The 69089-nt window shown below is 49.4% G+C and overlaps 3 protein-coding genes across 6 annotated transcripts in view; all 3 read left to right on the plus strand.

Annotated features, from left to right (window-relative positions):
* MLEC (malectin) overlaps positions 1-9927 on the plus strand; it is an 11758-nt gene extending 1831 nt beyond the window's left edge. Inside the window, exons 2-5 of one of the 3 annotated variants that reach the window (XM_025403650.1) lie at positions 5382-5560; positions 6115-6291; positions 6386-6447; positions 8275-9927. In XM_025403650.1, the coding sequence (XP_025259435.1) occupies positions 5382-5560; positions 6115-6291; positions 6386-6447; positions 8275-8344 (488 nt within the window). In that variant the 3' untranslated portion in view covers positions 8345-9927. The remainder of the gene's footprint in view (positions 1-5381; positions 5561-6114; positions 6292-6385; positions 6448-8274) is intronic. The other 2 variants (XM_025403649.1, XM_025403651.1) reach the window with 2 other exon arrangements.
* Positions 9928-24179: 14252 nt separating this feature from the next.
* Positions 24180-37969, plus strand: UNC119B (unc-119 lipid binding chaperone B). Its single transcript, XM_025403652.1, has 6 exons — positions 24180-24457; positions 27024-27137; positions 30711-30822; positions 30953-31125; positions 33924-34534; positions 34851-37969. Exons 1-5 carry the CDS (start codon positions 24214-24216, stop codon positions 34034-34036), a joined length of 756 nt encoding a protein of 251 aa, XP_025259437.1. The 5' UTR covers positions 24180-24213; the 3' UTR covers positions 34037-34534; positions 34851-37969.
* Positions 37970-40036: 2067 nt separating this feature from the next.
* On the plus strand, positions 40037-53131 carry ACADS (acyl-CoA dehydrogenase short chain). 2 transcript variants are annotated; one of them, XM_025403654.1, is made up of 10 exons: positions 40037-40199; positions 41313-41476; positions 50096-50245; positions 50468-50579; positions 50950-51101; positions 51391-51561; positions 51644-51781; positions 51927-52022; positions 52247-52303; positions 52403-53131. In XM_025403654.1, the coding sequence occupies exons 1-10, from the start codon at positions 40154-40156 to the stop codon at positions 52553-52555; spliced, it is 1239 nt and encodes a 412-aa protein (XP_025259439.1). In that variant the 5' UTR covers positions 40037-40153; the 3' UTR covers positions 52556-53131. The 2 variants fall into 2 exon arrangements, with proteins under 2 accessions (XP_025259439.1, XP_025259440.1); XM_025403655.1 differs by lacking the exon at positions 50950-51101 and adding an exon at positions 51161-51300.
* The last annotated feature ends 15958 nt before the right edge of the window (positions 53132-69089 follow it).

Genomic DNA, 69089 nt, shown 5'->3' on the forward strand with positions numbered 1-69089 from the left:
TGTTCTGAAATTTGTTATATTAAGGAGTTTATTGCCTTTCACACATGTGAGGGTCTTGGGACACAGGGCTGTTTTCTGAAGTTCTATGTTTGTCTTGGAATTTGTTGAGCCCTGGCATGTAGATCACAGTAGCCTGGGTTCAGCTGACTCAGGGCTCCAGTCTTTAGCAGCGGTAACAGCAGCCAAAGCCAGACTTTATAGCAGGAGGTTATTACTATCTCTATCCTAGACCCTTCCTCTTTCTTCACCAGCGTGGGCAGGGAGGAAGGAGCCCTTGAGGAAACTAGACTGTTTGTGGACTTTGTCTCTTGAGATAGCTGTGGTGAGGGCACTGAGCGGATGGTTTCTTTTCACTTAGCAGATACCAGGCCTTACATTGGTTACATCGTCCTATTTGGTCTGTTGTGCAGAGGATAAAGCTGAGTAAGACCACACAGGTTTAGTTCCCAGATACTGCCCTTACTCAGAAATTCTGGTTTTAATTTGCTAATGCAGGTGGTGTGTGTGTGTGTGTGTGTTTCTTTGGCCTGGTCAGCAGTCAGCCAAGATCTCTGTCCTTGGGTTATTGGCTCATGGTTGCAGTTCCTTGGGAGGAGTTTATTGTAGCAGGTAAAATTACATGAGACCTACCAAAGCTCGTGTGTACTGGAGTCCTATTTTGGACACTGGCCCTTGGGGAATTGTATAAATGAAGGTTCCCTGCTAAGGTTCCCCTCTCCATTCTACCAATCTGGGTAAGAATTGGAGCAGTATTAAGGCATAGATGGGGAATGGGAGGTGGCGCTTGTCAGCTGCAGTTTGGACCAGCTTGTTGCAACATTGCACTTACCAGGTTCCTGAGAAAGGCATTTTGCTGGCTTTAGATCAGGGCTGAGATGTGCATAAGCTTGCACTCTCAGGAGGCAGCTCTCTCTATACTAAGGAGTCAATCGCACCAAGGAAAGTCCAGCTGTTCACGCTGCCTTTCTTCTGGGCCTGCTTGGATAAGGGTGTGCCAGGTATTTGGAGACCCTTGCCTCGTGCAGCTATTTACACTGATTGCAGTAGGAACTGTATGCCTTATTTCTTTTCCCACCTGCCTGTGATATTGTTTCCAGCATGCTGAGAAAAGTTGATTTTATGTTGAATGAATTCAGGTATTTGTTACTAAGTTAGTCCAGATAAGGGTTTGGTTTTCTTTTGAACTTGCTGTTTCTGTATAGTTTCTTTGTAGTTCAACATTCTTGTAATTGTGTGTGGCCCAGGGCACGTAGTGGCTTATGCTTTCAAAAGCAGTTCAAAATATTTATTGAATTTCATTTTTGCCTTGAGGATAACTAGTGCTTACAGCCTGGGAAAGGCTTTTTCAGCCTGTGTGCTTCCACAGATGGGAGCACCACTACAGAAAGTGGTGGTTTAGAAGCGTTCACATTGGGGTTTTGGTATCAGGCACATTCCAGGGGTTTCATTTATTTACTTAAAATTTTTTATTTTGTTTTTTATTGTAGACACAGGGGTCTCTCTATGCTGCCCAGGCTGGTCTTGAACTCCTGTCCTCAAATGATCTTTCCACCTTGGCCTCCCAAAGTGCTGGGATTACAGGCGTGAACCATCGCGCCTGACCATGTTCCAGATTTGTAACTTGGTCATTCTGAGTTCCTCTTCACTCTGACTAGGAAAAGACCTGGTTATTTGACCTGAGGGCATAGAATTTTGCTTGAATTTAGGGAAGGCTATTTCCTCTTCATAGAAAGATGCCTGCTAAAGTTGCTCGGCCTTAAGAAACTTGCTTTGCGTCTCTGAGCCTTGTTTTCCTTCTCAAAAAAAAAAAAAAAAACTCATGCTTTAGACATCTCTGATAAGGCTGTAAACTCTCCTGTCCAGAGTAGGTTAAAGTGTCTCTGTCACTTTTTTTTTTCCTTGATGACCTTTTACATGGAATTAAAAATAGGGCAGAGCATGGCTCCAGAGGGGGAAAAAGCTGGCTGGGTACCAGAGCCTATCAGGTTGCTAATGCTGTAACTGTAAGGAAGACCCTTTCCTGGGCTGCCTTCCTTTCAGCCGGGGAAGGATTTGGCTTTGGGGAGATAAGAGCTTGAAAGATGGGATGAGAGAGGAGTCACTGCTGCCTCTGATTTGCTCAAAGCCATGGGATTTGTTTAGAATTCTCTACCTCTACTGTCACCTAACAGGCAGTCTTCATCTGCAGGCCCTCCAAGTAGTGGAAGTTCACAGGGAGAAAATTTAGGTCCCTGAATCCATGGGTTCCCTGTCTCAGCCCATTCAGAACAATTCTTTAGGTACTGGCCTCACTTGAGAAAGAAGTGATCCAGAAGAACCGTCTAGTGACCAGGAGATCTGAGGGTGGGGTGGGGAGTGACGCTAGAGCACCAAGGGGAGCTCTGCAGCTGTGTTATGGAGGATGGGCTTCTGCTCATTCTGGCTTTCCCGCTCTTGTGGTTCCCAGTTGCAGTTTTCCAGTTAGTTTTATTACTTCCTTTTCTTTTGATCCATTCCCTAAACTCCCTTGAGTGGAGACATTTATTTAGTGCTTATCACGTGCATATTCTTGCCTGGCTAGCATACCCATGTTTCTGTGTCTCTCTCTGTGTGAGGCATTATATTGAGCTCTTTATATGGATTGTTTTATCCTTACCACAATGCTGTGGGATAGGTGGTGTCCCCATTTTATAGGTGAGAAAACAGACCTAGAGAAAAAACTTGTTCAGCGACCCTTTGTGTCTGTCTTTTCCTGAACCCTGTGCTGAATTCTCCAAGGAGTCTAGTTACTACATTGTCTAAAACTAAGAAAGAGCAGACAATGTAGGCCGTTTGGCCCCCTTCCTTTTTGGTTAACTGAGTTATATTATGCCAATTGCAGCAGTATGCTGACTGTCCACTTCATTGTATTTTAGAGAAATCTGTTTCGCTGTGAATGCATAAAGGCTAAGGAGGGAAGAAAAATCCTTATTTGCTGCTGCATCTCTTGGGACTCGGGCAAATTCAACTTTGCATGTGGCAGATCTCTTGGGAAAGCCACTTGGGCTTTAAAGGGAAATATTTTAAAGGTAATTCCAAGGTTGTTAAGTAATTTTTATTCACATGGTTGAGTTTTCTTCACTGTGGGACTGAGACTGCCACAGATTACATTACTGTCAGTTTCTCACTTTTTCCACTTGGCAAGAGAAAAAAAAAGATTCGGCCTGGCGTGGTGGCTTATGCCTGTAATCCTAGCACTTTGGGAGACCGACGCGGGTGGATCACCTGAGGTCAGGAGTTCAAGACCAGCTTAGCTAACATAGCGAAACCCCATTTCTATTAAAAATACAAAAAATTAGCCAGGCGTGGTGGTGTGCACCTGTAATTCTAGCTACTTGGGAGGCTGAGGCAGGAGAATCCCTTGAACCTGGGAGGTGGAGGTTACAGTGAGCCGAGATTGTGCCATTGCACTCCAGCCTGGGCAACAAGAGCGAAACTCCGTCTCAAAAAACAAACAAAAAACTCTCTGCACATGCACACAATTTTCTGTGTATCTATAAATCAAATGTAGTTAATGTTCCAGATGTGTAAGGATCACGGTCCTCATGGAAGAAGGAAATTCTTAGAGCTCAGATGGAAGAGAAATAGCAGTCTTTCAGTCTTCATAGGTTTGTATCCCAGGGCAGTGGTTTTCCAAGGCTGGAAAGGAGGGGGAGCATGTTAGCAGTACATCCTTTGTATGCATTGCTCAGTTACTTTTCTTTGATTTCTTGAGGAGAAATAGGAAGAAAAAAGTCTGAAGACAAAGTGCAATGAGTTTCCTGTTCCATTGTCTCATCGGTCCATCTGATCTCGTGGCTAATGTCACTTACAGGAACCGTTAACAGTTATGTTTATTTTTTTGAGGTCTTGACCTCAGCCACTGGGTCTTTTTGTTCATCTTTTACCTTTTGCCATGTCCTCTCCCTTGTTGGTGATTCAGAAGATAAAGCCCTGGGGATGACAGCCCCTGGCTGTCTCCCAAAGGATCGAGTTGCCAGATGTCTTCATGGTCACCATGTGAGATTGGAAGGCAGTCTTGAAATCTTAATTTTATGCGGGAGGAGAGACTACATGACTGCTACATCTGTAGTTGGGAAAGTATATTTATGGAGCACTGGAAAGCCTTGCTGTGTTTATAGGATAAAGGAGTCAGGCTACTCTCTGGAGGAAGCAGAACTATTTATCTCTGAGACTGAAATGTGATATCTTATATTTGCACAAAAAAGATTTGGCCTGGCGCGGTGGCTCATGCCTGTAATCCTAGCACTTTGGGAGGCTGATGAGGGTGGATCACCTGAGGTCAGGAGTTTAGTTTGTTGTGCAAGAGGAAGAAGAAAACATATATACAACTGTCTTATACCAAGGCTGGGAGAGGGCCGGGGGCAAGAGAGGTTTTCTACTCTTCTGATACTGACCCGAGGTAAGTAACTTTTTACTTTTACCCTCTCTCATTCCTTGTCAGTTTGTGAAATGTGAAAGGTGACTCCCCTAGGACTTGGACATCTTAGGCCGATTGTCTTTCCCTGCAGGATGCTCTGGCCTTGTGGACAGAATGGCATGGCTTCACTGCTTTGCAGGCACCTCCTTCATTGTCATTTGTTCATTTAGCAAACTGTATGAGTGGTGACTGTGTGCCAGGTCCCGTGCTAGGCACTGGAGGTGCAGTAGTAACTTTTTTCTCTACTGTTGGTTTATCTAAGTGAATGTTCAAGTGAGTAGGTGAGGAAGAGTTTTGTGAGTCTGTGGGAAGTAAGGATATTAGCATCACACCTTTCTTTTGTATGCCTGTTTTTACCAGCTTTGGAACTTTTTGAATGAAAATTATAAAAAAAAAAAAATGCAACAACTAAAGCTGGAATTTTATTAGCAAGGACAATGAAGAATGACTTTCCGAAGCAGATATCCTGTTTGTTTTAGACTCTGGGCTTTTCTGAATGAGAGAAAACATTCTTTGAACTTGATCATCTTGTATGGAGTTCCTGGCCATCCCCTTTGTTTTAGGTTTCTCTGAAGCCCCCCCTCTTGGGGAACCAGGCAGCTGCAACACAGCACTTTCTTCTGATAATGAGTTAGACTTGTTCTCCATAGAGTCAGGGGGAAAAAGTCATTTTAATGTGCTTTTAGAAAGTTCTGCTCTGAGGTTTATAGGGGCTGTTGGCCTGATTCGTGTTTAGTTTCTTTCATTTTGCTCTTCCATAGTAATGGCTGTATGATTCCTGCCTTTGTTGGAGCTCTGTTTGGAGCCAGGTGCAGAGTGGGTGGCCCTTTATATGGAGAGGGTTATTAGCATTGCCCTGGAAATGCCTCTGGCTGTTCTGAGGTCTTTGCTCTTCTTTTGTGTCTTGCCTCTGATGTGCTTTCTCTTTGTCTTTTGTCCTCAGCCTCAGACTATGGCATGAAACTGCCAATCCTGCGTTCCAACCCTGAGGACCAGATCCTGTATCAAACTGAGCGGTACAATGAGGAGACCTTTGGCTACGAAGTGCCCATCAAAGAGGAGGGGGACTACGTGCTGGTCTTGAAATTTGCCGAGGTCTACTTTGCACAGTCCCAGCAAAAGGTGAGGCCTAGTCAGGCTGCTGCTTGACCAGTGGGACATTGCTGCTCTTGGACAATCCACTATTATGGGGATAGAAAGTGTGAGAGCCTCTCCAGAAAGGAAGAACAGATGAGCTCTAGAGAAGCACGTTCCATAGTCCACAAGGCTGCACTTGCCTTCGGGGTTAGTGACAGAAAGCAAAGCCAGAATCCTTGTTTTGGTAACTAACAGATCCTGTTAAGGCCCTCCTGGCTACTTCCCTCCATGGTTTGCCGCACTTTCTTGCTTTTAGCCTTATTTTTCCTCTGTCCCTTCCTGTGAATTTCCTTCTTCCTATGCTAAGCTTTTTGTTTGTATTCTTTGTTCCTTAAAGCCAGTATAAGACCTCCTGGGCAGCGAAGGAATATGGCTTTGATTTGACCTGGGTTAAGGATGCTAGCCACCCTGGATATCCAGACCCATCATTTCTTAAATTATTTTTGAACTTGAAGCCCAAAAAGGTGCATGATGCCCAACTGCTTGAAAGGATGTAAAGCTGATGGTTTTGACATTGTTTCCTTTTCTTATCCTGGAAGGTATTTGATGTACGATTGAATGGCCATGTCGTGGTGAAGGACTTGGATATCTTTGATCGTGTTGGGCATAGCACAGCTCACGATGAAATTATACCTATGAGCATCAGAAAGGGGAAGCTGAGTGTCCAGGGCGAGGTGTCCACCTTCACAGGGAAGCTCTACATTGAGTTTGTCAAGGTAATTCCCCTATTCTGCCCATTGCTGAAGAGAGTGGGTACAGGGGAAGTTGTTTGCTGCTGTGTGGGGTTGACTACTGTTTCCCTTTTTCTAGGGGTACTATGACAATCCCAAAGTCTGTGCACTCTACATCATGGCTGGGACAGTGGATGGTAAGTTGTGTTTTGACCTGCTTTTTTGACTTGGGTGGAAGGATATGGTTGAGGAAACCCTTGGGAGGTAATTGAGCTGATCACTATTTTGGAAACACTTAAAGCTAAATTGTAGGGGATTGGCCGGGCGCGGTGGCTCAAGCCTGTAATCCCAGCACTTTGGGAGGCCGAGACGGGCGGATCACGAGGTCAGGAAATCGAGACCATCCTCGCTAACCCGGTGAAACCCCGTCTCTACTAAAAAATACAAAAAACTAGCCGGGCGAGGTAGCGGCGCCTGTAGTCCCAGCTACTCGGGAGGCTGAGGCAGGAGAATGGCGTGAACCCGGGCGGCGGAGCTTGCAGTGAGCCGAGATCGCCCCACTGCACTCCAGCCTGGGCGATGAAGCGAGACTCCGTCTCAAAAAAAAAAAAAAAAAAATTTGTAGGGGATTCAGAGTCAGTTGCATGAGGATGAAGTATAACATGGTACTAGCCGCAAGCTTTGGAGTCAGGTCTACATATATCTTTTTTTTTTTTTGAGACGGAGTCTCGCTGTGTTGCCCAGGCTGGGGTGCAGTGGCGCGATCTCGGCTCACTGCAAGCTCCGCCTCCTGGGTTCACGCCATTCTCCTGCCTCAGCCTCTGAGTAGCTGGGACTACAGGCGCCCGCCACCACGCCCGGCTAGTTTTTTGTATTTTTAGTAGAGACGGGGTTTCACCATGTTAGCCAGGGATGGTCTCGATCTCCTGACCTCATGATCCACCCGCCTCGGCCTCCCAAAGTGCTGGGATTACAGGCTTGAGCCACCACGCCCGGCCAAGTCTACATATATCTTGTTGCTGCCATTTAATCGGATGTTTGTCTTGGATGGATGTTTCTAATTTCCCGATAAATTGGGATTAATAATGGTACCTATTGGTGTACCTTGACCTTTGTAGTCATTTGGGATCATCTAAAACTTGTCCTTATTTTGTTTGTTTGACATCTCTTTCCTAGGGGAAAAAAAGGTAAAAGGAGGAGTCCTGTAGGGTTTTGGTATGCTCGGAAAGATTCCAGCATTGCTGGACTGCACTGGGACAAAACTTCCTTTATTTATGTCTCCTTATCCTTGGGATCAAGTCTTAGAGTGTATCTCTTTCTCAGGGTTTAGATTCTCCTGGCTGCCAGCATCTCAGGCTGATTTTTGCAGAGAAAGCTGCGTCTTTGTGACATTTCTCCCCCACTCCACTTCTGTACCTTTTCCCAACTTATCTTGAATGCACTTAGGATTTCATCCTATTGTCTTGATGTCCTCCAAATGCTGATATTATGACATCTAGGAGGATGGATGTCTTACCACCAAACAGACCTGTGTTCAAGTCCCTGAGGAGGAGGCAGGACAGAGGGACAGTGTGTGCTGGGAACCCAGAACTCTCTGGGTCAGCTTTTCTTCAATTGTTGTGTGAATCAAAAGGGAATGTGGGCTTGTGGGAGGAGGCGGGATTTGGAGACGTTAAAGTTTAGGCATCGGGTCATTGTCCCTGTCCAGTCTGGTCATCTTGGGGCTCTGTCAAAGTAGAGCAGAAGGTGAGAGAGTGAGCCTCCCTATGAGCAGGGCTTTTTCTACAACAGAAGGTGAGAGAGTGAGCCTCCCTATGAGCAGGGCTTTTTCTACTTCCTAGTTAAATCTCAGGCTTTTGCAGGACTCTACTGTTCTGTAGACCAGAGGCTATTTCTGCTACTTCTGGTCTTTTCTCTGGACCTGGACTCACTCACAGGAATCTCTTTATTGTGGCTTATTTGCTGCTTTTAAGGGTCTCTCTTACTTACATGCTATGGGTCTTAACAGTGTTTTCTTCCTTGTGTTAGATGTACCAAAGCTTCAGCCTCATCCAGGATTGGAGAAGAAAGAAGAGGAAGAAGAAGAAGAAGAATATGATGAAGGGTCTAATCTCAAAAAACAGACCAATAAGAACCGGGTGCAGTCAGGCCCCCGCACACCCAACCCCTATGCCTCGGACAACAGCAGCCTCATGTTTCCCATCCTGGTGGCCTTCGGAGTCTTCATTCCAACCCTCTTCTGCCTCTGCCGGTTGTGAGAACAAATGACCATCCTGAACAGGGTGGAGGGGTGTGGGAAAGAAACCAGCCATATTGGTTTTGGTTTCTATATTTTTCACAATGATTAATGAAAAAAAAACAAAGAAAAAAAAAACCAATTAAAGGAGACAAAAAGAGGCAGAGCGAGTAGAGAGCAGCCCTCATTCACCACCTGGTCCCAGACCTGCTTAGGTCCTCGTCCTCTCTTTGTGGCTGGCTCCCAGCCGTCTCTTTCCTCTTGAGGATACTTAGGATAAACTGGATCCTTCCTGCTCAAGGATCCTCGTTTGTACACCTAGTGGAAAGGACTCTGAACTCAGAGGAGTCACTGTTCCTTTTTTTAGGTTAGAAATTAACAGCAGGGAAATGCCATCTTATTACCTGAGATGACCAGCACTGGGAGTTAGGTATGTTCTGAAGTTATGTCTAGATAAGACTTCAGATGTCCTGGGATCGAAAGAATGTGTGTGAAGGGGTGGAAAAGTAGGGAGATTAAAAAAAAAAAAAGAAAAGAAAATGCTTCCTTATCTGGAAGCCTTTCTGGATTAATCCAGTGATGGTCCCACCTTTAGTGTTCAGCTTTGTCATTGCTTGTCTCCCTGGCATGTGCCAGTTACAGACTGTCCGGCATCCAAGACGATTAGGTTATGTTGGATCCTCAGATCGCCTCTGACTTGTTACCACAACAAATCATTTTGATTTTAGTGCCTGTTGGGGACTTGATTTCTTCTCAGTTTGTTTGTTTGTTTGTTTCCTTAATCTGGCTCATTTGAAATTTCTTCTCCCCCTCAACCATCCCACTAAGTTATACCCAAGAAGGGAAGGAGACACGGGGATTTGGGGTTCTCTGCTTGAATGTCTTCTCCTTTACCACCTCACCTTGTTGGTACCTCCCTCCCTGGATCTCTGAGCCAGCAGCCAGGAGGACCTGACCCAGCAGTTCTTTACTGGCCCCTTTGTAGGGTCTTGCTGCCAGGGGGCAGGGATGCTTTCCAGCCTGCAGCAACAGAACACTTGACCTTAAAAGTCTCTTCTGGTCTTTGGATTAGAAAAGGCTTATGTTAGCATAGCTTAAGAGCAACCTCAGAGACTTGAGCCCTACTAATTGACTGACCACTGTTCAGAGTGTCTGGTATCTGATGTTCATTTATTCCCATGTTCTTGTGTGTCACAGTTCAGCCAGTTTTGGTTTATGCCTAGAGCTACTTCAAGGAACTAGACTAATTAGCTATATAGACCCAGTGACGCTTCTTATTGATCTTAATAGTATGCCCCTCCCTCCCCTATCCTTTCATTTCCCTGTCCAAGTAGCAGTCAGGTTCTTGGTGTGATGGGACTGAAAGAATTCCAGTCAGCCAGAGCCTTGGCAGCTCTGAAGCTAATCTTAGCATCTAAGTGTCGGTCTTAAATTCCCTGAAAAAATTTCTGTAGGAAATGAAGCTTCCCTAGTCCCCTCCTTTCTGGTCACCGTCATCCATTTCCCAGTTAGGGCAACAATGAAGGAGGACCCAGCCAAGCTAAAAGGAATTTTGTGGATGGGAGACAGCAGGATTTGCTTCAGCTTGGGCTGGAGCAGTCAATATAGGATCTCAGGCCAGGCCCATTTTTCTAGAATGTGTTTAATTTTGAGTTTGCTTTATTAGATATGTTTTTTTTTTTTTTTTTTTTGAGATGGAGTCTTGCTGTGTCGCCCAGGCTGGAGTGCAGTGGTCGAATCTCCGCTCACTGCAAGCTCCGCCTCCCGGGTTTACGCCATTCTCCTGCCTCAGCCTCCCGAGTAGCTGGGACTACAGGCGCCCGCCACCTCGCCCGGCTAGTTTTTTGTATTTTTTTAGTAGAGACGGGGTTTCACCGTGTTAGCCAGGATGGTCTTGATCTCCTGACCTCGTGATCCGCCCGTCTCGGCCTCCCAAAGTGCTGGGATTACAGGCTTGAGCCACCGTGCCCGGCCTAGATATGTTTTTTAAGAGCTCTATATATTTGAACTGTTCCTTATGTGACAAAATAGGTAGCTCTTGGGCTCATGTCCTGGGTTTTGGCTCTTTCATGATTACTCCAGGCCAGCATTTAGTCATTTGAGAATTGTAGCCTGTTGTTTTTGCTGTGACTTGGGTCTCAGTGCTGGGGTGTTGAGTCAGGCAGCTGGAGGGTTGTGGCCTGAGGCTGCAGTCAGAGGTACACTTCCCATAGTGCTTCACATAGCTCCCCTGCTTCTAAAGGATAAGGTACTGTAGCCTTGGTCTTTGGGACCACCTGCCTGGGGCAGTGGACATCCTAACTAAATAGGCTTCTGGCAGTAGCTTTGGTTCCTGTCCCATCAAAATTCCCCAAAGCCACTGTCATTGGATTAGTCAAGATGAAGGAGGAGGACTGGCTGCCTCCATTTTGCCTTGTTTGTTAGTTTGCCTGGGTCTGTCTGAGGAAGGAGGGGGTCCTGCCTTCCAACTCAACACATCCCTTTAGTGACTCAGCGTCTCAGAAGGAAGCCCTGACTCCTGGGGCCATTTCCTAATGGTACTGTAAGCCAAGCAGCCTTGCTTCTGCCTCTGTTTCCAAGCCCACCCTTTTCCCCTGAGCTCAGGGTTAGGGATGGGCGCTTTCCTCTCTGGTTGTGTCCGAAAGGAAGGAACATCTTTCTATGGCTAACAAAAACTAAAGGGGAAGTGAGGAAACAGGAAGAAGTATGGTGGGGGCTGGGGTAGACTCCCCTGGAGCCAAGCCTATCCAGTTAACAAGAGCTTGTTAACCTGGGGCTGGCCACAGCTGGCTCATGATGCTGAACTTGAAAGTGTTTTTGTTTTTGTTTTTGTTTTGTGGCTCCTCCAAGATACAGGTACATGAAGTTTAGGTTAAAGGGGTGGGATTATTTTTATTTTTGTACTGTATGTGTCAAGAATTACTCTGTTGTTCACCTTTTGCTTTTTGCACTGTTTGTTCCCCTATCTGCATTTTGAGCTTAGTGCTAGGACTGAGAGGCTGCACCATAGGGAATGCATGGGAGGTGGTGAGGGGTGCGTGGAGGAGAGGCCCGGGCTCCTCTACTGGATCTACACTCTGTCCTAGGTTTTTAGATCTCACTGAGCCCAGCTGGCTGAAAACTAGGACAGTCAGGGTGAAACTTCTTTTGCCAGAAGTGTGGCCTGAGTTGAATTTCTGGGAGGGTGATGCAGATGTCTGCTGCAGAGATTGGCTGAGAGTTCTGCAGTCTAGCTTTGAGGCCAGTTGGTCTCTAATCGGACTTTTTTGGGTCTCATGCTTACTGAAACATCGTGCCAAGAAACTCTGTGGGATTTGTGTCCCTTAAACCAGATTCATTTTTCTGAAAAATCTCCATTGTTGAGGAGAGGCTGCTCAGTGGACACCCTGAGTTCTTATCACTGGGAAGATAGTTTTCTTCAGGTGTCAATGGCGTTAGACTTCCAGGAAGACTAGCCCTGCCTACAGGGCCACCTGTTGGTTTGAGAGTGTGTTCGTGTTCTCTTGCTGTCACTGCCTAAGAGCTACTGGGATCACGTTAGCGGACACTTAGGCTTTGATGAGAGGGCAAAGTTGGAGTTAGGTTTACCTCCCCCTTTCTGTGCCTGGGAACTGTTTGGTCCAGCTTTAAACTGTGGTTTTGACTTATCTCTTGGGAGAAGCTTCTGTTTTAAGGAATTTCTCTTCCTTCTTATCCTGCCTCTAGCCTCTCCTGGAAAGGCCTGGCTATGGTTTCTAAAATCTCAGCTGAGAACTTCAGAAAACAGCAGCAGTATTTTCCTTTTCCTAGTGCTAACATCCCTTTCCCTAGAAATTGGCTCACCTTGGGAAACCCAGGGAAAGAATCAGCAGGTTCTCTGCCCTCCCTGGGGGTTGGGGAAGGACCTGCCCCGGTCAGCACAGTGCCTTTTCCTCTCCTGCTCTGAGCCAGGGTGGGGCATTCCCTCTAGATTCAGGTCTGGGCAGGGGTCCTATAGTCCCTGCCATGGGGCTGCTTCCCTGTCCCTTCCCTCCCCTTTACTGGCCTACTCTGGCATAATTCAAGTGTCTTCTTGCCTTGAGGATCCTTAATGGCATCAAATGGCAACATGGAATATTGTCCTCCATGCCTCTCCAAAATGACCTAGGAGAGTAGGTGAGCTTTCCAAAGTGAGAGACGAATCTTTCTTTTTTTTTTTTTCTCCAAGGGCAGGATGGGTATGCTTTGGGCCTTCTTCTGTGGCCCCGGAGGAAGGAGAGACTGAGGCAAGGCAAAGTGATAGTACACTGAAGCAGAACCAGAAACACCCAGGAACCGTTCAGAAATCTCAGAAGAAATCTGCTTCTCTTCGATGGAAAGATATAATTAACGATCAAAGAACTCTAAGAAAATTGCAAAGAAGCCTTAATGTTCAAGATTTAGAAAGATCAGAGCAATTTTTCTCTTTCAGTCCAAGCTATGACTCTCTGTATTTAAACCTCTCCTGGGGCAAGAGTGCTAGATTTCCTCATTTTGTGATGAGACTAGATTGGTACCAATGGATCCGCTGCCTAGTGAGGGCGGGTTTCTTCTTTGCACCTGTGTGGCTTGCTTCCAGTCTGGCCTGTCCTTTCCAGCTGCCTTCTGTCTAGCTTACTATGGGGGGCCAGATTATCTTGATAAGAGCAGGTGATTTGGGGACTAGCTAGGTTGGCAGGAAAAGAGCAGGATGGATCTCCTGGGACGAGTTCCCCCAGGAGTATAAACACAAGGAGCCAGGATTGTGCTGGCAGCCAGGGAAACAGTAGCGCCTGTTTGAGTTGGCAGAGAGGGCCTTGGCACCTCTTGCATCCAGGCAGTCTTGTGAGATGGGGGCACATAGCACTGGGGAAAGCAGAACTCCATTCTCACCTCTATTTTGAGCTTCAGTGCTTTATTTCAGTATGAGGAAAAACAACAAACTGAAGTGCGCTTTCCGTCCTTTCAAAGGACAACTGTTGGGAAGGGGGAGCCGAGTTGGGAGGTAGGAGGGGAGCACTGGCAGGGAGAGACATTCTTGACTCCTCTCTTCCCTGGTGTGTTGTGATCCAGGGAATGAAAAGAAATTTGACCCTGGATTGGTTCTCTCCTTGAACTTAAGGAATGTTACCTTTTCCTTCCAAGAAGTTCTCCCAGGCTAGGACCAGCTGCCCATTCTGAGCTCAGGGCAGCCTCTTCAACCATTACTGACCTAACCTGGTTTGTCAGGAAACCAACCCCACCCTTCCACATTGGGCCTGGCTGTTCTATTCTGTATCACGTACTGGAGAGAAAGCGTCAAGTTCTTAGCCCTTGTAGCTTCTCTTCTAGTTTCCCATCCTCTCTCTGTGGAGGCCAAACCAACTCTTTGTCAGTAGCCACAACATGTGTTGACGGCGGCACAGTGAGATAGAATTGACGAACTTTGAACCTGGTTGGCCGGGGAAGCTGTAGGGGTGGATAGAGCTGGCTTTCCTTCTGGGCTGGCTCCATCTGACCCTACCCCTTCCATGTCCCACCCCACTCCCACCAAAAAGTACAAAATCAGGATGTTTTTCACTGTCCGTTGCTTTGTGTTTTAATAAACAATTTGCAGTGACACTCTGTGTTGGGACTGAGTTTGAACTTGATTACAAAGCGTTGAAGTGATGGGGTGGGAAAAAGAAGACCCAGGGGTTCACTTGGCTCTGAAGAGTTCTCCTGTGACAAGGCTGGGAACTGTTGTCCATTTAGCTGTGTGTCTTTTGCTTTTCTTCTCTCTGGGATGTTTGCTTAGGGGAATCATTCTGTAAAACCCTTCCTGGTCACTTCAACTAGCCGCACATTTAAGGACAAAAAATTTGTTTTCATTTTCACTGGAACAACTAGGCACGGACTGCCCCACTCTGAAGGCACACTGGGCCCGTTGCTGCCTCTCCTCTCCATTCCCTTAGCCTCTGTGATAACTCACGGACAAGCTAGCTCACCTAAGCCATAGGAGATTTTTCTCTGCTTGCTCCTTTTCTGGTGTTTTGTCACTGTTGACTACATATTAGGAAGAGCAGAATGGAGGAGGGATTTTTTTTCCTATAATTTATAAGCCACGTTTTACAGGTGAGGAATGTTAAGCCATGCGTGGTGGCTTACGCCTGTTATCCTAGCACTTTGGGAGGCTGAGGACGGCAGATCGCTTGAGCCCAGGAGTTCAAGACCAGCCTGGGCAACATGGCGAAACCCTGTCTCTACTAAAAATACAAAAATTAGCTGAGCATGGTGGTGCATGCGTGTGGTCCCAGCTACTCAGGAGGCTGAGGTGGGAGGATCACTTGAGCCCAGGAGGTCAGTGCTGCAGTGAGCTGAGATTTCGCCACTGCACTCCAGCCTGGGTGACAGAGAGCCTCTCTCACACACACAAAAAGAAACACTGAAGCTCAGAAAAGTTCAGTAACATACCCCAGACTAATTTAGTAAATGGTCAAGCCTGGGTTCAAGTCCAGTCTGTCTGCCATCAAAGCCCAAGCTCTTTAAAGCTGTGAAGATAATTACAGCTGTCCATTATTGAGTTCTTGGAATGGGCTGGGCACAATGCCCAGCATTTGTTACAGATGTTGTCTCTTATCTTCAGCAAACCAGTTGGTATTCCCCTTTAAGAGACGAAGTGACTTGCACAAGGTAGCACAACCAACAAAAGGTGGAGCTGGGGTTTTAAACCAGGACTCCTGCTCTTAATCATTACCCTCTGCTGCCATCCATTTCTTCATGGTACTGGGTGGCATGGCTCCAGAGCCTACTTGTGGGATTTCTCCGAGTGGGAATGGAGACTGCTGGCTTGCAGGGCTGGGGAGGGGTGGAGGTGGAGGGACAGGAGTTTGGCCTACTTCTGTCGGTTATCCCGTGAAGGGCAGAATTCAGTGTACAGCTCCAAGAGTGAGGCCAGTGTTGATGGAGTCTGTTCTCAGGGCCCAAACAAGCCAGGAGGCCCACAGAGCCTCTTTCTTAGGCTGAGCGCCCCCATAACTGGAGTTCTTTCCTAATTCAGATTTCATTGTTACTATTTCAAGTAGCTTTGCATGAGCTGCCAAATGGGGAAGAGACCTGAAGAATTCCCGCTCTAGGGAGTTGCAGGGAGGGAAATTGTCTGACAGAAGATCTTGGGCCAAGTACCGGGGTTGGGTTGGACCACTCTGTGGGTCCAGATCTTAATCTTACTAAGGAAATCAGGCTCCCGGTTGGCTGGAGCCGGTGAGACCTTTCTCCGTACTTAGTACCCCCCATCCCCCATAAAGGAAGAGAGATGAGTTTTTCCAGTACTTACTGGAAAGCTCATTGCTATCACAGTGGTGAGGGGTCAAGGCAGAAAGGAGGCGGAGCATGGAGGTCCTGGAGCGCACTTGCCTCTGCTCTCCAACAACCTAAGGCCACAGGCATCTTGCTGCAGCGCTCTGGCCCAAGAGTCTCAGTATTGTTTGTTCCTCACCACTTAACATTAGTATGAAGTAACTCCACTTGCTTTCTCACTACACTCTTCCACCTGGCTCCACGGGCTTCTCCCTGCCCCGTGCGCCTGCCCTGTGTGCCTGCCCTCAACAGAGGGGGCCTGGAGAAAGAGGCCACTTGTATATATTGCTATAGCGACCATTCTTGGGACACTCTTCCTGGCACCAGCATAGTGCTTTTTGGTGCCATTTTGTGTCTCCTCTTCATAACAATGCTAGGAAAGACCTGTGACTAGCCTGACTTGTAAATGAAGACACAAAGGCCTCAGGAGAGAAACGACCTGGCCAGAGTCACATAGCTGGTAAGTGGTAGAGCAGAGACTGGAACCCAATGCTGTTTGACCCCAAAATCTGTGCTTTTAGTGCCATGATGTATTAGTTTTAAAGAGGAACCTTTTGAGTATTGATAACTGATGAATCTATGTTTACATGGAGGTTTCATTATTTCTCCGAAAAAGTAACTTTTAAGACTTGGTGATATAAGGATCTATAAATATATACAGAAATAAATTTTTAAAAAAGTGGAGTGTAAAATGTGAAAAATCATTTTCTTTTCTTTTCTTTTCTTTTTTTTTTTTTTTGAGGCAGGGTTTTGCTCTGTCTCCCAGGCTGGTGTGCAGTGGCAAGATCTTGGCTCACTACAGCCTTGACCTCCCAGGCTCAAGCAATCCTCCCACCTCAGCCTCCTGAGCAGCTGGAACTAGTACAGGTGTGTAGCCACCACACCCAGCTAATTTTTATATTTTTGGTAAAGACAGGGTTTTGCCATGTTGCCCAGGCTGGTCTCAAACTCTTGGGCTCAAGTGGTCCGCCCACCTTGGCCTCCCGGAGTGCTGGGATCAGAGGTGTGAGCCACCGTACCAGGCCTGAAAAATCATTTTCTTCCCTATCCCTCTAATCCCTAAAGGATAATACAGAGGACAGTCTGGTGTGTATCTTTTATTTTAAATATATTTACACATATATATGTATATACACACACAGTCTTTTTAAACATGTGGGAGTATACTATACATACCATTCAGTGCCTTTTTTTTACTTAATATGTCTTAGTTAGTTCATATAGATGGGTCAGTACATAGAGATTTTTCTCACTCTCAAGGGCTGTACAGTATCTTATGGTTATATTGTGATTGATTTTACCAGTCCCCTGTAGATGAACATTAAGATACTGCCCATTTTTTGCCAGTACAAACTGCTGCAGTGAACATGCTTATGCATACATCTTTGTGCATATGTGCAGGTGTTTCTTTAGGGAATTCCTTTAAGGAATTACTGGATCAAACAATGTATGCATTTAAAAATTTGAAGGTACTGCCCTCCATGAGGCTATATGAATTTTTACTCACCAATCTTATGCTGTGACTTTGGAATATGCCAGCAATCTCTTTTGGAAAGAGGTAGGATATAAATAATAATTAATGCTTTTTAAAAACAGCCCTCTGGCTGGGCGCAGTAACTCACACCTATAATCCCAGCACTTTGGAAGGCTGAGGCAAGTGGATCACGTGAGGTCAGGAGTTTGAGATCAGCCTGGCCAATGTAGTGAAACCTTGTCCCTACTAAAAATATAAAATTAGCCAGGTGTGGTAGTACACACCTGTAATCCTAGCTATTCAGGAGGCTGAGGCTGGAGAATCACTTGAACCTGGGAGGCAGAGGTTGCAGTGAGCCAAGATCATGCCATTGCACTCCACCCTGGCAATAGAGCAAGACTCCATCTTTAAAAAAAAAACAGCCCTCATCCAGATAGTGGAGTCACTTGGTACTAAAGAAATTACTAAATGGCCGGGCGCGGTGGCTCAAGCCTGTAATCCCAGCACTTTGGGAGGCCGAGATGGGCGGATCACGAGGTCAGGAGATCGAGACCATCCTGGCTAACACGGTGAAACCCCGTCTCTACTAAAAATACAAAAGACTAGCCGGGCGAGGTGGCGGGCGCCTGTAGTCCCAGCTACTCGGGAGGCTGAGGCAGGAGAATGGCGTGAACCCGGGAGGCGGAGCTTGCAGTGAGCTGAGATCCGGCCACTGTACTCCAGCCTGGGCGGCAGAGCAAGACTCCGTCTCAAAAAAAAAAAAAAAAAAAAAGAAATTACTAGTTCTTAGTCCCAGACCACAAGGCATACCTGCAATCCCAGCCATGACTTGCTAATTCAATGCATGCCATCTCTAGGGAGGCAGCAGAAAGCAGGACTGAACTTTCAGTCTTGGCAGGAAAATGCCAGCTGATGATGTCTTGCTTACCTTGGTTACACCAGCTCTGGGCCCCACCTGCCTGGCCTGATTTGAAGGCAAACTGCCTGGCTACTCTGGGACTGCCCTGGAAAACAGCCACTGTCACACCTCTTACGGGGAGGAAAACAGCCAGCTGGAGGGAGTCAGCTCTGAGCTGGGGGGAAAGGAAGGCTGGCCCTTCTGCTTTTGGTGTCGGGATTACTATTTATTTTTTTATTTTATTTTATTTATTTTTTTTTTTGAGACGGAGTCTCGCTCTGTCGCCCAGGCTGGAGTGCAGTGGCCAGAGATCTCAGCTCACTACAAGCTCCGCCTCCCGGGTTTACGCCATTCTCCTGCCTCAGCCTCCCGAGTAGCTGAGACTACAGGCGCCCGCCACCTCGCCCGGCTGGTTTTTTGTACTTTTTAGTAGAGACGGAGTTTCACCGGGTTAGCCAGGATGGTCTCGATCTCCTGACCTCGTGATCCACCCGCCTCGGCCTCCCAAAGTGCTGGGATTACAGGCTTGAGCCACCGCGCCCGGCCGGGATTACTATTTAATGCTGTAGTCCTCTGTTTTCCTTCTTCCCCCAAATAAAGTGTGAGTATATGTAATTTTCAAAAGACATTTTACAAGAGCCTTTCCCCACACCTCAAAAAATTTGATGTGGAAAGACAGATTGGAGGTTACACCCCTAATTTTTCCTACCCCTTTAAAAAATGAAATTATAGGCCGGGCGCGGTGGCTCACGCCTGTAATCCCAGCACTTTGGGAGGCCGAGGCGGGCAGATCACGAGGTCAGGAGATCGAGACCATCCTGGCTAACACAGTGAAACTCCGTCTCTACTAAAAATACAAAAAATTAGCCGGGCGAGGTGGCGGGTGCCTGTAGTCCCAGCTACTCGGGAGGCTGAGGCAGGAGAATGGCGTAAACCTGGGAGGCGGAGCTTGCAGTGAGCCGAGATCGCACCACTGCACTCCAGCCTGGGCGACTGAGCGAGACTCCGTCTCAAAAAAAAAAAAAAAAAGAAATTATGGCCGGGCGCGGTGGCTCAAGCCTGTAATCCCAGCACTTTGGGAGGCCGAGACGGGCGGATCACGAGGTCAGGAGATCGAGACCATCCTGGCTAACACGGTGAAACCCTGGCTCTACTAAAAAGATACAAAAAATTAGCCGGGCGAGGTGGCGGGCGCCTGTAGTCCCAGCTACTCGGGAGGCTGAGGCAGGAGGATGGTGTGAACCCGGGAGGCGGAGCTTGCAGTGAGCTGAGATCCGGCCACTGCACTCCAGCCTGGGCGACACAGCCAGACTCCATCTCAAAAAAAAAAAAAAAAAAAAAAAGAAATTATATATATTTCCTTCCTTTTACCATTCCTTTCTTTATTTCCTTCTTCTCTTGTTTCATTCCTTTCCCCGCCCCGCCCCCCCCCCCCCCCCCCCCCCCCCCCCCCCCCCCCCCCCCCCCGCTTTCTTACAGTCTCACTCTGTCACCCCTCGAACTCCTGGCCTCAAGCGATCCTCTGACCTTGGCCTCCCAAAGTGTTGGTATTACAGGTATGAGCCACTGTGCCCAGCCCGTCTATTCCTTTTAACCAAAATTCATAGGTAGCGCCCAGAGAGAGTACAAGTTCTGACTCATGTGGCAGTATTTAATTAAAAAAAAAAAAAAAAAAGCCAGGCGTGGTAGTTCACGCCTGTAATCCCAGCACTTTGGGAGGCCGAGGCAGGTGGATCACCTGAGGTCAGGAGTTCGAGGCAAGCCTGACCAACATGGTGAAACCCCGTCTCTACTAAAAATACAAAAATTAGCTAGGTGTGCTGGCAGGCACCTGTAATCCCAGCTACTCGGGAGGCTGAGGCAGGAGAATCGCTTAAACCTGGGAGGTGGAGGTTGCAGTGAGCCAAGATTGTGCCACTGTACTCCAGCCTGGGTGACAGAGTGAGACTCTGTCTCAAATAAATAAATAAATAAATAAATAAATAAATAAATAAATAAAAAAGGCCAGGTGCGGCCAACACTTTGGGAGGCCAAGGCAGGTGGATCACAAGGTCAGAAGATTGAGACCAGCCTGTCCAACATAGTGAAACCCTGTCTCTACTAAAAATACAAAAATGAGCTGGGTATAGTGGCACATGCCTGTAATCCCAGCTACTTGGGATGAAGAGGCAGGAGAATCGCTTGAACCCAGGAGGTGGAGGTTGCAGTAAGCTAAGATTGCGCCACCGCACTCCAGTGCGGGCGACAGAGTGAGACCCGTCAGAAAAAAAAAAAAAAAAAAAAAAAATTTGATTAAGTTTGAGGTTGCTTTTAAATTTTAAAAGGAAGTAAGACAACTTTGGCATAGAGTTTGCCTTCCAGACACAGATCCAAAGGTATTTTCTTTTTTCTTTCTTTCTTTTTTTTTCTTTTTGAGACAGAGTCTTGCTCTGTTGCCAGGCTGGAGTGCAGTGGCGTGATCTCAGCTTACTGCAACCTCCGCCTCCCAGGTTCAAGCAATTCTCCTGCCTCAGCCTCCCGAGTAGCCAGGACTACAGGCGTGTGCCACCACGCCCGGCTAATTTTTGTATTTTTAGTAGAGGCGGGGTTTCACCATATTGGTCAGGCTGGTATCGAACTACTGATCTTGTGATCTGCCCGCCTCGGCCTCCCAAAGTGCTGGGATTACAGCCGTGAGCCACTGCACCTGGCCGGTATTTTCTTTTTAAAAAAGTATACAAGGTCAGGCGCGGTGGTTCACGCCTGTAATCCCAGCACTTTGGGAGGCCTAGGCAGGTGGATCACGAGGTCAGGAGATCGAGACCATCCTGGCTAACACGGTGAAACCCCGTCTCTACTAAAAATAGAAAAAATGAGCCGGGCATGGTGGCGGGTGCCTATAGTCCTGGCTACTTGGGAGGCTGAGGCAGGAGAATGGCGTGAACCTGGGAGGTGGAGCTTGCAGTGAGCCGATTGCGCCACTGCACTCCAGCCTAAGCAACAGAGTGAGACTCCGTCTCAAAAAAAAAAAAAGAAAAAGTATTCAAGCAGCCCATGATTATATGCTTGAGATGAAACAGTACAGAAAAAAACAGTACAGAAGTAGTTCTAAAATGTCAAAAGTGAATATATTTCCTTTAGCCTCTTCTGATACTCTCCTCCCCAGAGGTAATCAAGGTTCATGTTTTAATGTATATCCAGACCTCTTCCTTTACAATTACAAATACATATTTATATCTATATCTATGTCTGTCTGTCTAGTTTTTTTTTTTTTTAGATGGTCTCACTCCCATGGCCCAGGCTAAAGTACAGTGGTGTGATCACAGCTCACACAGCCTTGACTTCCTGGGCTCTGGTGATTCTCCCACCTCAGCCTCCTGAGTAGCTGGGACTACTGGCATGCACCACCACGCCCAGCTAATTTTTGTATTTTTAGTAGTGACGGGGTTTTGCCATGTTGCCCAGGCTGGTCTCGAACTCCTGGGCTCAAGCAATCTGCTCACCTTGGCCTCCCAAAGTGCTGGGATTACAGGCATGAGCCACCACACTCAGCCCACATCTAAATATTTATATACTTTCCATGTTAAATAAATGGGATTCTCAGCTGGATGCGGTGAGCTGTGATTGTGCCACTGCACTCCAGCCTGGGTGACAAGAGTGAGACCCTGTCTTAAATAAATAAATAAATAAATAGGATTCTGTGCCTTGCTTTTTGCCCCACTTAGTATATGTTTGAGATCTTTCCATACATATATATATATATATATATATCTCATTTTTAAAAAACAGTTCTATGTAACATGAATGGATACAAATGTAATATATTGAAATTTGTCAATATTATAAATCTCTGTGCATACATGTAGGGTATATTCCTGGATGTGGAATTGCAGGTGAGGAGGTTACATTTGCCATCATCCCTAGAAAGAGAAAAGCCAGGGTCCAAGTAACTAATCTTGGTGCTATGGGAACAAAGTTTCCGTAAACAAGTATATGAGAAATGGCCACATGCTAAACCACCCTCTTGGCCATTCACAATCAGGTAGCATATTAAAAGTTCTGGAAATTCTTCAGTAACCACTCTGTTGAGTGGTTTAACAAGAGTTGTTTGCAAAAGGAAAGACTTTAATTCTTTGTACACATTTATTAAAGTCTCCCTGAACAGTTAGTTAAATGCCACCATATGCTAATCTCTCAAAGACAGTACAGCATTTGGGTAGGAACTTGGCCACACACTGTGCCACCCAGTTGGGCAGCTGGGGTGGGGTCAAGTGTGGACTTTGTTCAGGAACCAAGAGATGCCTGTCTTGGTGGCTTTGGTGAGAGGGACTCAGCAAGGAAGGCCTGGCAAGAATGTCAGGAGGCCCTAGGGGAGGGTTGCAATTTTACTGTAGCCTGGCTGAGAGGTGACGTCAGACCTAGCAGACACACTGCATCAATCAGGCCCAGGCCTCCAACACAGAGCAGCACAGATCTAGAATCCCTAGAGAAGGAGCCCCTTGGGGTGGAAAAGGGTAGACCATATCCCCCTGTTGACCCACTTCTGGCCAACTGGTGAGGTCATGGCTAACTTTCAAAACTCAGTGTGGATGTTGCCTCTGTGAAATCTTCCCAAGCCCCCAGGCTGTTACAGCCCGGTCAGTATAAACCACTCCTGTGTGTTCTCCTAGCACCTTTGCTGCATCTTTTAGTGCAGTCAGTGAGTCTAGTTTGTCTTCCAGTTCATACTAACCTGCCTTGTGAAGAGGAAGGGTCACATAATGAATTGTGTGCTTCACAGTCTTCTCTAACAAAAGTGGGAGCTCCTCCACAGTGGGATACTGTCCAGGCTCTCATTCAGTCATTACTGAGCACCTACCACTTGTCAGGCATTAGCTGAACTGCTGGGAATTCAGGGGTGAGGCAGACCCAATCCCTGCCCTCACTCTTACATCTCCTGTAGCCTAGCCCAATGTCTAGCCTAGGGCCTGGCACAGTGGGGCTTATGGATGGCAATCTCATTGGAAAGTTTGTTTTGAAACTGCCTTTGCAAAACAAGCAGTGCTTTAACTTACCTTCTATGCTAAATGTATTAAGAAACATTTTCTCAAGATGCATTGTCCACTAATAGTTTAGTGTTGAAGAACAGGCCTTGGGTCAGATGGACCTGGATTCAAATCCTTGTTCCCTGCTCTTACTGCTTGAGGGACTTTGGACATATTACTTGACTTCTCTGAACTTGAGCTTCCTGATCTGTAAAATGGAGACAGTAACACCTCACAGAGTTGTTGTGAGGGGAGGAGCCTGCCCTATAGCAAGTGTCCTGCCACATAGCAAGTGAGCAGTAAACACTGGCCATTCTTCTTGTTGGTGTGATTACTGGGAATTGGTTGCCATTGTGATGTTGGGACTGGTGATGGAACTCTTGGATTGAGAATGCCGAGATGGTGCACTGAAGATTCTGTGTGCTCTTTCAGACCAGGAGGAGGATGAGGAGGAGGAAAGTTTATATGACGTAAATTCATTTGACCGTAACATATATATTTAAACATCGTGAACGACCTTGGGGGCCTGATAGGGAGTGGGGATGCTAAGGCTCCAGCCACCCCTAGGCCCTCCACCTGGCAGGACCAAAGTTGGGGCAGTACCCGCAGCACCGCCCCCCGGGCCCCGCAGGAGTGTGCAGTCACCTTGTTAGGCCTATGTTGGCTGGCCCATCACTCCTGGCCTGCAGTCTCCCAACCCTGTGGCGGCAGCAGCAGCATTCCCTGAATGGATCAAAGGCTGCCTTGGTGTCGTCTGCTGAGTTGCTATAGGAGTCAGCCCAGGGCTGCTCACGTGCACCTCAGGTTGCTGATGGCAGCTCTAGTTATTTGGCGATGGAAGTTTGGGAGGCGTGGGCCTTGGTCCATTCTGTGCGAAAGGGAATTCCACCGCCCACCGGGCCCCCGCTCCCGCCCCCGGCCCCGCCCCGCTCAGCCCCGGGCCCCGCCCCCTCCCCGCCCCCTCCCCGCCCGGCCCCGGGCCCCGGGCCCCGGCCCCGGGCCCCGCCCCCGCTCTCCATAGTTACCGCGCTGTGGAGGCGGCGGCCATCTTGGCTGCGGAGCGATGAGCGGGTCTAACCCGAAGGCTGCGGCCGCGGCTTCGGCGGCTGGACCCGGGGGGCTGGTGGCTGGCAAGGAGGAGAAGAAGAAGGCGGGCGGCGGCGTCCTGAACCGTCTGAAGGCGCGGCGGCAGGCGCCCCACCACGCGGCCGACGACGGCGTCGGGGCAGCGGTCACGGAGCAGGAGCTGCTGGCGCTGGACACCATCCGGCCCGAGCACGTCCTGCGCCTCAGCCGAGTCACCGAGAGTGAGTGCCGCGCGGGCCGCGCCCTCCCCTCGCGCCGTGCCCCGGCTCCCGGAGCCTTCAGCGGACCCGGCCACTCGACCAGCTCGCGGGTCCCCCCAGACCCCCTCGGCCGGCCGGGCTGCACTTCCCGCTGCCCCGCCGGCCGGACTCTGCCCCCGCCACGCTCACGTTGCTCTGGTGGGGAAGGACTCTCCTGGGCTTGACCTCATTCCTGTGAGTCCGGCCACGCTAGGATGCCCCTCGGCCGGTCGGCTCCCCAGTTCTGCCGGACCTGTTTGGGTAGAGGGCCCCGTTCAGCTGAACTGAACCCTCCTGAGCCGGCCGGGGGCCGAGGTCCCCTCATAAATGGGCCCTTGGACCCTCAGCCTGGAACCCCCGGCCATCAGTGAAGTTAGCGCTCAACCAGGCGCCCCAGCCCTCTGGCAGGCCAGAAGCCTTACCTGCTTCCTCCGCCGGCCCCATTGCAGCCCTCCCCCATTGCAGCCTGCCGGGCCTCCCTCCCGCTTTGGGTCCGGAGCGTTGCCCCTTAGTGTGCAGGTGGGTTCTTCCTCAGACACATAGCCGTGGCATTTCCTGCTCATTTAAAACTGTGCCACATTAAAACAAAAATAAAGTTTCAGTTTGTGTACAAACTCCGACGTGTGAATCCTGCTTTTGACATTCTCGTGAATTAAGAATGATTTCAGGGTTTCAGAAATGCGTTTCCTGCACAAAAGGCAACCATCCTAAGCTTTTTCGTTGATAGGAGGATGGGTGGGAAGAAAAATGTTGCCCAGTCCCTGCCCTGGGTGATCTGGTGATCTCCCTTTTTCTGTTCTCTGCCAAGCCAGTCCCCGAGTTGACGTCTTTTCTCTTGCTGCTGTTTTCCCTGCAGGAGTGTGCACTCACCTGGTTAGGCCCATCTTGGCCTGCCCATCACTCCTGGCTTGCAGTCTCCTAACCCGGTGGCAGCAGCAGCATTCCCTGGATGGATCGAAGGCTGCCATGGTGTCTGCTGAACTGCTATAGCAGGCAGCCCAGGGCTGTTGAGGTTCACCTCAGATTGCCGATGGCAGCTCTAGTAATTTGGGAATGGAAGTTTGTGGGGAGTGGGCCTTGGTCCACCCAGCGAAAGGGAATTCCCATCTCCTAAAAGAGTTTTAATTTGATTCTAGATATTTGGATGCCCCCATTTCCCAACACTGTTTGGGTTGGGACTGTCTTTAGCAGGCCTGAGCATATCTTTAGACATTCTTGCTATTTAGACATTCTTGCTAGTTTTATTGAAACAGTGAGTGTGAAAAAGCTTTTTTTCTGAACCAGTTTTCATTTGGGGCTCTGAAAGTACACACATGCTCAGCACCTGGTCTTGGTAACCTCATGCCCTCTCTTGTCACCCAAGTGAATTAGGGTTTTCTGTGCCTGGCCCTAAACAGGATTCTCAGTGGGCACTCAGATCCTATCTGGGGGCTTGGGATTGTTGCTCATTGTCCAAACCCACCTGTGCAGCTTCTTAGAGAGAGCCTGGCAACCTCTTTGTTACTCTTCTTAACGTCTTGTTCATTCTATCCAGCAGATATTTGAGTACCCTCTAAGGGTCCAAAGCCGATGTTAGCCTTTTTAGCAGTTACAGAATAATCAGTAGTTGTCAAGTTTGCCATCTTACTAAAGAGACAACTTGTAAAACACGAAAACAACTAACTCAAGCAATAAAAGATCAAGTATCAAAATGAGTTGTGGAGAAGGTGCTATCCGGAATAATCCTAGAAAGAAATCAATGAAATTTGCTGTGATTAGAATTATTTGAATTTGCTGCTCAGGTTATAGTCGTTTGGGCCTAATGCCTTCACCGGCAGATGTATCCTCTTGCCTGGATATGTATAATATGTATGGTCTACTGTATGATTTTGTGTAACCCACAAACTAAGAATGGTTTGTACATTTTTAAATGGTTGAAAAAAACTTTAAAATCTTGAGACACGTGGTTATGTAAAATTCATATTTCAGTGTCCATAAATACAGTTTTACTGGAATATAGCCACATTCATTCATTTGCGTATTGTCTGGATGCTTTTGTGGCTACAATGATAGAGTTGAGTGGTTGTGATAGAGACCATGTGGCGGCAAAGCCTAAATTATTTCAAATCTGGCTCTTTACAGAAAAGTTTGCTGATCTCGGCTTTCTTACACTGACAGTTGGCAAACTAGCGTTGTATTATCCGCTAAGTCGGTTTAAATGTCTTAGATTGGAATTCTATAAAAAGTTCTCTGCCCTGTTGTGACATCCAACTTGATAGATAATGAAAGATTTTTAGGTGTTTCCAAAGAAATCCACCTTTTCTATCCTAGTTTCTAAAAGTTTTGTAATTTTTCATCCAAAGCAAGTCCTTGTTCTTTTTTTTCTTTGTTAGATCCCCTATTTCTGTCCATACAACTTCTGCTGGTGATAACACATGACAAAATTTTTGGGAGTATTTTAAGTGTATTGTGTAAGAAAAAAATCTGAGTTTGCTTCAAAACTTGAGAATTAAATAAATGGTAGTTTTGGAGGATTATTTAACAGTGTTGGTTTCTCTCTTGTTTTCAGATTATTTATGTAAACCCGAAGACAACATCTACAGTATTGATTTTACCCGCTTCAAAATTCGAGATTTGGAGACAGGGACAGTACTTTTTGAGATTGCCAAACCTTGCGTTTCAGGTAGGCCTCAACGTTGTAGTGACCAGTAGACAGTTTTGAGCCAAAGGTCTTTGAAACTCAAATCTTGGTGTGCCACTGCATCCTGTTTCTTGGACTCCAGTGTGTCCCTCTTCTGTGACTTCTTCCCGTAGCCTGGCCTGCCAGGCATGGTGGTTTGAAGCTGCGTTCAGAGGCTGATGTTTGTTGGATGTCTATTCTATGCTGATCACTGTGTTCCACATCTTTATGCACGTCAGTGTATGTAATCCTCACACCTCTGTGAGGAATTACTGTTATCTTCATTTTACAGTGAAGGATCTGAGGCCTAGAATTCCCAAGCGACACTTTCCTAAGGCCCTGTGCTGGTTCATCTTATGTTGCTTCCAGTTGGGAAAGGAATCCTTGAAATTAAACTATAATGAGGAAAACTCACCTGAGCTTGGAGCCCTCTTGGAGGATGATAGGGAGGATTCAGGTCCAGACATGAGGCAGTTTGAGCCATCTTCTCACTCTCCTTTACGTAGTGCCTTGGATTTCCCAGACCTGGTTTGGATTTTAATCTCAACCATTTTCTGGAAGAACAGACCCAGGAGCTCAACTACTTGGGGTTCCTTAAATTAGCCTCTGATAACTGCTTCCTGTGCTTGTGATAAAAAGTGCAGGGGTTATTCATTCTGACCAGGAGACCACAGAAGCCTTTGGAGCACTTCACTGGAGGTTTAGCGCCCCCTGGAGTTAGTCATTTGTTAGAATACTGGTACAGATACTCATAGTATCAGTGTGGTTTCTAAACTTACTTTGCAGTGTTTCTCATCTGATTTGCTACTTAGAGCCTGCAAATTTGATAAGGCCCCGATTTCACCCCTACCTGGTGGTATTTATGCCATCATAATCTAATACTGACCAAGGCATCTAAATGCTCAAGTTCATGGGTAGTTTTTGTTGTTGTTGTTGTTGTTTTGTGGGTTCTTTTGTTGTTGTTGTTTGTTTTGAGACAGAGTCTTTCTCTATCACCCAGGCTGGAGTGCAGTGGCATGATCTCGGCTCACTGCTACCTCCACCTCCTGGGTTCAAAAGATTCTCCTGCCTCAGCCTTCCAAGTAGCTGAGATTACAGGTGCCTGCCACCACGCCTAGCTACTTTTTGTATTTTTAGTAGAGACAAGATTTCACCATGTTGGTCAGGCTGGTATCGAACCCCTGACCTTGTGATTCACCTGCTTTGGTCTCCCAAAGTGCTGGGATTATAGGCTTGAGCCACTGCGCCTGGTTGCTCATGGGTGGTTTTTTATTGGGATGGTCACATCAAGACCAGCTAGCTTCCTGGGTCTATGGTGTTCTTATCCCTAAGCCACATATCACAGTACCTGGGACATTTCAAGGACTCCAGGCCTACTACAGGTATATGGTTTTGGATTAGACTCAGAATTGTCATTTCAGTATAAGACAGAACTGTTTCAAGAAGGTCAGCTAAAGATACTGTAAAGTATCTTGGTTTTCAGTCTTTCCAGTTTTTACATTTAAGGATCTTGATTCACTTGGAATATTTCCCACATTGAGGCTGGGTGTGGTGGATCACACCTGTAATCCCAGCACTTCAGGAGGCTGAGGCAGGCGGATCACTTGAGCCCCAGGAGTTTGAGACCAGCCTGGGCAACATGGTGAAACCCCATCTGTACAAAGTACAAAAAAATTAGCCAGGTGTGGTGGCACATGCCTGTGGTCCCAGCTACTCAGGAGGCTGAGGTGGAAGGATGGCTTGAGCCTGGGAGATCAAGGCTGCAGTGAGCTGTGATCACTCCATTGCACTCCAGCGAAGGTGACAGAGTGAGACCCTATCTCAAAATAAAGCAGTAAATATACACAATAGAATATCCTCACACTGAATCAGTACCTTTCTGCAGCACTTGTTCTGATGAATTTGAATCCCCAAGATTTGCTCTAACTCTCTCTGAATCACATTGTTGGAGCCAGGGTTTTAGAGTCTCTGGGGCTGAACCCCTACTCAGCCTGGTTGCCCAGTCGCTCTTGGGCTTGTCAAAGGCAGAGATGTTTGATGCTGAAAAAGACTTCTCTTATGTTGTACCCATGTACAGCTTAGACCTGGAGAAAATGTCCTCACTGGACACTGGGGGGTACTAACTCCTATTCACATTAGAATTAGAATGCTTATTCTCTGATTCTTTTTTTTTTTTGAGACGCAGTTTCACTCTTGTTGCCCAGGTTAGGGTGCAATGGCGCAATCTCGGCTCACTGCAACCTCTGTCTCACGGATTCAAGCGATTCTCCTGCCTCAGCCTTCCGAGTAGCTGGGATTACAGGCATGCGCCACCACGCCTGGCTAATTTTGTATTTTTAGTAGAGACAGGGTTTCTCCTTGTTGGTCAGGCTGGTCTCAAACTTCTGACCTCAGGTGATCCACCCGCCTTGGCCTCTGAAAGTGCTGGGATTACAGGCGTGAGACACTGCGCCCAGCTCTCTGATTAATTTTACAAATCTTTCATCTCCTGGGTTCAGGAGTGGACTAGACCGGAGACCAGCATTAACCATGTAGAGTCAGAGGCCCCCACATCTGCTTCACCCTTTCCCAGGTGGTCAAAGGGTTAGGCCTGTTATGACCTAGAAGTAGACATCAATTAAGGAACTATAGTATCCCAAGGCTGTAGGTCAATGTCTCCTATTTAAATAACAAAAGTATTTTTAGTGGTTTATCTTTGCAGCCTGTCAGAAATTTTTGTGTTCATTGAAATAACTTTGTTGATAAGTGTCAACTTTTGTAGCCTCATTCTTTTAGGTTGGTGCTAGCGCTTCAACTTGATTAGCTGCAGACCTAGGCTGTATCATATAGACCGTGTCAGGGGCCCATTTCCCAGCTTGTGTTTCAGGCTTCACCCTTAGGATATGGCGTAAGCTCTCAAACTATTTTTTTTTTTTTTTTTGAGACAGAGTCTTGCTCTGTTGCCCAGGCTGGAGTGCAGTGGCCGGATCTCGGCTCACTGCAAGCTCCGCCTCCCGGGTTTACGCCATTCTCCTGCCTCAGCCTCCCGAGTAGCTGGGGCTACAGGCGCCCGCCACCTCGCCCGGCTAGTTTTTTGTATTTTTTTAGTAGAGACGGGGTTTCACCGTGTTAGCCAGGATGGTCTCGATCTCCTGACCTTGTGATCCGCCCGTCTCGGCCTCCCAAAGTGCTGGGATTACAGGCTTGAGCCACCGCACCCGGCCTCTCAAACTATTAAAAAAGGCTAATCGCTTAGTGTTGAAGAATAGGCCTTGAGTCAGAGGGACCTGGATTCAAATCCCTGTCCCCCCCTCTTACTGTTGGAGGGACTTTGGACATGTTACCTGACTTCTCTGAGCTTGAGCTTCCTGATCTGTAAAATGGAGACAGTAACACCTCACAGGGTTGTTGTGAGGGGAGGAGCCTGCCCTATAGCAAGTGTCCTGCCATATAGCAAGTGAGCAGTAAACACTGGCCATTCTTCTTGTTGGTGTGATTACTGGGAATTGGTTGCCATTGTGATGTTGGGACTGGTGATGGAACTCTTGGATTGAGAATGCCGAGATGGTGCACTGAAGATTTTGTGTGCTCTTTCAGACCAGGAGGAGGATGAGGAGGAGGGAGGTGGAGACGTGGACATCAGCGCAGGACGTTTTGTCCGCTATCAGTTCACACCGGCATTTCTCCGCCTCCGGACAGTCGGGGCTACGTGAGTACCATTACTACTTGAGGGGAGAACATTCTGTTTGTTCACAGAGAAGAGTGTTTTCTGTTGGGTTTTGGGGTGGCTTTAGAGGAGGGAGGAGGCAAAGTCAGGCTTACAGAGATTTATTTTCCAGGGTGGAGTTCACAGTGGGAGACAAACCTGTGTCAAACTTCCGGATGATCGAACGGCACTATTTCCGGGAACACTTGCTGAAAAACTTTGACTTTGATTTTGGCTTCTGCATCCCCAGCAGTAGGAACACTTGTGAACATATCTATGAGTTTCCCCAGCTTTCGGAGGATGTCAGTATGTATCCCCTGACTCTTACAGCACTCTAGATTCTGAGGGCTACGAGGAACAAACCTTGAAACCCATCTGGTCCAGCGCCCTGGCTTTGTCTCATGGCAGTGCTGACATGATGCGTATCTAGTCATTTGACCTCAGGCTTCTCATTTCCTATTGCTCCTGGCTCCTGTTCCAAACTCTGACTCGGCCCCATATGGGAGCAGTGAAAGGTTTGTTTGTTTTTGTTTTTTTCTTCCCCCGAGACAGAGTCTTGCTCTGTCTGTCGCCCAGGCTGGAGTACAGTGGCATAATCTCGGCTCACTGCAACCTCCGTCTCCCGGGTTCAAGCGATTCTCCTGCCTCAGCCTCCTGAGTAGCTGGGATTACACCACGCCTGGCTAGTTTTTGTATTTTCAGTAGAGACAGGTTTTCACCATGTTGGCCAGGCTGGTCTCAAACTCTTGACCTCGTGATCCACCCGCCTCGGCCTCCCAAAATGCTGGGATTACAGGTATGAGCCACCACCCCCTTGCCCTATCGCCCAGGAGTGCAGTGGCGCGGTCTTGGCTCACTACATCCTCTGCCTCCTGGGTTCAGGTGATTTTCTTGCTTCAGCCTCTCGAGTAGCTGAGATTACAGGTGCCTGCCACCATGCCCGGCTAATTTTTTGTAGAGACGGGGTTTCACCATGTTAGCCAGGCTGGTCTCGAACTCCTGACCTCGTGATCCGCCTGCCTCGGCCTCCCAAAGTTCTGGGGATTACAGGCATGAGCCACTGTGCTAGGCCTGAAGGTTTTTCTTTTTTTTTTTTTTTTTGAGATGGAGTCTTGATCTTGACGCCCAGGCTGGAGTGCAGTGGCGCAATCTCGGCTCACTGTAAGCTCTGCGTCCTGGGTTCATGCCATTCTCCTGCCTCAGCCTCCTGAGTAGCTGGGACTACAGGTGCCCACCACCATGCCCGGCTAATTTTTTGTATTTTTAGTAAAGACGGGGTTTCACCGTGTTAGCCAGGATGGTCCCAATCTCCTGACCTCGTGATCCACCCGCCTTGGCCTCCCAAAGTGCTGGGATTACAGGCTTGAGCCACTGTGCCTGCGTCTGGCCAGCCTGAAGGTTTTAATAATACAGGCCATCCTTTTAGTGCCTCCTGTGGGAAGACAGTGCCTAAGGGAGATAAAAGGAGGCCTGTGACCATCCCTGGGACTCTGATCAGATAAAGCACCTCTCCTGTGCACTGTTAGTCATGGTTTTCCATTGTTTTAGTCATTGGCCCTTCACTTTTTTCTTAATCAGAGCTAGATGTGAAACTGCAGGCTAAATAGAATCAAGGCCCGAGGACTTCTTTTCCATTCCCTGCAGGATAGACAGTTGACTGGATAAAGTGTTGAGATAGATCCAGCAGGAAGGAATGGGGCTATTGCAGATTTTGGGGCAGGAGTGAGGTGGTGGAAGTACTGTCTGAGGAAGAGTGGCCTAGACCTGGGGAGAGCACCAGAGGGAGAAGGCTGCTGCCATGTAGCCTCGGCAAGGGAAGATGGGGACCAAACGAGAGAAAGAACGGGCCTTGTCAGTTTCTGCGACTTTGGCCTACCCACCTCAGGATCACATCCTTTGTGAACACATAGGGAAAATTCAAGGCATTTATGAGGGTGTGAATGGAATCCTGTGACTAATGATGCCTTAAGTTGCTTTGTCGGCATCACTGATTGTTCCTCTCAGAATCCCAGGTCCTTAGGAATTGTCATATTCTGAAAATCAGATACCCTTTACTCGTGTGGCAGTGCAGTTCCCAGGTAAAATGAGGATTGCTGAGATGTGGGGCAGGGTGTTGACGACAGCATCTGATTCAGACTTGAACCCCTCCTCCCAAGCTGACTGGAATATGTAGATACTTGCAAGAAAAGATGATGTATAGTGATTTTTTACCCATGAAGCTAAATCAGCCTGGAGGGCAATATTCTGCATATAAACCAAGTAGTTTTGGCATTGGTGGGTTCAAAGAACTTTAAAAAATCAGTTTCGCTTTTTGAGAACTGTGGTGAGCAACAGCACTTCCTCCAGGGGACTCCGAATGGCATGTAATCATTAACTCACAACTGATCAGAGGTAGTATTATCTTTACTCTCCAGTATGGTTATGGCATGTAATCATTAACTCACAACTGATCAGAGGTAGTGACTGTTAATTATCTTTCCAGTATGGTTAAAGAGGTCTGGGCAGTTGCTTGAACAAACAAGACTTTAGATCCCAAGACAAGCAGACCTATTGCTGGATCATTTGCAAGTTAATACCCAAAAGGTGTATGGAGAAGGCTCCCTGCCCTGTGTTCCTTGCACTCATTCCCACGTAGGATTCCTTGGGGTGTCAGGGGTGTGTGTGGAGGTGGGCACAGTGAGGCTCAGATTTCTGAATTTGGACTGGAATGTCTAGAGGTGGTCCACTGACCAGAGGCCAGGGCTGACTTTGGTCAGCTGAGAGCACTGAGTAAATAGGTTGGTGGGGTCCATGTTGGGAAGAGGGTGAACACATTTCCCTGGTATCTTGGCTGAAGAACCAGGCTGGAGATGACAGATGAGGCCATGGTGGAGAGTTGATTGCATCCTTACGCTGAAATGGAGATCATGTTCAGTTTGGGGGCCTCTGTGGTCTCCCCAGCTGTCAAGGACTGCCTCCTTGTGTTCTGATCTCATTATTCTGGCAGAGTATACTCTGAAGCGCTGGCTTATTTTGGAGGGGATACAAAGTTTTCTCCCACCTACCCTGTGGGGCAGACTCAAACATAATTCTTTGCTTTTTTTCCCCCTTTGCCTGACTTGCAGTTCGTCTGATGATTGAAAATCCTTACGAGACCCGCTCTGACAGCTTCTACTTTGTTGACAACAAGCTGATAATGCACAACAAGGCTGATTATGCCTATAATGGAGGCCAGTAAGTGCTGCAGTAGTAGATAGGGGAGGTGCTTTGCCGCGGCCACAAGATCTGGCACATGGAAGCGATTGAAGCTGCAATTTGTCAACACACATCTGGAACCTGGCCCCAGGAAGCCAAGGCTGGGGTGGCAGTTTCCTGTGCGCCAAAGGAGCTGCCAAACTGTGCTGTGTTTTCTTCCCCAGTATTTTTTCTTCCCTTTTTTTTTTCCCTGCCCCTTAGGTTGCAGAGGTACTATAGTAAAGTAAAAGGTTAGGATAAGGCTGCTGGAATCCAGACAAAAAAGTTTATTTTCCTGTGGTCTGGCTGCCTGTTGGTTGTCTTGACAAGCCTTTGTGTCTCCAGGCATAGCTGTGCCTGGTGAGAAGGCTCCGGCCAGGCCCACCAGCAGTTCAGCAGCTTTTAAGGTTCCTGGGTGCTCTGGGAAGTGGAAAGGTAGGCCTCTTCCAGGTAGCTCCTCCTCTCACCTCTGGCATTGCCATCAGTGCAGTCTGCCCTCGGTCTGTGTGAAGTCTTTTTTTTTTTTTTTTTTTTTTTGAGACGGAGTCTCGCTCTGTCGCCCAGACTGGAGTGCAGTGGCCGGATCTCAGCTCACTGCAAGCTCCGCCTCCCGGGTTTACGCTATTCTCCTGCCTCAGCCTCCCGAGTAGCTGGGACTACAGGCGCCCGCCACCTCGCCCGGCTAGTTTTTTGTATTTTTTAGTAGAGACGGGGTTTCACCGTGTTAGCCAGGATGGTCTCGATCTCCTGACCTCGTGATCCGCCCGTCTCGGCCTCCCAAAGTGCTAGGATTACAGGCTTGAGCCACCGCGCCCGGCCTGTGTGAAGTCTTAAACCAACTGGAAGAAACTTGAAAGGGTGGGGAGGGAGGGGAGGTGCCAAGAGTGGAGGCACCAAGGAATGGGTGATGCTCCCAAGCTGAAGGGTCTACTTTGTGGAGAGGCTGCTGCTCTGTCTGACTTCCAGGGTCTCAGCCAGCCCCTCTGGGAATAGACCAAGGTTTCAGCCTGGCAGTACCTTCTATTCTCATTTTGGAGGACGGACAAGCTTGCTCTGCCTCTCCTGGCTCCTCCCTTCTGAGTCTCATGAAATAGAATGTGTCAGCTCTGCTCACGCAACAGTAGTATCTCTTGAGGCCAGAGCAGGTCTTGTATTTTGTTTTTTTATTTCCAGACTTCTTTTAGGGAGGTTTTATAAAATGACAGTGGTGTTCCCAGCATATGTGATACGCGGTTAGACTTCTGATAGTATTAATCAGCTTCCTGGGGCTAATCTGGCTTACGCTGGGAGGATATGCTTACGAATCAGCAGCAGCTTTCTAAGGAAGAGATGTGACTTTTCTCTGCACTGTGCAGCCTGGAGGATCGGCTTTTGATGGGGATTTGACTCCGAAGCTCTTTGTAGATTTCTTTTTTAGGAGGATTTTCCTATCTACCTTTCTACTGAAGTAGTTTCTGGAATTATCCTGATGGATCAGAGTTAAGTAATGCAGTCTGATCCTTCAAACTGCTAGTTAGAATTGTTTTAGGTGTTCAGGAAGGGTAAAATAGGCTGAGGTGGCCTGTCAGAGTGATGTGTTCTCAAAAAAGTTTACCTGCACATCTGTGGGCTGCTTTTGTCCTTAGACGCTTAATGGACAGACTCCACAAACCCTCTGATGAGATGATTGATGTGGCCAGGGTCCGGTTAGCATCAGTAGAAGGATGTCACTAGGAAGGGACCAGGTATCTGGTAAGTGACTGTGAGGTGTCACAGTACCTGTGACAGGAGAGTGTCCCGAAGTGCTTGGGAGAAAGGCTGTATGGGGGCCAGGGACAGAAAAGACAGTATGTGGCCACAGAAGTTCCTGTGCATCCACCACCAGTGCTGCCCCCTGTGTGGGCTCTAGAGAAAGTGGCCCCGAACCTTGGCCCAGTGCTTTGTACCAGGCCAGAGTCTTGGTGATGCCACGTGCTGGCAGCTTTCTCACTGAGAAGGTCCTAGCTTACCCCTGTGTGCTGGCCTTGGATTCAGCCCTGAGGGAGGGAAGAGACCATGCCTCCTGTGGAGTGGGTTCCTTATCACCAGACTGGCCACTCTCAGAACTGGCGTCCACTGTAAATCCAGGTGCCTTACGTGTGGCTCTGTCCCTTATGCTGCTGGGGAAAGCTGCATTGCCATTGTTCCCACCTTCTCATTGGCAGATAGATGCCAGCACTGTTAGCACTGTCTCCTCACCTTTTGTTTCTCATTGTGGCTCCTCAAATGGGATTTGCATGTTCCTGTCAAGCTTAACAACAATCCCTTCTCTCTTTGACAGAGGCCCACGTGGGAGAGTTTCTACTATTTGATATTTGAGTATTATCTGGGATGTGGTTCTAGAGCTGCCCAGAGCTGTGCTCAGTAGAGCGTGTCTTGGAACGTGCCCCTGGGCAGACTGTATCTAGTACACTGGTGAGCTATCTCTTATCTGTGGTGTTTGCTTTTGCTAGGAAGAGGATGTGGAGGAAGGAGGAGGTGGGCAGTCTGGCTTGAGTTGTGCTGTATCCTCTACCTTGTTAGCTTGCGTTAGTCTCACTGGAGACCATTTGCGGATAGTGCTTGGTCCATGCCCAGCAGGACAGGGCTTTGCTGCTTCTGAAAGTCTGGTGTTCTGTATCTGGGGCTGTGGATTCCTGTGTCTAGCTGCTCAGGAAATCTTGAGAAGCATTGCACTCTGGGGTGTTAACCAGTATGAGTTTGAAATTCAAGTCTTTGTACCTGAGTTGGGGAGAGAATTGCAAGGTATACTTTCTCTGAAAGTAATAGAACCAGTCAGGCTGCCATGTTATTAAGGAATCTGAACTGTTTATAGCAGTTACCTTGTGGGTGATACAATGGGAGGGGGCAAAAAAACTACCTGCATAGGGGACCCTGCCCTCTATCAAGAGCTGGGAGCACATTTCATCAGAGTAGCAGGCCCACCTGGTGCCACAGGGCCTGCCCTTCCTGCTTCTATTCCTTTGCCTTGCAATCTCCTGGAGAGAGCCTCTCTTCCTGTACAGCCTTTGGGCCAAAATGCCCTTCTAGCTTCTCCAAAGAAGATCCTAGTTTATTTCATTCTATGTTTTAAAAGGTAAACAGGACATAATAAGTAAAAGAAGTTTTGGGCTAAAGTAGGGTGTGTCTCCTTATGTATTAGCCCAATACTGTTTTGCAGAGAAAACATTTTTCAAGCATGTACTTCCTGAAGACACGTCAGTCTTTGGGCCATTTGATTTCCAATACATAGGGTGGAAGAATGTGATTTGGGGCTGACCATAAACTGGAAATTTGTGAAATGGCAGTGATTGGGCAATCTTCAGTTTAGTTTTTCAGTTGAACTGGAACTCATTTCTGGAATGGATTTAATAGGCCGTGTCTAATGTACAAACTGGGTGAGTCCTGCCTTAGTGTGTCCTGCCCCACCAGTACGTGTCCAGGATACTCTTTTTTTCCCCTCTGTAAAGTCACTTTCTTCTGATGGCCATTGTCACTATGATGTCAGGTTTGGGGATGAGGACAGTGTGTCCTGAAATTCACAGGACTGACTCCTCACCCCAGTGCACGAGGATTCCTGTGGCATAAGGTGCTGCTGTACCTAATGTAGGAGCCTAATCATTGAACCATTGTGTTACATTCCATGTCACAGAACATCTCAGCCTCAAGAAGGATTTGGTGGAGGTGAATTTACCCCTTGTTTTACAAAGGACCGTGTAAAGTCATTGAAGTTGTGAAAGTCTATTTTTTTTTCCTGTAAATCTATTTTTTACAGAATATAAGAAACATCAGTGACCTGATCTGTCCTTCCTCCTCCTTCCCGCTTCCCCCAAAATCACATTCCAGTTTTTATTGTCTTTGTGTCCAAAGTAAACTAGGTGACTTATTTGTATAAAATGTTATTTTGCCACAAGAGACAGTAATAAAGATTTTCACAGTACGTCTCCCTCATCCTGTCTCCTGATTGTTGGGGCACTTGTGTTGCTGAGGGGAGCAGGGGCGGGTGGGGCCTCCAGGTTTCTCTTACTTTGGCTATTATGTGGCCCTTCTGTAAGTAGTTTAACTAGAGTATAGCTGGCTTCTAGGGTGATTGAGGAATTGTACTGGACTTTAGGCTTAATGTTTTTGCTTTGTATTTTTCCAGGGTGAGTGGCTTTGTAAATTGAAAGTTTACATGCACATTTTAAAGGTAGGCTTTTTTTTTTTTTTTTTTTTTTTTTGAGATGGTATTTCACTCTTTTTGCCCAGGCTGGAGTGCGATGGCACGATGGTGGCATTGCACTCCAGCCTGGGCAAAAAGAGTGCAGTGGTGGCTTACTGCACCCTTTGCCTCCCGGATTCAAGTTATTCTCCTGCCTCAGCATCCCAAGTAGCTGGGATTACAGGCATGTGCCACCACACCCGGCTAATTCTGTATTTTTGGTAGAGACAGGGTTTCCCCATGTTGGCCAGGCTGGTTTTGAACTCCTGACCTCAGGTGACCAACCTGCCTCGGCCTCCCAAAGTGCTGGGATTACAGGTGTGAGCCACTGTGCCTGGCCGTAAAAGTAGGCTTATAAGGAATACTTTACAGTAAAATTTACCTCACTTAAGAGTACCAATGCATTTTGAGAAATGAATAGTCTTATTACCCATCACAATCATGATATAGGACATTTCCATCGTACCCACTTAGAAAGTTCCTGAGTTCCTTGTGTTTGCAGCCAGGTGCCTTCTCCCACCTTAGCCTCTTGCAACCACTATCTGATTCTGTCTCTATTGGAAAACTTGGATGCTTTTAAAATGAAATTTCACATTCATATTTACAGTCACAATTCTCAAGAGTCTCATTTAGATGCTCTGTGGCAACTGAAGCAATTATTGGCCTCTGCTCACAAACACAACTCACTCATTTCTCCCTTTTCTCCTGCTTTTTCATAGTTTCTTCCACCCAGGGCTGGTGCCCAGGTGGGATGACTGAAAGGTGAGGAAGCCCTTAGAGCATTTGCCAATGGGAGCCATTCATTTGACTTTAAAGTACTGAGAATTTAGAGGCGTTCTTTTAAATGCATTATTTAAAAAGAAAGGTAACACATTAAGGACTTTGCTGCATCTTTTGATTGGCTTTCCTCTAGGAAGTAGTGACCGAGGTTTCCACTTTCCTCCAAGAGGAAGAGACAGAATTTTTGGCAAATAGGTCAATGCTGGGAATATCCTGACTGGCTGAGTGCTGGGAAAGAAAGGCAGTTGGAGGGATATTTGGGTTCCTGGGAAGGCGTGGGTGGTGCCCAGGAGGCTATGGGAGTCAGAATCACACTTGCACAGGAGAAGACCCTTATGGGACAAGTAAAATCAGTGTAGTTTCTTGGGCGGGGCAAAGGCGTCCTGATGAGGATACTAGGGGTCAAATGTGTGGCTGGGCTCTGCCCCAATCAGGAGTGAGACAGGACTAAAGTGGAACCAGAGGGGTAGCAGCAAGACACAAGACAAGGTCCTTGAGCTTCTTGGAGCGAGTGGGGGAAGCAGATAATTTCAGATGCAAAGTGCCTTGAATAAACAGAACGAAAGATAGAGAGCCAGTGGGGGAGAAATGGCCTGGTGTGTTCAGCGCAGGCCTCCATGAGACCTGAATGAAGAGGGGGCATTCCAGACAAAGGGAACAGTGATCACAGAGGCCCCGAGTCAGGAACCAGCTAAGGGTCTTAGAGAAGAGCTGCCTCGTAAAGCTGAGCAACAATAACCAGGGAACAGTGGGCATGGGCCCTGATAGCCAAGGCAGGTCTTGGCTTTTTAAGCCATAGAATTGGATTTTAGGAGGGATGGGCCCGCCGACAAAGCCAACAAAGTTTTAAGCCGAAGATCGCTATCTTATTTATGCTTTAAAAAGACCTCTGGCCTTTCTGCGAAGCTCTATCCTTAGCTTTGTCTTGTTAGCATTTTGATTAACAAATGAGGGCACGAACAGCCAGCTGACCAACCACGCGCGCAGTCGAGCGTCGGTTCATTGCCTTGGGAGGGACCCACTGGAGGCCCCGCCCCCGAGGCCCTACTGGCGTGGCCTCTGCCGCGGGTCCCGCCCCCCAGCCGTCCGGAACAGCGCGCTCGCCGCGGGAGGTCGTGAAGCCTGAGGCCGTGTTTGGCGCCCATGGCCGCCGCGCTGCTCGCCCGGGCCTCTGGCCCTGTCCGCAGAGGTGAGTGCGCTCGGACTCCGTACGGCGGGGCTGCGGCCCGCGCCTGGCCCAGCGGGCGGAGGTCCTGGTGGCCGGCTCTATCCGAGCCGCTGGCAGGCGGAGCCCCGCTCCGGGAGCGTTCACGGCCTTTGCCCCAGTTCTGCTGCTCCTCGCGCCGGACCAGCCCGGCCCTTTAGGCGTCCCCGGTTCCTGCGCAGACCCCTAGCCCCCCGATTGACCCCAGCCGCCAGCCCAGTTCTCAGGGCTGCATCCATATCTCCCTCCCCTCATTTCACCCCCACTAGAGGTTCAGGGTGCGCCCTTCCGGAGCCAGGCCTGGGATTGAACCAGACCCGCATCTGTGACCTTGGGCAAGACAGCCCCTCTCAGCCTCAGTTGGCCCTTGTGTAAAATGCCCACAGAGAATATCAGAGTTGTTGGGAGGATTAAATCACAGGGTATGTAAAGTACTTCATGCCTGGCGTCTAACAGGTGCTCCACAAATGCTCGTTCTTGCTGGTCAATACAGTACCTTTCCCATCTTACACGTCTCCAGCTGTAGCAGCCGTGACACATATAGCCAGAGCTTCCTTTGCCTGGCGTGAATTACAAGACGAACGCTACTGAGAACTGTATTAAGTGCTAGTTAGGCTTTCTTTAATCTTTGCACTCCCAGGAGCGGAATACTATTTTCCTCCACTTGTTATAGAAACGAAGGCTCAGTGACGTTTAAAACCCTTGCCTAAGGTCACAGAGCTGAGGTCTTATTACTATTGGTATTATACTGAGGACTGAAGGATGTCGTGTATGGAAATGTCTAGTGAGTATACTAAGCATTCAGTTAGTAGGAGGTTTTCAGTGGCAGCCATGGACATTTTGGGCTGACAGTTCTTTGTTGTGGGGGCTGTCCTCTGCCTTGTAGGATGTTCAGCAGGGATCCCAGGCCCCTATCCACTGGGTCCCAATAGCATTCCCCTCCTCTAGGTGAGACTACTAAAACTGGCTCCAGACATTGCCAGATGTCCCTTGGAGGGCACAACCCTCCCTGGTGGAGAACCACTGAGTTAGTGGGTCACTAGGATTCTTTGAGACCTCCTGCCTCCTCCTTCCACTCACTTCTGCCCTTGCTGGCAGCTCTCTGTCCTAGGGCCTGGCGGCAGTTACACACCATCTACCAGTCTGTGGAACTGCCTGAGACGCACCAGATGTTGCTCCAGACATGCCGGGACTTTGCAGAGAAGGAGTTGTCTCCCATTGCAGCCCAGGTGGATAAGGAACAGCTCTTCCCAGCCGCTCAGGTGAAAATGCAACCTCAGCAGCCCATCATGGCGGTCTGCCTCTGTTCCTGAATGAGTGGTGGCAGTGACAGCGGCACTTGGACTCTGGTAGAGGAACCCCAAAGCAGGGCCTGGAACCCAGAAAATGCTCTGGAAGTTTCCCTTGTCCAGCCTGTGGCCAGTAGCCAGTACTTAACTTCTGGAACAACAGTAATATGTGGTGGATGGTCAGTTGCTTGCTGTGTGCCAGCCACTGTGCTCATTCTAATAGTGCTTTTAGGGTGCTTGGCATGCGCTAGGCCCTGTTCTTGAGATGGGTTATCCCATCTGTTCCTCACAACAGTCCTGTGAGGTGAAGGTACTATTCTTATTTATTTATTTTTTTGAGACGGAGTTTCACTCTTGTGGCTCAGGCTGGAGTGCAATGTTGCGACCTCGCCTCACTGCAGCGTCCGCCTCCCGAGTTCAGGTGATTCTTCTGCCTCAGCCTCCCAAGTAGCTGGGATGTACCACTATGCCCAGCTAATTTTGTATTTTTAGTAGAGACGGGATTTCACCATGTTGGCCAGGCTCCTGGCCTCAGGTGGTCTGCCTGCCTCGGCCTCCCAAGGTGCTGGGATTACAGGTGTGAGACACCATGCCTGGCCAAAGGTACTATTATTATATACCCCATGGACTCAGATTTGTGAACAAGGTAAATAATGTACCCAAGGTCATGGAGCTCATCAGCTGCAGCCTGCTTGATTTATTTTCTTTTTTATTTACTTATTATTTATTTATTTATTTTGAGACGGACTCTTACTCTGTTGCCCAGGCTGGAGGTCAGTGACGCAATCTCGGCTCACTGCACCCTCTGCCAGGATCTTGAGTTCAAGTGATTCTCCTGCCTCAGCCCCCAGTAGCTGGGATTAGGCGGCTGCCACCACACCCAGCTAGTTTTTGTACTTTTATTAGAGATGGGGTTTCTCCATGTTGGCCAGGCTGGTCTTGAACTCCTGACCTTAGGTGATCTGCCTGCCTTGGCTTCCCGAAGTGCTGGGATTACAGGCGTGAGCCACCGCGCCCAGCCTGCTTGAACTGTTTTTTGCCCTGAGCGCACTCCCTCCCGTGCCATTGTGTTCTTCCATTTGCATTCAGTCTGTCTGCAGCTACGCATTGAAGATGTTACTGCTGTACACTCTGGCCTAGTAAGATATCCAGCACCTGGTGTAAACACTCAGTAGTAGATAGCTGTTTAGTTAATGTTTTGTGAAAAGTCAGACCTCTCTGGCCTCTTCTCCTTGTCTGTTTTTTTTTTTTTAATTTTAATTTTAATTTATTTTTTATTTAAACATTTTTTTGAGACAGTCTTGCTCTGTTGCCAGATTGGAGTGCAGTGGCGCGATCTTGGCTCACTGCAGACTCCACCTCCTGGGTTCAAGCAATTCTCCTGCCTCAGCCTCCTGAGTAGCATGCTGCCATGCCCGGCTAATTTTTTGTATTTTGGTAGAGATGGGGTTTCACCATGTTGCCCAGGCTAGTCTCAAACTCCTGAGCTCAGGCAATCTGCCCACCTCGGCCTCCCAAAGTGCTGGGATTACAGGTGTGAGCCACCACGTCCGGCCTTGAAAATGAGTTTTAAAAGGGACTTAAAACATTGTTTTTATATGAGGAACCCACTAACTGTTTCCCAGATACGAAGGCAGCAGGTGCTGCAGGCTTGCTTTGTCTGTCACTGCTGGGAAAGGGGTCTTATACCCTTTCTTACGGTTTCTCTTGGGAGTCTGGAGACCACCAGGCTCAGCCTCGTCAGTGCTGCTGCCTCTTCTCAGGGTGCAGGTCTGGGTTGCTGGGTCACAGACACTAGGAACCAAGAGTGACCATTGCAGGGGGCTCTAGGAGGCCACCCCTTGATATAGCTCTGAAGGTCAGGCCTCCCTCTGTAGAAAATACTAAAATATTGGGACTGGGGTGAGCCTGGCTGCTGTTAGTCAATTACTATCAATTTACATAGGTCAGAAATGACGGACAAACTCGAACCCATTTTTTTTTCCCCCTGGGCTGCTTTTCTTTTCTTTTCTTTTCTTTTCTTTTTGAGATGGAGTCTCACTCTGTTCCCCAGGCTGGAGTGCAGTGGTGTAATCTTGGCTCACTGCAGCCTCTGTCTCCTAGGTTCAAGCTCTTCTCCTGCCTCAACCTCTCAGGTAGCTGGGACTATAGGCGCCCGCCACCACGCCCTGCTAATTTTTGTATTTTTAGTAGAGGCTGGGTTCCACCATGTTGGCCAGGCTGGTCTTGAACTCCTGACCTCAGGTGACCTGGCTGCCTCGGCCTCCCAAAGTGCTGGGATTACAGGCGTGAGCCACCGCTTAATTATATTTTGGGTTTCTTCTTTTTGCCTATCTCATCTCTTCCATCTCCTGCCACCGCTTTTTCCTTCCCTCGGTGCTGGTCTCCCTGTCTCTTTTTCAGGAGGCCCTATAACGAGTGCACATTACCACAGTTATTGATTTGTCCCCAGTTTTTTTTCTAGAATGTTGCTGTGACTGGCCACAGTATGTTGCCTGAAATCTAGAGATGAATTTCATAGTGAGAAAGCCTGGGAAACAGCCCCTGTCACCGCTGATAAAATGGGGTGAGGTGACTGTGTCCAGGCTCTGGGATGGGGTGGAGAAGGCTGTGCTCTCATGTGCTGCCCCAGAGCGGCGCTCCTCTCTTTTGAAATTTGCTGTCTCAACACCGGAGTGGGAGTGAGCAGAACTGCCATGTCTTTCACAGACAGAGGTAGATGCTTTATTTTTTTAATTATTTTTTTGTGTGTGTGACGGAGTCTCGCTCTGTCCCCAGGCTGGAGTACAGTGGTGTGATCTCGGTTCACTGCAGCCTCCTCTGCCTCCCGGGTTCAAGCAATTTTCCTGCCTCAGCGTCCCAAGTAGCTGGGATTACAGGCACACACCACCATACCCAACTAATTTTTGTATTTTTAGTAGAGACGGGGTTTCACCATGTTGGCCAGGCTGGTCTCGAACTCTTGACTTTGTGATTCGCCCGCCTGGGCCTCCCAAAGTTCTGGGATTACAGGTGTGAGCCACCACTCCCAGCTGGTAGATGCTGTAGAAGAAAATGCTGATGGTGAGAAAGGAGGGAGGACAGGAGCTGGGTGAAAATTGAGGGTGACAGTATACGCTAGTGAGGTCCTTTGGGGGCGGGAATTGTGAATTCTTACAACTTTTGATTCTAGCTCGTTGAGAAGTGTTGCATTAGCCAGAGGGAGGTGGTGCTGTGTAGAAAGGAGGAGGCTGGGGTTCTGTCTTGCCTCCTGGTGGCCTAGACCTGGCCACTGATGCCACACACCCTTTCTGTGTGAATTCCCTCATTTGTAAGAGGAATATGGGGTCATCCTCACTTTGCTACCTGTCAGGATGTGTGACCAAGCATTTTAGGTGAGTATGAGGAACTGAACGCACCTAGGAGAGTTTCATCCTTTTACTCTCTTTCTGGGAATTTGGGTTCCCACTGTGTTTCTGGGGATGAGATGGAGTTACGAAGCGATTGGCTCATGCACCATTTATTCCAGGGTTTTATACCAACAAGCTCTGGGGTGAAAAGGAGGGCGTGTCTCTGTGTCCGGGGAGATCTGAAGGTTCTTGGAGGGTGGGGCGGCTTGAGCTCGTTTAGCTTCATTCTGTCTCGCTGGCGGGCTAGAGAAAGAGGCTTTCGGTAAGGTTCACGCGCAGGCCTGACCGTGAGTCTTGGACACCTGCATATTCATTTTTGTTTTGTTTTTGTTTTTTTGAGACAGGGCCTCACTGTCACCCAGGCTGGAGTGCAGTGACACAAACACGGCTCACTGCAACCTCGACCTCCTGGGCTCGAGCGATCCTCATGCCTCAGCTCCTCAGTAGCTGGGACCACAGGTGTCCACCACCATGCCTGGCTCATTTATTTTTATTTTTATTAATTTTTTGTGGAGATGGGGTCTTGCCATGTTGGTGAAGCTGGTCTCAAACGCCCGGACTCAGGTGATCCTCCTACCTCTGTCTCCCAAAGTGCTGGGATTACAGGCCTGAGCTACCACACCCTTTTAAAAAATTTTTTTAATTAAAAAATTTTCTTTTAGAAACAGGTGTATCACCATGTTGGCCAGGCTGGATTTGAACGCCTGGGCTCAAGTGATTCTCCTGCCCCATCCGCCTCCTGAGTCACTGGAGACCTGCGTATTTCTAGCACTTAGAGTATTGTCCGGCAGCAGAGGTGTTCCTTAATAAAATAGTTGTGTTTTTTTGGTTTTTTTTTTTTTTTTTGAGGCGGAGTCTTGCTCTGTTGCTCAGGCTGGAGTACAGTGGCATGATCTCGGCTCACTGCAATCTCTGCCTTCTGGGTTCAAACGATTCTCCTGCCTCAGCCTCCCAAGTAGCTGGGATTACAGGCGCCCACCACCACGCCTGGCTAATTTTTGTATTTTTAGTAGAGATGGGGTTTTACCATGTTGGCCAGGTTGGTCTCGAACTTCTGACCTCGTGATCTGCTCGCCTTGGCCTCCCAAAGTGCTGGGATTACAGGCATGAGCCACTGCACCCAGCCTTTTTTTTTTTTTTTTTGAGACAGAGTCTCCCTCTGTTGCCCAGGCTGGAGTGCACTGTGCGATCTCAGCTCACTGCAACGTCCGCCTCCCAGATTCAAGTGATTCCCCTGCCTTAGCCTCCCAAGTAGCTGGGATTATAGGCATCCACCACTACACTGAGCTAATGTTTTGTATTTTTAGTAGAGATGGGGTTTTGCCATGTTGGCCAGGCTGGTCTCGAACTCCTGACCTCAGGTGATCCACCCGCCTCAGCTCCCAAAGTGCTGGGAATACAAGCATGAGCCACCGCGCCTGGCAAAGTACTCTGAAGTGTGGGCTAGAAAAGTGTTCTGTTGGCCGGGCGCGGTGGCTCAAGCCTGTAATCCCAGCACTTTGGGAGGCCGAGGCGGGCGGATCACGAGGTCAGGAGATCGAGACCATCCTGGCTAACACACTGAAACCCCGTCTCTACTAAAAATACAAAAAACTAGCCGGGCGTGGTGGCGGGCGCCTGTAGTCCCAGCTACTCGGAGGCTGAGGCAGGAGAATGGCCTGAACCTGGGAGGCGGAGCTTGCAGTGAGCCGAGATCGCGCCACTGCACTCCAGCCTGGGTGACACAGCGCGAGACTCCGTCTCAAAAAAAAAAAAAAAAGAAAAGTGTTCTGTTCAGAGGCCACGTTTGTGCTGCCGCAGGTCTGCGTCTCCAGGTCCTCTTCCCAGTGAAATGCAGCAGAAAGCACTCTCTCCCTTGGACTTCCCCCTTCCCTAGTTGTTTCCTGCCTGCTGAAATGGTGCCTATTCTGAGCAGGCCCCCCCTCCCTAGGTGTGTGGTGGCCACAGAATGATCTTCTTTTTAGTAATTCTCAAAATGATACCTCCCTGGTAGCTCTGAGTTCCCGTTTGTCACTGTGGATGAGTTTCCTATTGCTGCTGTAACAAATGACCACAAACCCTGTGGCTTAAAGCAATACAGATATATTCTCTGACAGTTCAAGACCAGCCTGGGCAACATAGCAAGACCCCATCTCTACCAAAAATAAAATGGAAAAGACAAACAAAATCATGGCAGCCACTTGATGATAAATGGCGTTCACCAGTTACTCAACCTGAGTCAGGAATCCAGTGTGGGTCCCACAGTGCTAAATCAAGGCATTGGCAGGACTGAGTTCCTTCTGGAGGCTCTGGGGTAATCCGCTCCTGTCTTTTCCAGTTCTAGAGGCTGCCTGCATTCCTTCCTGCCAGAGTTCCTGGCTCTGCTTCCGTCGTCACCTCTCCTTCTCTGAGTCTGTGTCTGTCTTTCCCTTACAAAGACCCTGTGATGACACTGGGCTACTCTGATCATCCAGAATAACCCTCACATCTCCAGATGCTTCACTTACGTGTGGAAAGTCCTTGTTGCCACAGAAGGGAACGTACTCACGGGGCCTGGGATTGGGATGGGGACATCTTGTCCTGCTGCCTTCCACACACTGGCCTCCTTCCCAGCTTCTCTGCCCTCTGACTGCAGCACAGCATCTACCTGGGGGCCACAGAGCTTGATGTGCACTTGCGGGGGTCATAGCTCAAGCCTCTCAGCATACACGTTTATGCCCCACATGTGGTACGCGTGGGAGACTCAGAGATGAGGACGGCCTGCCCCGTGCTTAGAGTCTCACAAGCGAGTTTCCGACAGTTCAAGGAGGAATCAAGCAGTTTTACAGAGGGACACACGGATTGTCACGGAAGTGCTGCAGGCTCCTAGGTGCCCCCTCTTTTCCATATGTTATTATCAAAGTAAGAACCAGGCTTGGTGTGGTGGTTCGTGCCTCTAATAGCATGAGGGAGGCTGAGGCTGGAGGATCACTTGAGCCAGGATTTCGATACCAGCTTGGGCAACATAGTGAGACCCTGTCTCTAAAAAACAATAATTTTTTTTTTTTTTTTTGAGACGGTCTCGCTGTGTCACCTAGGCTGGAGTGCAGTGGCGTGCTCTCAGCTCACTGCAACCTCTTCCTCCCAGGTTCAAGCAATTCTCCTGCCTCAGCCTCCTGAGTAGCTGGGATTACAGGCACCTGCCACGATGCCTGGCTAATTTTTATATTTTTTGTAGAGACATGGTTTTCACCACGTTGGCCAGGCTGTTCTCAAACTCCTGGCTTCAAATGATCTACCCATCTTGGCTTTCCAAAGTGCTGAGATTCTTTGGGAGGCTGAGGCAGGTGAATCACCTGAGGTCAGGAGTTCGAGAACAGCCTGGCTAATGTGGTGAAACCCAGTCTCTACCAAAAATATAAAAACTAGCCGGGCATGGTGGCGGGTGCCTGTAATCCCAGCTACTTGGGAGGCTGAGGCAGGAGAATTGCTTGAACCCGGGAGGTGGAGGTTGCAGTGAGCTGAGATCGCGCCACTGCACTCCAGCCTGGGTGACAAAGCGAGACTGTCTCAAAAAAAAAAAAAAAAAGAAAACAAAACAAGGTGCTGGGATTACAGGTGTAATCCACCGCGCTCAGTCCTAAAAAAAAAAAAAAAAGGAACTTGGCAGCCACTTCTTGATGCTAAATGCTGTCCACCAATACCTCAGCCTGGGCCAGGTGCTGAGCTCTACATTTCATGTATATTATCTCAGTCAGGCCTCAGAACAGTCCTTTGAGGTAAGTACCGTTTTGGGGAAGGAGAAGGTAAAACTTTTATATTCACAGGAGTAACATTTATTATAGAAAAACAAGAACATATTAGCAAACATTCTTATTTATGTAAGTCACTGTAGTACAAGAACATGGTTGAGGCCAGATGTGGTGGCTCAAGCCTGTAATCCCAGCACTTTGGGAGGCCGAGGTGGGTGGATCACGAGGTCAGGAGTTCAAGACCAGACTGCCCAAGATAGTGAAAACCTGTCTCTGCTAAAAATACAAAAATTAGCTGGGCGTGGTGCTGGGCATCTGTAATCCCAGCTACTCGGGAGGCTGAGGCAGAGAATTGCTTGAACCTGGGAGGAAGAGGTTGCAGTGAGCTGAGATCACACCATTGCACTCCAGCCTGGGCAACAGAGTGAGACTCTGTCACAAAAATAAAATAAAATATAAAATAAAATAAAATGAAATAACATGGTTGCAGGAGTAAAATTGTATAAAAGGGCTGGTGAAAAGCAACGGTTCCCCTCCCTGTCCCCGTCCCTCTCCCTGCTCTCCCAGAGGTAAGTGGTTTTCCTTGTTCTTTTTTGAAGTTAGGTAGATTCTGTTGTGGTCCACATTTCCCATATTACTCACCTGAGAGTAATAATACTATTGTTTTGTTTTTGGTAGAGATGGGGTCTTGCTATGTTGCCCAGACTGGTCTTGAACTCCTGGCCTCAAGCAATCCCCTCACCTTGGCCTCCCAAAGTGCTGGGATTACAGGTGTGATCACTGCTCCTGGCCCGCTCTTAATATTATTATTCCTCAGAATTCAGAGTCCCAAGCTCTTAGCCTTCATTCATTCTCTCACTGGCCTTGGGCATGTAGCAGTGAGCCAGAGTGTACACAGTCTCTGCCCTCGTGGTGAGGGCAAAAGACCTTAATCCAGAGAAGCACGTTCATCCCTGAGAAATTCCAGCCACAGAGGTGCTGTGGGAGAGGGACTGAAGGATTTGACTCAGCGAGGCTGGGGGTGGCAGCCCAAAGCAGTGAGGCCTGAGCTGCGATCAGGAGAGGAGGGGCGATAGCCAGCTGATGGATAGGAGGCGGCATGTGCAGAGGCCCTGTGGTGGGGAGGGTGTGTGTGTGTGGATGTGCAGAGGGGGCTGGATGAAGGTCAGTGTGGCTTACGCTGTCCTGCTCCTTACCTCAGAGTTCCCTGAAAGCATCCTGTGCCTTCTGCCTGCTCGCTGCCGTGGCTGTGGACGGAGCGGGGAACAGGCGTGGAGGCGGGGGCAGGACAGCTTGAATGAGTAGTGCCGTCATACAGACCTCAGTGGGAATGGGTCTTCAGCGTCTGGACTTGGGGATCCCCTGTGGATGGCTGGGGTCACATGGCCTGAATTTCTGCAGGCACTGCCTCGGGGGCAGGAGGGTTTGGGCTTGGGGAGGGTGGACTCACCCCCAGCAGCTGCCCATGCCGTGCTGTCCTTCCCTGTGCCCAGGTGAAGAAGATGGGCGGGCTCGGGCTTCTGGCCATGGACGTGCCCGAGGAGCTTGGCGGTGCCGGCCTTGATTACCTGGCCTACGCCATCGCCATGGAGGAGATCAGCCGCGGCTGCGCCTCCACTGGAGTCATCATGAGTGTGAACAATGTGAGCCCCCCCACCCCAGGCCCCTGGGACACATGGGTGGAGGGAGGCTCCTGTGAGCGGGCAGACTCTGGCCTTGGCTCCCAGGCCTGATCTCTCTGGAGACGTCACAGGCCTTGGTCCTACTGGATAGGCCCTGGAGAGAACAGGCCCTGAGTGCAGCCCGCAGGTGGGCAGGATGTACCTGGGCCTGGGGCCTCCCACCGCTCCCCGCTCTCCCCCTAGTCTCTCTACCTGGGGCCCATCTTGAAGTTTGGCTCCAAGGAGCAGAAGCAGAAGTGGGTCACGCCTTTCACCAGTGGTGACAAAATTGGCTGCTTTGCCCTCAGCGAACCAGGTACCTGCCCTGTCCTCTCACTCTGTCCTTAGGGTGACAGGCCCAGAGGGGGAGGAGAGGAAGGTGCTGGGCCAACTGCCCACTGCTTCAGAGGCCAGAGGGGAGGCTCCCCGTGTGGTTGGTGGGGTGAGCACTTTTGCCACCACGGCGCTGGGAGGAAAATTGCCTTCGGGTCCCCTGGTTTAAGACGCCCAATTCCTGCACACCCCCTTTGCCCTCTGGGCCCGTCACTGAGAGCTTTGGGACCCTCATCTTTGGAGCCTGAGTCATAGGGTTTCATGCCCACCAGCAGAGGGTGTGGAGCGAGTGAGGCTGGTGCCCTCAGGTTGTGTGGGGTGGGGCCTGCGCTGAGCCCTGAGTCTGTGGGCAGGAAACGGTAGCGATGCAGGAGCCGCGTCCACCACCGCCCGGGCCGAGGGCGACTCGTGGGTCCTGAATGGCACCAAAGCCTGGATCACCAATGCCTGGGAGGCCTCGGCTGCCGTGGTCTTTGCCAGCACAGACAGAGCCCTGCAAAACAAGGTGGGCATCCCAGAGAGGGGTTCAGCCAGATCCTGGGCTGCTGTCATTTCAGTTTCTAGAGCCTTCTCTCCTCGGCCCGACTGGGCCTATTTTTGCTCTAGGGCAAGTGGGCTGTCCCTGTCCCTCCCCAGCTGCCACTGAAGTCTACACCTTCCCCAGAAGCTGGCAGAGGGTGTCAGGGCTTGAGCTTCCGAGGGAGGTTGGGAGGGGACCGGGTTGGTGTTGGATGTGCTGGTGCAAGGCTGTGGCTGAGGGGCCGCTCTGAGAAAACCACCGCCCCTCCGTTCAGGGCATCAGTGCCTTCCTGGTCCCCATGCCAACGCCTGGGCTCACGTTGGGGAAGAAGGAAGACAAGCTGGGTATCCGGGGCTCATCCACGGCCAACCTCATCTTTGAGGACTGTCGCATCCCCAAGGACAGCATCCTGGGGGAGCCGGGGATGGGCTTCAAGATAGCCATGGTGAGCCCGGCGGTGGGGGTGGCACCTTGGGGCCAGGCCCGCCCCCCGGCTGGCGGGCCACTGACCAGGGCAGTCCCCACAGCAAACCCTGGACATGGGCCGCATCGGCATCGCCTCCCAGGCCCTGGGCATTGCCCAGACCGCCCTCGATTGTGCTGTGAACTATGCTGAGAATCGCATGGCCTTCGGGGCGCCCCTCACCAAGCTCCAGGTCATCCAGGTAATGGCAGTTTTAGGAGCTGGGCCTGGAGGCTGGGCAGTGGGCAGGAAGTGTGGCCTCCTGACTGCTCTCCGTCCTCCTTCCCCTCCCTCCCGTCCCTGGAGGGGCAGCTGCTGACCTGTGGTGTGGGGTGGGGCTGTTGCAGTTCAAGTTGGCAGACATGGCCCTGGCCCTGGAGAGTGCCCGGCTGCTGACCTGGCGCGCTGCCATGCTGAAGGATAACAAGAAGCCTTTCATCAAGGTGCCCACAGGGGTCCCCGAGCCATGGCCCAGAATGTGGTGGGCCCAGGGACAGGGGGAGAGGTTGGGGCGGATCTCTGCCCCTCGGCCCTGTGGGTTAGAGGTGTGGGCCTGGGGTTTACTGCCCCATGGGGAGGCTCTACAGGCCTCCCCTGCTGAGGTGCTGTGAGCAGGGGTTGGGGGGGTCTCCTCAAGGGAAGGCTCTGACTGTACCCCCATGTTTAGGAGGCAGCCATGGCCAAGCTGGCCGCCTCGGAGGCTGCGACCGCCATCAGCCACCAGGTGAGTGTCCGCGGTGAGCCCTGAGGGGGCCGGCTGCCCCTTCTCCAGCTTTCCCCACGCCGGGTTCTTCTCCCTCCTGAGCCCCTGTTCTTGTCTCAGGCCATCCAGATCCTGGGCGGCATGGGCTATGTGACAGAGATGCCAGCAGAACGGCACTACCGCGATGCCCGTATCACTGAGATCTACGAGGGCACCAGCGAAATCCAGCGGCTGGTGATCGCCGGGCATCTGCTCAGGAGCTACCGGAGCTGAGCCCGTGGCGGGCTGCCCGAGGACTGCGGGAAGGGGTGGGAGCCGGGGCCTCCACCCTGACCCCGGCTCAGAGACTGGGCGGCCCGGCGGGGGCTCCCTGGGGCCCCGGCCCCCTGGACTGGCCGGACGGGCTCAGTGCTGCCACCCGGATCAGACCGCAAGGGAGTGAGGCCCTCCGACCACTGGCAGCTCCGCCTCTGGGCCTTTCTGCCTCCTCACCACTGTGCCTCATGTTCCTCACCTGAGTGGCCCTGGCCTCCTGGGGGCGGGGTTGTGGGGGGAGCTGAGTGACACTCAGGGACACCTCAGTTGTGCTCCCGGGGGCCCTGGTGCCCCGGCATGAAGACCCAGTGGGACAGGCCCTTGGTGGGGTCTGTCTTTTCCTTGAGGTCAGAGGTCAGGAGCAGGGCTGGGGTCAGAATGACGAGGCCCAGGGTCCTGGTGTTGGGCAGGCGGTGGGGCTGGGCCATGGAGCTGGCCCGGAGGCCCCTCAGCCCTTGGTAAAGTCTGCTGAAGGCAGGGGTGGTGATTCATGTCGTGTGACTGACCGTGGGTAATAAACACACCTGTCCCCCAGTCTGTGTCCTCACCTTCTCCTGGGTGCCCCGGGGAGGGATGGTGGTCTCTCGTCTGCATCTGACAGCCTCACCCTATGAGTGTTGGGGGTCTTGGGGAGGGGCCTGGCCACCTGGGAGGTTCCCAAGTTCCAGCAGGAGGCCAGGTTGGCCAAGGAGGCAGTTCAGGAATAGGAACTGGGTCCTGCAGGCCTCAGGGAGTGACCCCTGGGCAGGGAGGGTGGGCCAGGCAGGGCCAGCGGGCTAGAAGGGGTTCTCTAGGCAGGACCGGCCTCCAGGCAGGAGGAAGGAAGGCCCTAGATTGCCAGAGTCGGGGGGCAAAGCTGTGGAGACCCCAAGCCCCAGGCAGGAGAACATAGAACCTTGAAGAGCAGCCATTTTGCTCACTAGCGCGCCGAGGGTGGCCCTGGCCAGCCAGTGCGGGGCTTGTCCTGGTCCTGGGGCCTGCGGGGCTGGTTCTGGGCAGAGGTGCCCCTGAAGCCGAGGTCCAAGCTCTTAACCCTTTGGGCCAGTGTCGATCTAAGCAGCTGGAAGAGAAAACAGTGAGCAAATAAAGATTTCAAAGGAGGTGGGGACAGCCCTCCGCCGGGCAGGCAGGGCAGAGAGGCAAACTGGCATTGCTGGGAGGTCTCTGGAGGGAAACGGGAGGGAGACAGGTGACTTTAGGAGCTGTCATCAAAGGGGCACCCAGGAAACCAGAGCCCCTGCTGTGGGTGGAATTTTTTTTTTTTTTTTTTTTAAGAGACAGCTCACTCTGTCACCCAGGCGGGAGTGCAGTGGCACGACCACAGCTCATCAAAACCTCAACCTCCCAGGCTCAAGTGATCCTCCTGTCTCAGCCTCCCAGGTAACTGGGACTACAGGTGCACACCACCATGGCCAGCTAATTTTTAAGTTTTTTTGTAGAGATGGGGTCTTGCTTTGTTGCCCAGGCTGGTCTTGAACTCCTGGGCTCAAGTGATCCTTCCAGCTCGGCCTCCCAAGTGGGGTTTCTGTGCCAGGCACTGATGCCCCACAGCCGAAGGATGCCTCGCTCTGCAGGGCAGCTCTGCCCTTGACCCTGCCCTGACCTGGGTCTGGTCCAGGGCCCTGGTGAATGGGAGTGCACTTCCTTGACCGAATTTAGGTCCTGATTTACCCCATGGGCGGGGCGTGCGCAGGGCCCACGGGTACTGTGTTTCTGCTAACGAGGCACACCTGTGGCTTCTGGGAAGCACGTGCTTCCGGGCTCCCGAGGTCAGCGGCGTCCTGCGCAGCCCGCAGAAGTTTGGGTCCCCTGGGCTTTCCTCCTGGCTCCAGGTAAGTGCCGCAGGGGCTTGGCTCCTGGCTCGCACTCTCAGGGTCTCCTGGGTCTGCTCCTGTGCCTGCCCTGGGCTCAGGGGTAAGCCTAAGGTATCAGAGCAGAGGGGACCCAGGACGCCTCCAGAAGCAGCGCGTTTGAGCCCTTCCACCTGGGGGCAGATGAAGGCCTGTCATTGCCTGTCCCCACGAGCCGGGGAACAGTGGGGAGGGGGTGTTTGGAGGTTCTGTGCTCCCCCCCAGCGAGGCAGCGCTGCTCCTGGCACAGATGTGGCACGGGGTTGAGCTTGTCTTTGGGCCCTTCCTCTAGCTGATGGGAGAGAGGAACGCAAACAGCATTCATCCCAGGCTGGGGACCTGGCGTCTTGGCTGAGGACTTTGTCCCCACCCAGCTTGGAGTTCAGGCCCCTCAGATCCCCTGCCCTACCCGCTGAGAAGGGTCTGGGCCCTGGAGGGTCAAAGGCTGCTGACTGGAGTCACACTGCTCCCAGCAGGGCGGAGGCCTGGAGTCAGCACAGGCCAAGAAACCGGCCTGCGCTTCCCAAGTCGCAGCCCTGGAGGGGTTTCTGCTTCTCAGACCTGCTCAGGGCTCATTCAGATGGCCACGAGGAGCCTTTCCAGGCAGCGCAGCCTCGGAGGCCTGGGGTCCTCCCTGTCAGATGAAGCAATCCAGGCTCTGAACCAAGAGCCAGTCTGTGCACTCGGGGGCTTCGAGGTGCCGTCGTGGGTCCGGGGTCTTCCCTTCAGTGAGGGAGAGTCGGCACAAACCCTTGGCTTTGACACGGTGCTGCCCATTCGTGGAAGCTCCTCCTAGCCTGGAACTGAATCTGGACTCTGCCCCCAGGAGCACTAGAGCCTGAACTGTCCTAGAGCCCATGCCCCTTTGGATATGAATTTCTCCGTGTGGATTTCCTAAGGTCAAGGACGTTCACTTACATAACGACAGGGCCGTTTCCCAGCTGGGACACTGAACCCTAGTCAACTTTCACATCTCCACACTCCACTCGGATTGTGCCGGCCATCTCCGTGTCTGCGAGATAGATCAGCTCTTCTCGAGGCGCAGGGGCCTGCGTTGCATGTAGCTGAGAGGCCACCTGTTCCTTCCCGCTAGCCCTCTGGGACACGTTCTCCTTCCTTTGGTTCTTTTTTTTTTTTTTTTTCTTTTTTTTGGAGATGGAGTCTCGCTCTGTTGCCAGGCTGGAGTGCAGTGGCACAACCTCGGCTCACCGCAACCTCCACATCCCGGTTTCAAGCGATCAAGCAATTCTCCTGCCTCAGCCTCCCAAGTAGCTGAGATTACAGGTATGTGCCACCACTCCTGGCTAATTTTTGTATTTTTAGTAGAGGCAGGCTTTCACCCTGTTAGCCAGGCTGGTCTTGAACTCCTGACCTCAGGTGATCCGCCCACCTCACCCTCCCAAAGTGCTGGGATTCCAGGCATGGGCCACCACGCCTGGCCTGAAATCATACATTTCTAAGTGTGGCTTTTGCTTCATCTGATACATTTTAATGTCATATTTTCCTTATTAGTTTTCTGAAGCCCATTGTGCTTTCTATTTTGACTTATCAATTATTTAGAAGAGTAGTAGTATTTTTTGAGATAGGGTCTCTTATCGCTTGGGCTGGAGTGTAGTGGTATAATCACAGCTCACCACAGCTTTGACCTCCCAGGCTCAGGTGATCCTCCTACCTCAGCCTCCCAAGTAGATGGGACTACAGGCGCCACCACACCTAGCCATTTTTTGTATTTTTCGTAGAGATGGGGTTTCCCCATCTCTACTAAAGATGTGACCAGCCCAGGCTGGTCTCAAACTCTTGGGCTCAAGTGATCTGCCCACCTCGGCCTCCCAGAGTGCTGGGATTACAGGTGTGAGTCACCACGCCTGGCCAGAGAGTATTATTTTATTAATACGGGGTTTTCTGAGGTATTTTTTGTTAATGATTTTTAAAAACTGTGATGCAGTTTACAGTTGTAGCCATTTTAAAGTGTACACTCAGTGGCATTTAGGACATTCATAATGTTATGCAACCATCACCACCATCTAGTTCCAGAACATTCTCGTCACCCCATCAACAGGAAACTCCATACCTACTGTTGTTGGTTTATACCTTAATTGCATTGTGGTCTCAGCACATTTTCTGCATTATTTAAATTTTTTGAAATCTGTTGAGATGTGCTTTACGGCACTAAGTTACTTTTTATAAAGATTGAATATGAGCAATTTGGTTTTTCCATGTTCATTAGTGAAGTTCTAGCTCATTTATTTGGATTGCTGCTGCGTGGTGTCCCGTGGGATAAACTGTACTGGGGTAGTTTCCTGCTTTTTACTCTTATAAACCATGATGCAGCGGACATTCTGGCACGTGTGTCCTTGTTCTAGTGTGAGAACTTGTGAGCATTTAAATCGAAGTGGGCTTGCTGGGCCCTGAGGCTGTTTATTTCTTCAGCTCCACTAGATATGGCCAAATGGCCCTCCAGCCGTGGGGTCAGTGGTCGGATCCCCCTCTGTGCGTACGCGAGGGTCGATGACGCGCATTCTTCCTGTTCCTTGGCACCCACAGATTTTACAAATGTTCTTCAATATGGTTGTGATTTTAACTTGCATCTCCCTGGTTGCTTGAGAAACTGCACATCTTTTCACCTGGCGCTTGGTCGTTCTGGTTTCTGCTGTGAATCGCCGTTGTCTGTTTCTTCTGGGTTGTAATTGATTTGTAATTATCCCATGTGTTTATTCTTGCTACTAATCATTTGTCAGATATCTGGTTGCAAAAGGACTCATACAGTGTGTGGTTTTCCCTCTATTTAGTTATTTACTATTTATTTATTTTTTTTTTTGAGACGGAGTCTCGCTCTGTCACCCAGGCTGGAGTGCAGTGGGGCAATCTCAGCTCACTGCAAGCTCCGCCTCCCGGGTTCACGCCATTCTCCTGCCTCAACCTCCCGAGTAGCTGGGACTATAGGCGCCCGCCACCTCGCCCGGCTAATTTTTTGTATTTTTAATAGAGACGGGGTCTCACCATGTTAGCCAGGATGGTCTCCATCTCCTGACCTTGTGATTCGCCCGCCTCAGCCTCCCAAAGTGCTGGGGTTACAGGCGTGAACCACCGCACCCAGCCCTCCCTTTTTAAAATGGGTGCAGCCAGGTGTGGTGGCTCATGCTTATAATCCCAGCTCCCACTTTGGGAGGCTGAGGCGGGTGGATCACCTGAGGTCAGAAGTTCGAGAACAGCCTGGCCAACATGGCAAAAACCCATCTCTACTAAAAAATACAAAAATTAGCCAGGCGTGGTGGCGTGTGCCTGTGGTCCTAGCTGCTTGGGAGGCTGAGGCAGAGGAACTTGAATCTGGGAGGCAGAGGTTGCAGTAAGCCGAGATTGCGCCATTGCACTCCATCCTGGGCAACAGGGCAAGACTCCATCTCAAAAAAAAAAAAAAAAAAAAAGAAGGTTGCCACTTGGATATGCAATACCTCGTTGACTTTGGGCACTTTCCTGGGACATGGAATTTAACAGCCAAACTGCAAACCCAGGAGATGGAGCAAACTTACTGCTCAGTTAGCTGTTAGAAGCTTGGAAAAGGCCCAGTGTGGTGGCTCAGGCCTGTAATCCCAGCACTTAGGGAGGCCAAGGCGGGCAGATCACTTGAGGCTAGGAGTTTGAGACCAGCCTGGCCAACATGATGAAATCCCGTCTCTTCTAAAAATACAAAAAAAAAGTAGCCAGGAGTGGTGGCAGGTGCCTGTAATCCCAGCTACTCAGGAGGCTAAGGCAGGAGAATTGCTTGAACCTGGGAGGTGGAGGTTGCAGTGAGACAAGATCGCACCACTACACTCCAGCCTGGGTGACAGAAGGAGACTCCATCTCAAGAAAGTCTGGAAAAAGTAATACCCACTTATCAGTGGAGTTGAAATGATCGAGTTGAAGACTAAAGACAGTAAGCGAACGGGGCACGCTGGAATGAACGTGCTGTGTAAGGTAGAAGGCCCATCAGAGGAGTCCCCCTCCTCTGGCGCCATCAGCAAGGCCGGTGAGAGAGGCAAGCCTTGCTAAGCAGGTCGGTGGTGACTCCCCCCTGCAGGCCAGAGCTGACAACAGGGGAGGCAGTCACAGAGCTGGATTCATTACCAGTCATGTATTCCAAGTGACAGCACTTCATTGCAAGAAGCCAGGAGACCACAATTACTGGAAAGACCAATGAGGCTGGAGGGAGGCTCCCAGGGAGCTTGAGGTTGTAGAGATGGTTAAGGAATGTGATCGATTGTTTTTCTACTTCTGCTACAACAAACCACCACAAATGTAGTGGCTCTTAAAAGTACAAATGGGCCGGGTGCAGTGGCTCATGCCTATAATCCCAGCACTTTGGGAGGCTGAAGTGGGCAGATCACTTGAAGTTGGGAGTTGGAGACCAGCCTGACCTACGTGGTGAAACCCCGTCTCTACTAAAAATACAAAAATTAGCCAGGCGTGGTGGTTCATGTTTGTAATCCCAGCTACTTGGGAGGCTTGAGGCAGAAGAATCGCTTGAACTTGGGAGATGGAGGCTGTAGTGAACTGAGATGGCACCACTGTACTCCAGCCTGGGCAACAAAGTGAGACTCCATCTCAGAAAACAAAAAGTACAAATGTATGATCTCATGGTTCTGCAGTTCAGAAGTGGGACACTGGTCTCACTGGGCTCAAAGCTTGGGGTCCGGAGGCCTGCATTCCTTTCCGGAGCTCTTGGGGAGAAGCCATTTCCTCACTTGTTCTAAGTTCTAGAGGCTGCTCACATTCCTTGGCTCGTAGCTCCCTCCTCCAGTTTCAAAGCCATCAATGTTGCGACTCTGACCATTCTCCCATGGGCACCTTTCTCTCTCTGACTACAGCCTGGAAAGGTCCTCTACTTTTATTTTTTTTGAGACAGTGTCTCATTCTGTCATCCAGGCTGGGGTGCAGTGGTGTGATCATGGCTCACAGCTGCCTCAGCCTCCTGGGCTCAAGCAATCCTCCTGCTTCAGCCTTCTGAATAGTTCGGACTACAGGCACATGCCACCATCCAGCTAATTTTTTGTAAAGATGGGATTTTGCCATGTTGCCCAAGTTGGTGTGCAACTCCTGGCCTCAAGCAATCCACCTGCCTCGGCCTCCCAAAGTGCTGAGATTACAAGCGTGAGCCACCACGCCCGGCCAAGACACATGACTTTTGATTGAAACAAGGGGTGAAAACAGGAGTGGCCCCGCTTGCCATCTTGTGCTTCCTGTGCCACAGCTCTGGGCTCCACGCGGTTGGATGTCCTGGTCACCAAAGGGGATCAGCAAGAATCCTACTGAACTACAATTCCAGCTGCTGCCAGGCCAGCAGGAGGAAAAAGGAACCAGCACGTTGGCAGAGGTCACTGATGAGCAGGTGGGGCTGCTTTCCCACAGTGGGGACGGGAGCAGCATCTCCAACCCTGCGTGATCACTGGGATGCCTTCGGGAACTCCCCTCCCCCACTGTATCTGTGCACAGGCATCTGCAGCAACCCCAGACTGAGAAGGGGGTGCCCATCCGTAAGTGCTCAGACCCTTCAGAAACGAAGGTGTGGGTCACTCCACCAGGCAGCCTGGTGACACCTGCCAGGAATTGCTGGGGGAGAGGAATTTAGAATGGATACTGGAGGAGGGGGAAGATGAGTACAGTCTGCAATCACAAGGGTTTTGGTTTCTGTTTTGAGACAGGGTCTCACTCTGTCGCCCAGGCTGGAGTGCAGTGACATGATCATGGCTCACTGCAGCCTTGACCTCCCAGGCTCAAGACATCCTCCGTCCTCATCCTCCAGAGTAACTGGGAACACAGGTGCCTCATTTTTTTTTTTTTAAATAGAGATGGGAGTCTCGATATGTTGCCCAGGCTGGTCTTGAACTCCTGACCTCCAACCAACCTCCTGCCTTGGCCTCCCCAAATGCTGGGATTACAGGCGTGAGCCACTGCACCCGGCCCAATCCCAGGGTCAACACCGGCGAAGGAGGCTGCGTTTCACCTCACTGCCTCCACCCTCCCAGTTCCCCGAGGAAGCAAGGCCCGCAGAAATCCCAGAATTGCTGTTTCCGCAATAGGTGTGGAGAAATAGGTGTGACAATGCGCCTCGCAGACCTCCAGTGGCAAGGAGCATAACTGACCAGGTGTCCACGCTGCTGAGCTTTGAAATCCACCTTGCAGGCCGGGTGTGGTGGCTCATGCTTATAATCCTAGCACTTTGGGAGGCCGAGGTAGGCGGATCACCTGAGGTCAGGAGTTCGAGACCAGCCTGACCAATGTGGAGCAACCCCGTCTCTACTAAAAAAAAAAAAATACAAAAATGAGCCAGGCATGGTGGCACGTGCCTGTAATCCCAGCTACTCGGGAGGCTGAGGCAGGAGAATCGCTTGAACCCGGAGGCAGAGGTTGTGGTGAGCCGAGATCATACCATTGCACTCCAGCCTGGGCAGCAAGAGCAAAACTCCATCTCAAAAAAAAAAAAAGAAAAAAAGAGAAATCCACCTTGTGTTTGTGCTAAGGCCACACCTCCAGCAGGGCCCTCCCCACCAAGGAGGCAGTGCAGCAAAAACACGAAGGCAGGTCTCATAGCCAGTGCTGGCCGGGGGCTTCCCTGATGGCTCTGTTTGTTTTTGTTTTTGAGACAGAGTCTCACTCTGTCCCCCAGACTGGAGTGCAGTGGCGTGATCTCGGCTCGCTGCCTCCCAGGTTTAAGTGACTCGGCCTCAGCCTCCTGAGTAGCTGGGATTACAGGTGCCCACCACCATGCCTGGCTAATTTTTCTATTTTTAGTAGAGACAGTTTCACTATGTTAGCCAGGCTGGTCTTGAACTCCTGACCTCAAGCGATCTGCCTGCCTTGGCTTCCCAAAGTGCTGGGATTACAGACATAAGCCATATTTATATAAATTTTTTGAGATGGAGTTTCGCTCCTGTTGCCCAGGCTGGAGTGCAATGTCGTGATCTCGGCTCACTGCAACCTCCGCCTCCCGGGTTCAATCAATCCTCCTGCCTCAGCATTCTGAATAGCTGGGATTACAGGCATGCACCACCACACCCGGCTAATTTTGTACTTTTAGTAGAGACAAGGTTTCTCCATGTTGTTCAGGCTTGTCTCGAACTCCTGACCTCAGGCGATCTGCCAGCCTTGACCTCCCAAAGTGCTGGGATTACAGGTGTGAGCCACTGCGCCCTGCCTCAAATTCATATATTTTAAAAAAGCATAAATGGGCTAGGCATGGTGGCTCACACCTGTAATCCCAGCACTTTGGGAGGTTGAGGTCAGTGTATCACTTGAGGCCAGGAGTTTAAGACCAGCCTGCACAACATAGCAAGGCCCCATCTTAAAAAAATAAACATATAAATACTTGTTATTTATAACAAGTGAGTCACCCTGACAAGGGAGTCAGGGGACTCATGTTTTTGGTACAAGATTTTAATACAATTTGATTTTTGTATATTTAATATTTAATACACAAAATGAAAACATGGCATATCAAATCCTATCACACCCGGCCAGGCGCGGGGCTCATGTCTGTAGTTCCAGCACTTTGAGAGGCTAAGGTGGGAGGATCACAAGGTCAAGAGATTGAGAGCATCCTGGCCAACATGGTGAAACCCCATCTCTACTAAAAACACAAAAATTAGCCGGGCGTGGTGGTGCGCACCTGTAGGCCCAGCTACTCAGGAGGCTGAGGCAGGAGAATCTCTTGAACCCGGGAGGCAGAGGTGGCAGTGAGCCGAGATCATACCACTCCACTCCAGCCTGTGTGACAGAGCAAGACTCCATCTCAAAAACAACAACAACAAAACTATCATACTCGTGCTGATGAAATTTAAAATCTACGTAGATGATTTATCTTCCAGGAAAACAAATATACAGAATTGATTCTAGAGAAGGCAGAAAAACAAAACAAAACAAAGCAAAAAACAAAAACAAAAACAAAAAAACAACAAAAAAACCAGAAGAGACCAGTAAAACTAGAACAAATTGAAAAGGAGTTAAAAGTTTGCCCTCCCAAAAGGCATCTCCTAACAGTGTCAGTGGAAATGTAACTAAGCTGGAATTGCCTCTCAGAGCAGGCAGAAGGGTAAATCGGTACAATTATTGAGGAGAAATGCTGTATTCCAACAATGAGTATACATACAACTCTAAAAAAGAATGAACTACTGACCATAAATTGCTAACATGGCTGAATCTTACAAATGTAACATTAAGCAAAAAAGGTTAGGCTCAAAGCTGGGCACAGTGGCATGCACCTATAACCCTAGCTACTTGGAGGCTGAGGTAGGAGGATCACTTGAGGATGCTCTAGCAGTTGGAGACCAACCTGGGAAACATAAGGAGACCCCCATCTCAAAACAAGCAAAAAAAGTTAAATTTAAAAATAGGTAGGCCAGATGTGGTGGCTCACTCCCGTAATCCTGGCACTTTGGGAGGCCGAGGCAGGTGGATCATGAGGTCAGGAGATCGAGACCATCCTGGCTAACATGGTGAAACCCCGTCTCTACTAAAAATACAAAAATTAGCTGGGCGTGGTGGCACGTGCCTGTAGTCCCAGCTACTCAGGAGGCTGAGTCAGAAGAATCGCTTGAACCCAGGAGACGGAGGTTGCAGTGAGCTGAAATTGCGCCACTGCACTCCAGCCTGGGCGACACAGCGAGACTGTTTCAAAAAAAAAAAGGGAAAAAAAGGTAATACTCAGGCTGGGGAATACAGGCTCATGCTTGTAATGCAGCGCTTTGGGAGGCCGAGGCAGGTGAATCACTTGAAGCTAGGAGTTTGAGACCAGCCTGGCCAAACTGGTGAAACCCCATCTCTACTAAAAATACAAAAATTAGCTGGGTGTGGTGGCGTGTGCGTGTAATCCCAGCTACTCAGGAGGAGACTCACTTGAACCCAGGAGGTGGAGGTTGCAGTGAGCCGAGATTGCACCACTGCACTCCAGCCTGGGGGACAGAGTGAGACTCTGTCTCAAAAAAGTTTATACTCAAGACTTCATAATGTATTCACTGTATTACATGAATTTCAAATGCAAGCAAAACTAATCTGTGGTGATTGAAATTAGAACAGTGGTTAGGGGGCCACTGACAAGAGGCACAAGAGAAGCTTGCTGGGTGCTGGAAAGGTTTGATATTCTGATCCGGGTGGTGGTGGTTCAGGCATAGTCATGTGGAAAGATTCACGAAGGCTGTACATTTAAAATAGGTGAACATTACTGGTTCTAGCTCAGTATATATATATTTTTTTTAATGAAAAAAAACAAAACAACAACCAAAAAAACACCACAGTATCTGGTCCAGATGGCTTTATTGAGAGTTCTAAAAGAGGCAAGAGGAAAGGCCCCGGGTTTCCACAGTCCGCGTTTCTGTTGCGAGCAGGCCTGGCTTACTCAGTCTTTGCTGGTCTCTGGGAGTGCCTGGAGCTATGGCACTGACCTGGGACAAGCTGAAACTCTTGGAATGTGCATGTAGTTACTGATGAATGTTAATCTCTAGTCCTGGGGCACTGAGGCAGGATGAGCAGCCTGTCAGATGTCAGAATGTTTAACATCAAGACTTAGGATGTGTGTCTGGCATCTGTTTTGGAGTGCTGTGTTTTGGTTACTATGGCTGGTCATGTGGCAGGAAAGTGCCTATGTGACCATCTTCTTAGAACAATGGATTTCGAGACCTGGGTGAGCTTCCCTGGGCAGAGACAGCTCACATCTCTGTGGTTCACACCTGGAAAGAAAATACACCGTGCAACCTGCTCTTGGCCTCCCTGGACTTCGTCTATGTGTATCTTTCTCTCTGGTCCCGTGTTGTATCCTTTGCTTAGTCAGCCTTAGCTGTGGTATAACCTCATCAGGTCATGTGAATCCTTCTAGTTAATAAGTGAAGTAGGCAAGGGGTCCTGATTCATCCGCCATAGCCCCCAGCTCTGCCCCACTCTGAGCTGCTGCGCTCCCCTCTACATTTACTCACAACCGCCTTCTCTCCCTAGAATTTTCTTCTGATCTTTAGTTCCTTGAATCGATATGCTTTCCTTTAATCTCTTTAGCACTCAGGGTTTGGCTAAGGAAGGAAGCCAACAACCTGTATGCTAGCTCACCATCCTAGGGCAAACCAGAAGTCACCCACTATTAAGAAAAATTGTTTATTTCTGACATATTTTGTTTTTATTTCTGTGTTTATCTGGTTATGTTGAAGAATTTCATTAGTTCTTTCAATAGATTATCCACTCAGGCCGGGCGCAGTGGCTCACGCCTGTAATCCCAGCACTTTGGGAGGCCCAGGTGGGTAGATTATCTGAGGTCAGGAGTTCAAGACCAGTCTGGCCAACATGGTGAAACGCTGTCTCTACTAAAAATACAAAAATTAGCCAGGCGCAGTGACTCATGCCTGTAATCCCAGCACTTTGGGAGGCCAAGGCAGGTGGATCACCTGAGGTCGGGAATTTGAGACCAGCCTGACCAACATGGTGAAACCCTGTCTCTACTAAAAATACAAAATTAGCCGGGCGTGGTGGTGCATGCCTGTGATCTCAGCTACTCGGGAAGCTGAGGCAGGAGAATCGCTTGAACTTGGGAGGCGGAGGTTGCGGTGAGTCGAGATCGCGCCATTGCACTCCAGCCTCGGCAACAAGAGCGAAACTCCGTCTCAAAAAAAAAAAAAAAGTTCACTTGGAAAAACAAAAACAATTGTCCCTGCACATAACCCTTAGGCATTGCTCTTCGCTCTCCACCACATTGTTCTAGGTGGATGGTGAGCTGCCCGTTACCACTGAAGGACAGAGAAATAAAGGACACAACTGATCGGTTTTCCTTGGAGTGAAGTTAACAGGGAGATCATAGACCAGGTGAAGACGCCTCCAATGTCTAAAACCAACAGGAATGATCAAAGTGTAGACTACAAGAATCCTCTGCTAGCCAACAAGACAGGAAACTCAGCTGGGTGCGGTAGCTCATGCCTGTTATCCCAGCACTTTGGGAGGCCAAGGCGGGTAGATCACTTGAGGTCAGGAGTTTGAGACCAGCCTGACCAACATGGTGAAACCCTGACTCTACTAAAACTACAAAAATTAGCCAGGCGTGGTGGTGGGCGCCTGTAATCCCAGCTACTTGGGAGTCTGAGGCTGGAGAATCGCTTGAACCTGGGAGGTGGAGGTTGCAGTGGAATGGTGCGGTGCCACTGCACTCCAGCCTGGCTGACAGAGCAAGACTCTGTCTCAAAAAAAAAAAAAAAAAAAAAAAATCCTTTTTTTACACTCTGCAATACCAAGGCTCTCTGGCGCTCACACTTAGCCGTGAACTGCTTGTTCACAGTTCTTAGTTTCTCACTTGCTGCAGACAGAGCATCAGGACAATTTAGCAGTGAGAAGCCACCTCGGCAGTTTCCCTGGCATTGTCCCACCTCCACCCTGGATAGTCTTCAAATTCTGCATCGTCACAGCTGCCACAGCATTCCCTCCTCCAGGACATTCCCCAGGTCACCACTGATCAGGTCTTTAGCAATGGAGCCACCACGTTGGACTGGGATCTATTTATGCCACCTACTGACCAGGACTGTGTCCTCTTCCCACATTGGGCAGTCGGTGAGACCATTCCAATCCCTATCTTACCTCCCATTTCCTCAGACCACTCCTGGTTCCACTTGCGGTAGTCTGGGTCTTTGGAGAGACAGACACCAAGATGAAATGAACACATAAGAATGTAGGAGACATGCTTCTGGGAGAAACCACAGGGAGGAGCTAGAGGAGGCCTGGGGAGCATCAGACCCCAAGTGAAGGAGAGAGGGTTGGGTGGAACATCCTGGACTGACAGTGTGAGGAAGGTTCAGCAAAGGCATGGAGAGTCTCCAGCCAAATTCAGCCATCAGAGGAGTCCCAGGCATGGCTCTCCCTTAAGATCCTTGTTGTACTTGGTCACTAACCCAGAGCAACTTGTGGGAGGGATGTCCTTGGTTCAAACTTGAGCATGGGTTTTAGAGGACAGCAGCTGAGGTCCTTGGCCAAGTATGGTTCGCTGTGCTTGGAGATCTGAGATCTGAGAGGTGCATTTTCGTGGCTACTATACTTACATCTTGTTTTGTTTTGTTTTGTTTTGAGAGGGAGTCTCACTGTTGCCCAGGCTGGAGTTCAGTGGGGCGATCTCAGTTCACTGCAACCTCCACCTCCCAGGTTCAAGCGATTCTCCTGTGTCAGCCTCCTGAGTAGCTGGGATTACAGGCGCCCACCACCATGCCCAGCTAATTTTTGTATTTTTAGTAGAGACAGGGTTTTGCCATGTTGGCCAGGCTGGTCTCGAACTCTTGACCTCAAGTGATCCACCTGCCTTGGCCTCCCAGAGTGTGGGGATTACAGGTGTGAGCCACTGCACCTGGCCCATAATCTTCATACCAATCTGGACTCACTACACTGGCTTAGACCCAGTGTCATTCTGGACCTTTCCATCTTTCCTGTGTTATAGTCCTTGAATCAATCCTGGATCTTTTTTGTCTTATTACCTAGTTTTGGTGGAGTATTTTGTTTAGTGGCTTTCTGAGAAAAGGTGCATGGAAGGCAATTTAAAAAAGATACTGCATATCTTAAATATTTTTAGTCTAATTTTTATCAGGGCCTTAGTAGTCTGTCACGGTGAAGAATTCTAGTTTGGAAATTCTATTTCTTCAGAGTTTTGAAGGCATCAATTGTCTTTTAGTGTCCAGTGTTGCTCTTTAGAAGTCTAAAGCTATTCTGATTCTTGAGTCTTTGCAGGTGATCTGAATTTTCTCTCTGAAGGTGGTAGCATCCTCTCCTTGTCTCTGGTGTTCTGAGGTTTCAAGGTTATATGCCTTGATATGGGTCATGTTTCATTCATTTAGCTGGGCACCTGGTGGGTCTCTCCATCTAGAGTCATGTTTTTTCCTCCATGTTCTTTAATTCTTGGAAATATCACATTATTTCTTTGATAATTTGATTCACTTTTTTATTTTTTTTGAGATGGGGTCTCGCTCTGTTGTGGTACAATTATGGCTGACTGCAGCCTCAGGCTCCTGGGCTCAAGCAATCCTCCCACCTCAGCCTCCTGAGTAGCTGGGATTACAGGCATTTGCCACCAGACCTGGCTAATTTTTTTATTTTTAGTAGAAACGGGGTCTTGCTATGTTGCCAGGCTGGTCTCAAACTCCTGGGCTCAAGTGATCCTCCCATCTTGGCCTCCTAAAGTGCAGGGATTGTGGGTGTGAGCCACTGTACCCAGCTTGATTCACTCTTTTTTTGGTTTGCTTTCTAAATTCCTAGAAGTCTAATGTTGTACCTTCTTGGTAGAACCTCTAATTTTCTTTTCTCTCCTATTTTCCTTCTTTGTCACTCCATGTTTGAGCAGGTCATCAATTTTATTTTTCTGTTCCTATTTGTTTGTTCAAAAATGTGTATTGAGCACCTATTGTAGGTGCTGGAGATATACCAGAGAAAAAGACAAAGCCCTTGTTTTTTTTTTTTTTTGAGATGAGGCCTTGCTCTGTCACCCAGGCTGGAGTACAGTGGCATGATCATAGCTCGCTGAAGCCTCAAAGTGCTGGACTCAAGGGATCCTCTGCCTCAGCCTCCCACATAGCTGGGACTACAGGTGCACACCACCACAGCCAGCTAATTTTGTTTTAATTTCTTTTTTAAGATGGAGGTTTTTTTTTTTGTTGTTGTTGTTTTGTTTTTGAGATCGAGTCTCACACTGCTGCCAAGAGTGCAGTGGCATGATCTTGGCTCACTGCAAGCTCCACCTCCCAGGTTCACGCCATTCTCCTGCCTCAGCCTCCCGAGTAGCTGGGACTACAGGCATCTGCTACCATGCCCAGCTAATTTTTTGTATTTTTAGTAGATATGGGGTTTCACTATGTTGGCCAGGCTGGTCTCAAACTCCTGACCTCAGACAATCCACCCGCCTCAGCCTCCCAAAGTGCTCAGATTACAGGCGTGAGTCACTGCGCCTGGCCTTTTAAAAAATTTTAGTAGAGATGAAGGTCTTTACTATGTTGCCCAGGCTGATCTCAAACTCCTGAGCTCAAGTGATCCTCCTGTAATCCCGAAGTGCTGGGGTTATAGGGATGAGCCACTATGCCTGAACCCTTGTTGATTTTGGATTCCAGGTTTTTTTGTTTGTTTTTTCTTCTTTTCTTCTTTAAGCAATGGGGTCTCACTCTATCATCGAGGCTGGAGTGTAGTGACGTGACCGTTGCTCCCTGTAGCCTCCAGTTCCTGGGCTCAAGATCCTCCTGCCTCAGCCTCTCTGTAGCTACAGGTGGTGCCACCGTGACCCGCTTATTTATTTTGTAGAGACAGGGTCTTTCTATGTTGCCCAAGCTGGTCTCAAACTCCTAGCCTCAAGAGATCCTCCCCACTTGGCCTCCCAGATACTGAGATGATAGGCGTGGGCCACTGCACCTGGCGGTTCCTTGTTTTCATAATTCTTTCCAGTCACGTTGTGTGGTAGTGAGAGAAGGTGGTCAGTTGTTTTCGCTTTTCTGAATATGAGGCCTTGTGAGAATCGAATACATGGTCCATTTCCATCAAGAGTCTATGAGAACTGAAAAGGTTATGTTTTGTATGATGGTGGAGATTAGTAAAACTGAACTAATGCTGATAATTTGATTCTGATTCATTCATTCATATTGCAGCAGCTACTGTATCTAAGATACTGTGCAAGC

The sequence above is a fragment of the Theropithecus gelada genome, chromosome 11 (assembly GCF_003255815.1).
Source record: "Theropithecus gelada isolate Dixy chromosome 11, Tgel_1.0, whole genome shotgun sequence".
NCBI classification, from domain to species: Eukaryota; Metazoa; Chordata; class Mammalia; order Primates; family Cercopithecidae; genus Theropithecus; species Theropithecus gelada.

Bases quoted from the DNA above. Each gene is read 5' to 3' on its own strand.
- UNC119B (XM_025403652.1), top strand. From the start codon at position 24,214: ATGAGCGGGTCTAACCCGAAGGCTGCGGCCGCGGCTTCGGCGGCTGGA. The intron at 24,458-27,023 runs GTGAGTGCCGCG...TCTTGTTTTCAG, and splicing joins CCTCAGCCGAGTCACCGAGA to ATTATTTATGTAAACCCGAA. The intron at 27,138-30,710 runs GTAGGCCTCAAC...GTGCTCTTTCAG, and splicing joins TGCCAAACCTTGCGTTTCAG to ACCAGGAGGAGGATGAGGAG.
- ACADS (XM_025403654.1), top strand. From the start codon at position 40,154: ATGGCCGCCGCGCTGCTCGCCCGGGCCTCTGGCCCTGTCCGCAGAG. The intron at 40,200-41,312 runs GTGAGTGCGCTC...CCTTGCTGGCAG, and splicing joins CTCTGGCCCTGTCCGCAGAG to CTCTCTGTCCTAGGGCCTGG. The intron at 51,102-51,390 runs GTGGGCATCCCA...CCCTCCGTTCAG, and splicing joins ACAGAGCCCTGCAAAACAAG to GGCATCAGTGCCTTCCTGGT.